Below are 72,089 nucleotides of genomic sequence, written 5' to 3'. Positions count from 1 at the left end.
ATTCATTCATGAATTTGAAATGGTCTGTGGCTGGTGCTTGGGGGGACCCCACAGTGGGTCCCTTGCCCACAACTGAAGTAGTCAGGGGGGCTGCTGAGCATACATCAGACATTCCAGGGAGCCAAGACATGAGTGGGATCACCCTGCATTACTGTGAAGAAGAAGGAGAAGATCCACAGATGACAAACTAGCCCAACTCTGAGAGTGAAGCCAAAATGGGGAGTCAGGGAGGAGGTGGGCAGATCTGGGGCAGGGAAAATGCAGGGAGGCAGAGAAACATCCTTGAGGCAACATGCTGCCCATTCAAACTATCCCCAGAATTTCCAAACTTCTTTGAAAGGAGAAGTAAAATGTCTTGAAAGGGACAAGTGCAGGCAATGAAATACACAGAGAGCCCAAGCATGGGGATGTCATTCTAGGCTGTGACATCACAGGCAGAGCACCTGTCAGGGTGGTGGAGAACCACAGCCTAGTCCTTACCACTGAGGACCAGAATCCTTGTCTAGGACTGCTCCTGTCTCCACCATGGGCTCCAGGCTCCTCTGCTGTATGGTCGTCTGCCTCCTGGGAGCAGGTGAGTCCTCGGTCCAAGTGGAGTGATGCCACTTTGAGTCTCTAAGCCTGTTCATCATGTGTCCAGCCACAGGCTGCCTCCCGGGACTTGTCTGAATACTGCTCTTTTCCTTCTCAGCCCCCCTGGACACAGAAGTTTCCCAGACTCCAAAACAAGTCATTGCACAGATGGAAAATAAGAAGTTCTTAAAATGTGAACAAAACCTGGGCCATAATGCCATGTACTGGTATAAGCAGGACTCCGAGAAATTGCTTGAGGTCATGTTTATCTACAACAATATGGAACTCATTCTAAATGAAACAGTTCCAAGATGTTTCTTACCTGAAACTCCTGACAAAGCTCGTTTAAACCTTCACATCGACTCCCTGGAGACAGGTGACTCTGCTGTGTATCTCTGTGCCAGGAGCCAAGACACAGCCCTGCAAAGTCATTACCTCCCTGTGCATAAAACCCTGACCCATCCAGGAGGCTGTGGGGGCCACAGGTTCACTCGACTCTGAGGCTCCATTCACCCCCCTGAGCCACATGACTAGAGTTTCCACTCTAGTACAGGCTGCCGATTACCCAGTGGTTTTGGTTGGACAGTTATGCTCACTCAAGCCTTAGAGAATTCTACCTATCAGGAGGAACAGTAAATTCACTGAAGTACTCAGGATTTCCAATAAATTCACTGTATTGCTCAGGATTTCAAAAATAAGGAAGGACCTGCTCCATGCACTGAAGATGTTCACCGATGGAAGGAGCCATTCCTTGAATTTCTCTGCTGCACATATTAGTGCTTAGTGTATGAACATTGTGAATGAAAATACACTATTCATTAAAAATGTTCCATGAGCAAAAGCCTAGAGGAAAATGAAGATAATGGTGTCTAAGACCCTAAGGAAATTCAGATTATCAGTGAGTTCACTGGTTAGAAAAATATTTGGAGAAGCATGAAAGTTCATGGCAACAGGTAAACTAGAAAGAAAGGGCTGGGGATAAGCCCCAGTAGGGGTAGGCTTGTGCACTGCAGACTCTGTCCCTTCGAGAAGGAGGACCAGGGCGACTCTTCCCCATTCTGATCCAGTGGCATCTTGAAGATTCTTCCAGCACAGGCAGTACCCAGATGATGGAGGGTATTAGAGACTTTGAAAGGACTTTGGACACAGATCTCTAGGCAGCAGCTAGTCGTTGGTCCTACCCGAAGCGAGATAACATGAGCAAATTTGTATTTGGTACAACACTGGTAGCAGCATGGATGAGAAGAGTGAGAGTTTGGGGACGGAATACACAATTAGGAGACTTCTATGATATTCTTCAGGGAAGATTATAAAGGGTTTATGTGGGGCATTGTGGACAATATAGAATAGAAGCTCTGGATTCTTTATGCTCTTCTGAAGAACATTAGGTTTCGATCAGGCGGTAGCAAACGCAGGATTTGCTAGAATCTATTTCGGTTTTGCCCTCTCTGTGAGGGAGCCCTGGCATGGTGTCATTATTATTAGTTCATGACCTTTTGTGGGCCTTGGTGGGGAATCACAGCACATTCACCAATGTCGCTCATCCTAACTTGGTCGGAATGCCAGTGTCTTCTGGCTGAGTGTCTTCTGAACTCTCTGCTCAGCTGTCCAACCTAGTAGAATCTGTCCTGGGCTCAGCCTTCTGGACTCCCATGCTGTGCATGCAGGTCAGGAAGTAGCCAGGAAGAAAGAGTATTTCCTTACACTCATCCTTAGGGTTCCCTTTCAGTACTCTGTGCCCCTCATCCAAGCTGTCTTGGGATCTTCAAGCAACATTTGCTATTACTGTTTTATAGAGACAATGTTTATCTGAATTTCCGTACATGTTTACCATTCTACCTCTTCACTGTTTCTTCTTGTGATTCAGATTGTCCTTACGTCATTTTCCTTCTTCAGGCTCATCCCTAATTCAGATAACTTAAACTCACCTTTCACACCCCTTGCTTTGGGAAAGGCTTATGTTAGCTGTTGTTCGCAGGGCAACCGAGCCTTTCGCTTCCACATGTTGTTCAAGATTTCAGTTGAAATTATATTGTGTTTTGTAATCCTTGGTTTTTACTTATTGGGAGCCAAATAACTCAGTCAGATTTTATTTATTCATGTTTTGCTCTTTCATTGGAGAAGTGCTAATCCCTGTCTTCTTGCCACAGTGTATGTGCAGCATAATAAATAATAAATATAATAGTAACAGTGCTAGCCTTTCCACCAGGGTTAAGTTTAGGTTCTTGTCTAAGAATGGGATATCTCCAACTGTAGTGAATCGGAGGTCCGTCATATACCTCACCTGTTTAGGAGGAGAATATCCCACTCCTTCGCTTAAATTCTAGCCCATTTACCCTTACATTTTTTTGTTTTATGGGCCACATTGAAAATCTGATCAACTTTATTACATTAGAAGAATGAGTAGAGATTTAACGTCCTAGGTGTGCGGATGAACGGCAATGTTGCTGACGCTTTTTGCTGTTTCAGATGCTTCTTTGCTCTTCACAGGTGCGTGGATCTTGTACCCATGAAACTGTGGAACCCCCTCTCCTCCACTCTGGTGAATGAAGGATAGGCATCCTCTGCATTGCTGCCACTGGGCTGGTTAGAAGCCGGCCATCCGGGAAATGTGCTGCCCTGGCCACAAGAGGGCGCTGTGGCTCTATTGAAAACTCAGAGGCTAGATGGGGGAGAATGGGAGTGAATACTGGGAAGGGGTGAGGGGGTAAGCAGGGCATTGGGGCTCCATCCTTATGTCAGTTGGGAGCATCAGGTGCAGATACCTCAAAGATACTAACTAAAACCATTCTCAAATTGATTTCCCTTTGTCCTGCACGGGATGCCTTGTGTGGTCCTTGAGCATCTTGTTTGCTCTCAGCCCAGCCAAGCACTGTACCCTCAGTACTGGGGCTGAGGATGCCTGGTCCCTTGTCCCATCAGCCACCCTTCCCAGAGCCTGGCTCCTGGCTGGCATCACAGACCTGCCTTTGTAAGGGTGGGCACTGGCACGAAATGGAAGCACGACCCTCCAATTTCCCACCTCCACAGAGCTGGGCAAAAGCCCTCCATGGGGCTTAGACACTGAGGGAAACAACCATTTGAGAGATGTCTGCAGGGCTGAGCAGGTATGGAAGGAGGTCCCTGGAAGCAGACATGCTCTGTTGCTGAGCGGGGTCTTGGACGGATGGGGATGGAGAGAGAGTCTACATAATGAGGACGACAGCTAACACATGAGAGCAACTGTCAGAGGATTAGCTCAGCACAGTCAGTGTGAAGCCACCTTCTATCAGAATCTATATAACGTGTGAAAGGGGGAGGAGGAAACATACCCTGGGGCTGGGGAAACCTGCAGAGAGAGTGACTTCACAGGCAAACCCCCAACCAGAGCCTGGGAGACCAGAGCCCAGTCCCCTCCCCAGGACACCCGAGTTAGGTGATGCCCACCTGGGTCCTGACTCTACCATGGGCTGCAGGCTGCTCGGCTGTGTGGCTCTCTGTCTCCTGGGAGCAGGTGAGTCTCGGGTTCCAGTGGGCTGCCCCTGGACCCTAAGCCCAGTCCCTGTGCCTCAGCAACATTCTTCTCTCTGGGCTTTGTCTGAATTTTGTCCTTTTCTTTCAACAGTCTCCATGGACACTGGAATTACCCAGATACCAAAACATCTGGTAACAGGGACAGGGAGGAACGTGACCCTGGAGTGCAAACAAAATCTGGGACATAATGCTATGTACTGGTATAAGCAGAGCGCTCAGAAGCCGCTGAAGCTCATGTTTGCTTATAACGTTAAGGATCTCCTTCAAAATGAGACTGCCTCCAGTCGGTTCTCACCTCAACGCCCAGACACCTCCCAGCTGGACCTTAGCGTGAGCCCCGTGGAGCCCGAGGACTCCGCCGTGTATCTCTGTGCTAGCAGCAAAGACACAGCCCCGCACCCTCAACTTCTCCCTGTGCACAAACCTCCTGGGTCGAGCCAGGAAGCTGTGGGGGGCAACCAAGGCTCAGCTCAACATTTCCTGGAGGACCCCAGACAGAGATCCCAGACCCTCCTGCTGCCTGTCAGGTCGCTGGATGCGGCAATGCTGAGTGCCCGGCACAGACACCCATGGCCTGGGGCCTGGCTCTGCCTCGGTCCACACTGTGCCTGAGCTGAATGCAGGCCAGAGACGGTCCAGCTTCATTCTTCCGAGCAGCGTCCAGTCTGCAGGTGGTCCAGGGGAATCTTTCATGAGCCACTCTACTCTCTGGTCACAGCAGGCCTGACACGTCCCCCACCAACAGGTACATTCCACCCACATGAGACTCCGGATCTCAGCCCCGGCCCCAGCTCCAAACAGGCCCAGCCCTTTTCCAGAACACCTCCCTCCCTCACCACCTGGCTCTGTCAGTTCCTACCACTGAGGAAGATATTCCCTCATCAGGCCTGGATCACTGCTCTCCAGGTGACTGTCTGCTGCATGTAGGGGGACTCAGCTCCACACAGCCTTCTCTTTCTCTCAGCCTTTGACACATTCAGGCCTGATCCTTTTTCCTTCTGTCACTTTAATCCTCATTCTTCAAGTCTTCACATCTGCATTATCAGTCACAGAGTCCTTTGCCCCTGCATTGTTGCTGACAACAGGCAAGGGGGAAGGCCCCTTGACATTTCAGAGCAGGACTGTATCCTCGGGGCTGTCCGTACTGAACCCCGTATTTCCTGGCATTGCCCCTTGCAAAGGCCCTCCATCCTGCGCAGGCCATCAGACCCCAAGGGCTGAGCAGAGCCCTGTGTCCTGGGGAGTCACATGCCTGCATTGACAGGAATGCTCCCTCCTCTCTCCTCTAGGGGGCGCTTCAGGTACTGTGGGCACGCCTGAGCCAAGTTTCAGACCATAATACCACCAGCCAATGCAATTCATGTGGCAACTCTCCAATCTAGGGCCATCTTTAGAGTGTGGGGTTTCTCTTACCTGAGTGTGTCTCTTCCCTGTCAACTGGTTGAAAGATAAACACATCTGGGTTCAGTACTGTTAATGCCTCTTCTATCATGAAATAAAACTAGCCTGCTGTAAAGTGGGTCTTTTGGCTTAAGGCTTCACAGGGATCCTCTAAACAAACACAAGTGTCCCCACAAGTCACAACCTACAGAGGACCAGAGGATAAGCGGGGGGCCCTCCGAGGAGGTGTGTCACTCCAGACTCCGCAGATCCGTGGTTTCTGAGCCTCTCTCCTCGGGAACGAAGAAGCCCCTGCTGTAGGGCTGTTGCCACACCAGGTCAGCTCTGAGATTTGGGGAATCAGAGAAGGGACTTCTAGGCAAGGCCCAAGGGCCCAAGCCAGCTAAAGGACAGTAGGAGATCCAGCCTTTGGGAAATGGGTTTGAGACAGAAGTGTGTGTGCGTCTTCACCTGTTCTTCTCTTCCATAATCCAGCTGTCTTTCTCCAATTTCTCTTTTTCCCATTCAAGGCTAGCCCTCGAGCCCTAGCCCTGATCCAAGCCCCAAATCAGCAGACACCTTCTCTAAGCCACACAGGCAGCAAACAGGCCTTCGCTTCTACCCGTTCAGAGCCAGGGGACACTGGGTTGGGTACTTACATTCTCGTCCACTCTCCTTCCCTTCACTGGAATGTCCTGTCAGATTTCAGGTCTCCAGTCCTCACGTGGTCTCCTCTCCACACTGACGTTTGTAGGCTTATTTCTTCCTTTGGCCTCTTTATTCCCAGCGTTAAATCATCAGGCTCAGAACTGTGAGTCACAGAGTCAATGTCTCTGGACTGTAGGTCTCATGTGGCTGTTGAGGGGAGCACGGGTCCTGCCGGTCTGCTCAGGTCTTCATCCCTGGCCTTGGGGCCTAAAGCCCTTCTCCAAGGGTCCTTCCACAGCCACGATATTTCGCTCAGAGCCTGTGGGCCTGCCGGCTTTAGTGCATGCAAGGGGCTGAACCTGGGGGCATCACGTGTCTACCGAAGTACCAAGGCTTCCGGCTCCCTCCTGTGGAGGTGCTCCTGAATCTGTGGGTGCCGCCCAAGACAGTGACATCAAAGGTCTCCTCCCTGGACTACTAATGACCAGATGCCCCACTGGGAGAGGCCTCCCCTCCCCCTGCCCCTGCCACGGTCAGCGGGCTCTTCTGCTGGGTGACCTTTGGTCTCCTGGGAGCAGATGAGCCCTGAGAGTGTGGGCACAGTCTTAGCCCACCCCCTTTATCTAAGGCCAGTTCTGAACTTCTGCCTTATTCTCTTTCTGGCCTCTGTCTCCTCCCACAGGATACATGGAACCTGGAGTCAGCCAAAGCCTTAGCCACTCTATCACAGTGGTGGGACAGAACATGGCTGAGGTGTGACCGCGTCTCTGGTCATGTGTACTTCTTCCAGTATCGATAGTCCCCAGAAAGGGGAGTGGAGTTACTGATTTCCATCCATGACAAGGTTCCTTCAGAGAAGGCAGAGTTTTTGGGGAATGCATTCTCAGCTGAGATGCCTGCCTCACAGACCATACTCGCTCTGAAGCCCCAGGTTGCGCAGCTGGGGGACGCAGCCACAGCCTTGGAGGGATGCTTCCTGCCCTTGCACAAATTTGAGGCTTCTCTGCTCCAATCAGTAGTCCTTCCTGCCCAAGGGGGTGGGGCTGCAGCAGCTTCCCATGAGCAGAGGTCAGAAGTTAACTGTTTTGGGTTTTTTTGTTTTTTTTTTTAGGTAGGCTCCTCTCCCAGTGTGGAGCCCAATACGGGGCTTGAACTCACAACCCTGAGACCAAGACCTGAGCTGAGGGAGCCTAGATGGCCCAGTTCAACTCTTGATTCGGCTCAGGTCATGATCTCGGGGTTGTAAGATCAAATCCCACATCAGGCTCCCTGCCCACTGGGGAGTCTGCCTGCTTGAGATTCTCTCTCTCCCCCTCTCAAATAAATAAATAAAATCTTAAAAAAAAAAACAAAAAACCCACAAAGACCTGAGCTGAGATCAAGAGCCCAATGCTCAACTGACTGAACCACCCAGGCACCCCAGAAGTTAACTTTAATTTGCAGAATAGGAAGTGTTGCATAGGGGTATCTGGACTGTGGTATTGAGGAAACATTGTCGGACACCACAGAATGTGGCTGTGGCCCCCAAGGATGGGACAAGTGAGTGACCAGACAAGCCTACAGAGGAACCTGTGAAGGACTGACTTTTCAGGAGATAAGACCCAAGGGTCCTTGAACAATCAGCTGAAGGGATGATGTAGGGAGCACTTTATGAGGGAGATACTATATTTCTTATTAATAAGGCAGGTAGACTTCAAGTGTTCAATTAGAAAGACAAATTAGAATCATTGGTCGAGGCTAGTTGAGTATATCATATTGGTTATACACCTACTTATTCATCCATTTACTAATTCATTCATTTTCTCTTTGAACAGACGATATCCTACCCCAAGATATGGAAAGTATGGTTAGTGCACCGCATGGACCCCGTCGGTGTCAGAGGAAGAATCAGTCCCAGGGTGAGCCTGCCCTAGTCAGGAGTCAGCCTGCCATGATCAGAGAACTCTCCTTCATGCCAGGAAGTGGCTGAGCCCTCTCGAAAGTGTGTGCTGGGGCTGCTAAGACAGAAACACCATGGAGAGAACATGCAAAATGCAGAGAAGATGTACATTCTCCTATTTTTAGGGTGCCCATGATTTATCACCCAAAGGGGAGCCCTTGGGGAGAGAAGGGGTGCTGTTATTACACTTGAGCAACAGACATAAAGTGGGACATATGTTTACCCAGCCTGTGTCTCGTCCCTGGGACTCATCTCAGAGGCCTGAGCAGGAAGAGGATTTAATTTTGGGGAAAGAGCTGTAGGAGGGGAACAAGAGGAATGGTGCTGGGAGCAGTGGCTGTGGTGGCCCTGTGGGGTCTTGCTGGGGGGTCTCCCTGCAAGGACGGCCCTGAGAACACCGTCCCTTAGTCCCCTGAGAACACCATCCCTTAGTCCCGAGGAACCTCTAAGGGCTGAGCACACTGGCGCCGGTGAGCACGCCCTGCACCGGTGGACACCAGGATGGTATATTGTGGCAAGTGGCCCTTCACTCCTCCAATCCTGACCCCTGGAAACAGCAGACAAAGCCCATTTTCCTGGTGGCTGGGAGGAAATACAGGTCCCTGGTGCAATCCAGCAGATGGGAATCTCCGGGAGTCCACCCTGATTGGGTTCAGCCTAAGGTGGAGGATGATTCCGGAACAATAGATGACCCTGGGGCTCCCTAGGGACATGCAGGGACTCGAGCCATGGTGCAAGGCTGCAATTTACTGTTCATATGTTAGGGCCCTGAATTAGTACCTTTCGGATATCCACAAATATTTGATCTTCTTTTGTAAGGTCAATTTAGGGAGCTCTGTGAATATCTGATAACATGTATATTTCATAAGTAATTTTAGAAAGAATTCTGTCTGGGTGGATACAAAAATATTAATGGTTGTTGACTCTGGATAGCGGGATACCTTTTTTTATTACATGAAGTGAAATGCATAATAATAAATGTAAATTACATACATTCTGTCAAATGGAAAAACTAACACCACCACCCCAGTCAAGATACAGATACGTCATCACCTCCTGGTGTTAAGTCCCCTTCTGATCAATACCCATCCCCCTGGGTAATCAATGCTCTGATGTCTATCATCAGAGATTAGATTTGCTTGTTCTTGAATTCCATGTAAATGGAATCATACACTTTTTTGTGACCAGCATCTTTCACCTAACATATGCTTTTGTTAATCATCCTTATTATTATGTGTATTAGTAATTTGCTTTTTTTTATTTGTTGTATTTTTTATTGGGTGACTCTACTACACTTTGCATATCTATTTACATGTTGATGGACACTTAGGTTGTTTCTAGATTTGGGTTATTACGAATAGAGCTTCAAGAAGCAGCATTCTGGTACAAGACTTTGGTGTGGACATATACTTTTTTTTTAAATTTTATTTTATTATGTTATGTTAGTCACCATACAAATTAGTTTTTGATGTAGTATTCCATGCTTCATTGTTTTCATATAACACCCAGTGCTCCATGCAGTACGTGCCCTCCTTAATACCCATCACCAGGCTAATCCCTCCCCACCCAACACCCTCCAGTTTGTTTCTCAGAGTCCATAGTCTCTCATGGTTCATCTCTCTCTCTGGATTTCTCCCCCTTCATTTTTCCCTTCTGTCTCCTAATGTCCTCCAAGCTATTCCTTATGTTCCACAAATAAGTGAAACCACATGATAATTGACTTTCTCTGCTTGACTTATTTCACGTAGCATAATCTCCTCCAGTCCCATCCATGTTGATGTAAAAGTTAGGTATTCATCCTTTCTGTTGGCTGAGTAATATTCCATTGTATATACGGACCACATCTTCTTTATCCATTCATCTGTTGAAGGGCATCTCGGCTCTTTCCACAGTTTGGCTATTGTGGACATTGCTGTTATGAACATTGGGGTGCATATGGCCCTTCTTTTCACTACATCAGTATACTTTTATTTCTCTTAGGTAAATAGTCATGGAATTGCTGGGTTGGATGGTAAACACTCATTTCACTTTATAAAGAGTGCCACACTCTTTTCCCACATGGTGACACCCTTTAACCTTCTCATAGGAAATGTGAGTTCCAGTTGTTTCACTCGTTTGTGCTGGGAAAAAAAGTAGAATGTGGGGCAGGGAAATCAATATGGTGGTTCAAAGGAGTTGGGGCCAGTATTGCCCTCAGCTGGGAAGTACCACACAGGAACTGTGGAGGGCTCCAGGGACAATGAGGTTAAGATATTCAGGGAATTCCTGGAAACTTTCTTGTAATAGCTGACAATGTAAACACTTCCGGTTTATTAAGAGGAGACATTGTGCTTCCAGTGAGACACAGAGGCTGCAGGAAGGGGCAGAAAGGGCTGGGGGTTACATGGAGAGGGGGTTAGAAAGGCTTTATAATTGCATCAGGCAGATTGATTACTGATCTTTAGGCCACTACAAGAATACTGGTGTTAAAAAAACAAAATCAGCCAAGTGAATTTGAAGATCTAATTGGCTTTATTAAGCAATTTATGAATGGTGTAGTATCCCATCTAGCAAGTAGAGAGATGCTCCAAGGAGTTGTACAAAATGTAAGGTTATTATAGAAGGAAGCATGGGGCGAGGAAGTTATCAGCAAAAGAAAGGAAAGCAGTATCTGCCCAGGATACTTTTTTTTTTTTTTAATTTTAATTCCAGTGTAGTTAGTATAGTGTTATATTCGTTTCAGGTGCACAATATAGTGATTCAAAAGTTCTATCCATTTCTCAGTGCTCATCAAGGTAAGTGGACTCCTAATCCCCTTCACCTATTTCACCCATCCCCTCACCTACCTCCCCTCTGGGAACCATCTATTTGTTCTCTATAGTTAAGAGTCTGTTTCTTGCTTTGTCTTTCTCTCTCTCTCTCTTTTTCCCCCTTTGCTCATTTGTTTTGTTTCTTAAATTCCACATATGAGTGAGATCATATGGCATTTGCCTTTCTCTGACTGGCTTATTTTGCTTAGCATCATACTCTCTAGATCCATCCATGTTGTTGCAAATGGCAAGATTTCATTCTGTTTTATGGCTGAGTGATATTCCATTGTATACATATCATATCTTCTTTACCCACTCATCTATCGATGGATAGACACTTGGGCTGCTTCCATAGTTTTGCTATTGTAAATAATGCTGCAATAATCATAGGGGTGCATGTATCCCTTTGAATTAGTGTTAGTGTTCTGCACAGCAAAGGAAACAACCAACAAAACTAAAAGGCTACTTACTGAATGAAAGAAGATATTTGCAAATGACATACCTGATAAAAGACTAGTATCCAAAATATATAAAGAACTTACACAACTCAACACCAAAACAAAACACAACAAAACAAATAATCCAATTAAAACATGGGCAGAAGACAGGACACCTTCTTTGGGGGGCAAGGGAAAGCAGGGTTTTTATCATGCAGATGACCTCCCTCATGGGGATCAGGACATTTCAGAGACTGTTAAAGGGCACATTCCTGGGAGATGTTGAAACTTTAGTTAAGTCTTGGTTTGCTGTTCGGGGATAAATGACTCCATTTGGGGCTTGTTTCTCTTTTTAAGATTAATATGGCTTTCTGTAGGAGGTGGGAAGTCCCTCAAAACTGGAAAGAAAAGTAGAGAGTGAGTGAGTTTGAAGGAGCCTACTGGATTCCCAGGGGAAGCATATACAGAGGAGTTACCCTCAAAGAAACATTAGAGAAACTAGGGTGTGAGTCTTTTCCCTGGACCCAGTTCCACCGAGCAATGCCCTACTGTAGAAAAAAGAAAGAAAGGAAGAATGACTGATTTTGAGCCAAATAAGAGGGGATTCTGGGCTTTAAAAAGCTGTAAGAAGATTGGCATCCCAGGAAGACCTGGCTATTAGCTGGTGAAGAGGCTCAGATTATCAGCTCTTCCCTAAGAACACCAGAGTATTCAGCTGGGGGATATGCCCTCACTCCCTGACCTGCCATGGCTACCAGGTTTCTCAGTTTTGTGGCCTTTTGTCTCTTGGGAGCAGGTACGTCCAGGAAATAGAAGAAACTCTTGACAGGGCTTTTCAATTCCAGATCCTGGACATTCCTTCATTAAGACAACTGTTGTTTCCCTGTATCTACCTTAGCTTACATATCCTTCTCTGATGGAACCCACGGATGCTCAGATACCAAGATCCCTATCATAGAAATGGAAAAGAAGCTGATCTTTGAATGTTCTTAGAAAACTAACCATTTTGCAAAGTACTGCTATCAACAAGACCATGGACTAAACTCCAAGTCTGATTCATTAGTCAGATAGTGATGAACTTATGGCCAAAAGAGGTGTGCTTGAAGTGTACACCTCTCAAAAACATACAGAGAATTTCCCCTTGACTCTGAGGTCGACTAGCACCAACCAGACCTCTCTGTACTTCTTGCCAGTCTGTGATTCCACAAGACTGCATGGCCATAGCCACTCAGCTCAGAAAGAACAGGTGGCCTCTCGCTCATGAGGCCCCTGCCCTAACCAGAAGGAAGCCCAGGAGCCCTTTCTGGGCCCCTCTCACCCACCAGCTGCAAATTTGAAACAAGCCTCTTGTTGAATTTCAGTTGGTGCTCTTTACTCCTTGTGAAACCATTCTCCAGGTGAGCCGTGAGATTATCAGGGGTTAGCGCATGCCCTCTGCTCACTTCATAAAGACTTGTCGCCAAGGCATAATCCGACTCACCTGATCCATACTCACAGCCTCTAGTGATGCCAAGGCTAGAATATTGTTCTTCTAATGTCCAGTCTGTGTGAGGAAAGAAGGTCTCGTCTTCAAGCACAGTGGTTCCTCAATGAGTAGATTTTATAGATGAAGACTACTTGCCAAAATTTTGGAGACCAATGTTGACTTGAGACTTGAGATTAGAAAAATAGTACTTTTTAAAATAACAACCACAGTAAAAATAAAAGAGGACCTCACTATGCATTCCCATTCATTTCAAAAATTCAAGAACATCATACCCAGTAGCATGGTTAACACTGAAGGGAGAACAGAACAGAGAAGAGCAAGTGTTGATGAGGTGGTAAAGATATGGGACTCCTTTTGCACTGCTGAGGGGAATATAAAATAACACAGCCAACGCAGAAAATAGTATGGCAGGTAGAGGGGTGGTTCCTGGGCTGGGGTGGGGGAGGGGATGGGAGTTAGTGTTTAATGGATACAGAGTTTCAGATGGGGAAGATGAAGAGTTCTAGAGAGGGATGGCAGTGATGGTGGCTCCAGAATGTGAATGTAGTTAATGCTACTGCACTGTAGACTTGAAAATGGTAAGTTTTATATTATACACATTTAATCACAACATTAAGGTTAAAGGACTGTGTAAATGAAAACTTAGAAAAGACTATCTATGAATAAAGATGAGTTCCACTCAAGAAAGGATTGGTTAACCATAATTTTGAATGTAGGAAAACTAAGATTTTAGTATCTTAATAGCATCCACCCCATTTCTTAGGGAGGAGAATATTGTTGTGGGAATATTTTAATGTAACTGCTGGAAATGGAAGGAAAATGGCAACGGCATTTTCTATATAATGCAGGCAGAAGAACCTGAGACCCTGGAAAGTCTTGGAAGGGGCCATCGTGATTAAGGATGGGAGAGAAAGGGAGAGAAAGGGCAAAGATCTGCCTTTTGCACCATACGACTCCTTTGTAGGATGTCCCAAATCTTCAGGAGATTCTACTACATTCTCCAGTTATTGATGTGCATGATTTTGTTGATGGAATAGAAAAAGGCTTCATGGCCAGGTGAGGTGGCAGGGTTAGAGAAGACCAGAAAAAAACAATTGTCCATGAGAGTGGTCAGAAATCTCGGGAAGGGCTTTGGATTTCCACAGTTTTGAAAGCTCTAGGAAATTCCACCTAGTTTTTGCAGAAGAGAGAATTTCCCAGGTCTTATCTGGATCATAAATTTATTAGTTGAAGTCCTGTTTTTATGAAAATAAGGCGGGGGTAAGCCCCTGAGAATAAGTCATTATTTTAAGAAAATAATAGTTATATGAGCTCCTAGTAGACAAAAAGTCTTAGTTTTTATAGGAGACATTGGCTTCTCTTATCTTATTTATCTTATCTTCAGATGACATGAACATTCTTCCCAGTAATAAAACACTTGGAAATGTCAATGTAAAATATGCCAGGTATGTTACTGTTAAGATCTTCAATAAATTGGTCCTATGCATTCTTATGTGCTAGACATCTTTTACCTTTTTGTTTATATTGCAGATCTTCATTATTTGTCATGCTTGTTTTAAATTCTCGGTTCATATGGTTCAATAACTTACATTCTGGAGATATATATTGTCCAGTTGGTTATCTTTCTTTTGGAATCCAGCTCAAAATGGCTTCAGTCCTTCCAGAATATTCTCTTGGTTTTTGGTTAGTCTCTAGTATTCATATTTGCTTCTTGCCTCATAAGGTTCCCCTGGGGAAAAAGACAGGAAATGATGCTAGTTTGCAATCTTAGTAGTATCCAGAAACCAATCTTTATAATATCAGCTGGGCTCCTCTTGTCTGAAATAGAATGGCTATTTATCATAGGGTCTCAGGCACCTCTAAAGCAATCTTACATATTTGTAAGATTTATATTTATATTTACAATTAAGAATTGATTGGCAATCCAGAAATTTTATCTAATTGAAATAAAAAAAAAACCCAGGCATTCCTTAAAGCAGAGAAATGTATTTTCTTAGTGTGACGTATGCTGATAGTTTATATTTCTATGTATTTGTGTAGAAGTTTCTCCTTATCTACCATCAGAAACTCCATGAAACACATCAGCTGCTGTTATAAAAGATTTTAATGAGTTATATATGCACAAAATTCATAAAAAAGTATTCAGTTAAAGAACACTGCCATCTGGGCTTGAGATAATTTTATCTGGTTCATACCCATGGAGATTCATTCCAGGTGGAATTTTCCTCCTCTGGGCGGCATCTTAAAGGGGGTCACTGATCATAGCTCATTGGCAGTGGTATTTGATGAGGTTGTTTGCCTTTGGATTTTGAAAGTCAAGAAATAGATTATATTAGAATACCTATATTCACTCTATAAATTGCACTATTTGAAATTTAATAGCACTTAAGTCAAATGTAAATATTTAAAGAAATTTACATTGGAAGTAAACAAAGTCAGAAGTAGCAATTAGGTGGGAAGTTAACTGGTTTAGGAATTAAAATCCTTCTCAGATTCTGTTTTCCCAAATTCCTCTGTTTATTTTATTTTATTTTTTACCTTACATTAATCCAGACTGACTTCTCCTTCTTAGCATTCTGTACAGAGGGTTAGAATATTTTATGTCCTATGTGAACATTGAAGAAAGCTTAAAGAAATTTAATCACATACACATACGCTCTCCTATATGGGGAATGGGCATTCTATTACCAGTGAACAGAGGCAAAAAGAAGGTTTTTAAAAGAGAGAGAAACAAATTCTCTAGGGGCACCTGGCTGGCTCAGTCGGTGGAGTGAGAGACTCCTTGATCTTGGGGTTGTGGGTTCCAGCCCTACGCTGGGTGTAGAGAGTACTTAAAAATAAAATCTTAAAAAAAAAGGAAAAATTCTCTAGCAGTAGGGTAACAGTGAGTATTATATTCCTTATTTGGGGTGAGCTGATTAGTAAGCACCTTGCAAATAGACCTGTCTGAGTGGTCTGCCCTGAGCAAGCTGTCTGGGGTTATCAGAGCAAAAACAACTTCAGTTAATTATTAGTCACCCAAAACTCCTTGGGAGTCCATCTGCAATAAGAAAGAAAGGCTGTCTCTCTCTGTAATCTCTGCCAGGGTTCTCCTTAAGCAACCTAGGCTAAGTTGACTCAGAATTTTTTCCAAAGCAAAACATTTCCTCCAGTCACCTTTATTTTTATTACCATGAAGCTAGGGCTATCTTTTGTCGTGTGTGTGTGTGTGTGTGTGTGTGTGTGTGTGTGTGTGTGTCTTCTGGGTGGTGGGGAGAAGAAAACAAAAATAGTGCAATAGGCAAACGGTGAAAGGGGGAAAGAGTCCCCCATTTAAACACACTCCTGGACTCTCGCATCACTGCAAAGGCAAAATCTTGATTCCTGCCCAATGGGCCACAAGGGGGCACTGTGGAACTGCGGAGCTCCCAAAGCTGCGGGGCAGAGCAAGGAGCCAGAGCCAGCCAGCTCTCTGGGACCGGCAGGGTTAAGGAACAGCCTTGTTTGGTGCTTTTATCCACTTTGAGGCTTAAGGCTATAAACGCTAATTTACAGTGGTGCTGTCCCATCAGAGTTCCTGAACTTGAACTCTGCAGTGATTAGGGAGTCTCTGAGCTTTGCAAGGGGAAACGAGGGGTGGTGCTGGGAGGGGGCAGACAACTTGCCCTGGGCAAGGACCGGTAGATGAACACCTGCCTCAAAGGAAAAGCAAAGGAGGGGGCGCCTGGGTGGCTCAGTTGGTTAAGGGACTGCCTTTGGCTCAGGTCATGATCCTGGAGTGCTGGGATCGAGTCCCACATCAGGCTCCCTGCTCAGCAGGGAGTCTGCTTCTCCCTCTGACCCTCCCCCCTCTCATGTGCTCTCTCTCTCTCTCTCTCTCTCTCTCTCTCTCTCAAATAAAATCTTAAAAAAAAAAAAAAGCAAAGGAGCTGTGGGAACGGGCATGTGGCCTAAACCCAGCTGGTCTAGACCGTCCCAGCCCCGCCCTACGTGTTACCTAAGAAGCTTTGCAGGATGAAGCAGGACTCCTGGATCAGGCTAGCCAGGGAGCCGGCAAGGGAGGCCAGGCTCATGGGACGGGAAAGACAGTGACATCAGAGCAGTGACATTATTGTTTAAACTCCAGAGCAGGGATGCCCAGATCCTCAGCTCTCAGAAGACCAGAACTCGGAGCAGGAAGAAACCTGTCCAGTTCTGCCCTACCTGCCGTGGGCTGCAGGCTCCTCTGCTGTGGGGACCTTGGTCTCCTGGGACCAAGTATGTCCTTGAAACAGGTGGGACATCTCTGTTCTAAGCCTGACAGGCACTTGAATCCGTGACACCATTGGGCTCCCTCTCGTGTTCTTTCCCCAGCCCCTGTGTTCTTCCCCTCCAAGCCCAATGGATTCTGGAGCCACCCAAACACCAAGACACCTGATCAAAGCAGGAGGACAGCAAGCGACACTGAGACATTCCCCTATCTCTGGGCAGCCCAGTGTATGTTGAGTCCAACAGGCCTTAGGGCAGGGCCCCAGCTCTTCTTTGCATATGAGGATGAGTTACAGAGAGCAACAGGACACTTCCTTTGGATTAATTCTCAGTGCAGCAGTTGAGTGACTCAGCTGCACCAGAACTTCCCGGAGCCTTGGGCTTGGCCATGTATCTCTGTGCCAACAGCCTGGCACAGCCCTGCGGGGTCACCAGCGTCCCGTGCATAAACCTCCCAGCCCCAGCGTGGAGCAACCTCGGGGCTGATGGATCTGCGAGAACTAGGGACTCAGCGGAAAGAGAAATGGTTCAGGGCCCTGCCAGTTGTGGCCTCTGGCTCTTCTGCCACTCAGGGCAGGGACAACAGGACAACAAGCTCTGTTCAGAGGATGGTGCCACATCCAGAGGTTCACTCCAAAGTTACCTTCCCTGCCTGGCACTCGATGCTGCAAGCATAAAGGAACAATTTACAGTTTCATAGCTGGCACCCTCTTTTCCGGGAGGGAGAGTTCCTTTGGGGATCAAAATTGTTTAATAAATATGTAGCTAGAAGGGAAAATCATAGAAATGTGTTTTATATGATACAGAGAGAAAAAAATTGAGATTTTAGGGAAGTCTAGAAGAGAAAATATGACTAAAGATGGTTGAGAATAGAGATAGAGCTACAAAATTATTAAAAACTATGGGATTTATCGTGTAATCTCTTTTCTCACTCCGCTCAAAATCTTCAATACCCAGAAAACACAAAGCAATGCAACCGCATCACCCCGTGCGGGTCCCAGGCATGGACAGGTTCATGGCTGAGAACCCTGGAGCTGATTCTGACCTCTCCCTTCTGGACTTCTCATCCCAGGCTGGCCTCCCCACACAGATACAGGCATGCCTCCCCTGATCACAAATAGGCAAAGGCTCTCCCGTTTCCCCCAAGAGCAGTTCTGCTTCCCCAGAATAGCTTCTCACATGTCATCGCCCAGATGCTATTAGCTTCAGAGCATGGCTTCCTGGCAGTCTTCTGGATGCATCGTACTCTGTGACCAGACCACTCTTCGAAACACAGCCCAAAACATCGAAGCCTTTCAAATCCTCTGCATCTGCTCTTGCTATTCTCATGGTCTAGAAGGCCCTTCCCTGTTGCCCGAACATGGCCAGATACTAGTCATCTTGCAGGGACTGGCTCAGCCATTGCTTCTCACCCATAAGTTCAAAAATAAATAGGTAAAATAGAGAAACCCTCTTTATGAAATGTACTATTTAAAATTTGGCAATTATTAATTTATCTACAAAATCCGGAAATACATGGATCTGATTAATCCAGAGGGGGTATGGCATATAGTGTTTCCAGGCTGGATCCACATGAGATCATCAGACTGTTTATTTTTATGGCTCATATTATTCTGACTTGTCTCTTTCATTATAGCTTACTAATTGCAATGGTATAGCAATTATTTCCTTTATAATCAAAATGTTGGTTCAGACAATCTTTTGCCTCCACAGGCTAAGGGTGGATCTGAAGATCACCCCTAAATCCGCTGGGCTGGGAAAGCAGAAGAAAGGGTGTGGTGGGGGTGTTACAGCAGGGGGAGGTGGGGGGATTTCTGTCCTTGATTTAGACAGAAGGTGTGCACCCATGAGACTGTGAGCCATCAGCCACACGGAGGAATTGTGCCCCAACAAGTCGGGCAACGTGCCCTGGGAGGGCTTGAGAGAGTGGCCCAGGAGAGGACGGTTTCAGGGAATTCTTGGCTACCTCCTTGCATCAGGGGATTTGAGTTCCCTGAGCAGGTCCTGGGACACATGGGGCTAACACAGACTCCTCGCTGCCCAAGAAGAGGAGCTGTGCCTTAAGCCTCGGAATGCACCTTGAGCCTCGGAATGCACGCCTGGAAGGGAAGTGGAGGGCGAAGAGGCTGGAGCCCAGGGGCCGGGTAATTGGTGTCAGGCAGGGGCAGGCGGAGGGAAATAAGGTGTGCTGTGGGCATATTAGGACATGCTCACTTCGCACCCACCCCTCGTGGAGGCACTGGGCAGGACAAGGAAAGCGCCTAGAGTAGCTGATCCCAAGTCCTACCTAAGAGCCCTTTGGTACTAGACCAGAAGGTGGCCTGCAGACAGAGTAATGCCAGAGCCGCGATGTCACAGAGGTGACATCATGGGCAAATGCTCCTATCAGGGAAATGGGAGGTTCAGAACTTTAGACTGCTCACCCCAGGAGACCCCATCCCTGAGCGGAAAGTCTATCTTGGCTTCCCGATGCTGTCATGGGCTTCAGGCTTTTCTGCTATGTAGCCCTTTGGCTCTTGGGAGCAGGTGAGTTCGAGGCACGGTGTGCCCACCTCCCATGTGCATTTGCCAGGCCCGTGATATAGGTTGCTGATGATGGCTTCAGCCCGAGGCCTCCCCCCATGCTCTGCCCTCAGCTTCTTTCTGTCTCCTCCCCAACAGGCCCAGTGGAGTCAGGGGTCACCCAAACTCCAGGACACCTGATCAAAACAAGAGGACAGGAAGCGACGCTGAGATGTGACCCTGTCTCTGGACACCTATCTGTGTACTGGTACCAACAGGTTCTGGGCCAGGGCCCCCAGTTCCTCACTCAGTATTACAATGGGCAAGAGAGAAACAAAGGAGACATCCCGGAGCGGTTCTCAGCTCAGCAGTTCACTAACCACAGCTCCGAGCTGAACCTGACCTCGCTGGAGCTGGGAGATTCAGCCCTATATCTCTGCGCCAGCAGCTAGGCACAGCCCTACACGATCAGCAGCCCACTGTACAAAAATCTTCCACCCCCCAGCTCAGGAAGTGATGGCGAGGCTGGCGGTGCCAGCCCCAGTGGCCCGGGCCCTGGGAAAGCAGACGGGCCTCTTCCGGACGCTCGCTCTGCTGCTTGTGTGTGTGGTGTGTCTTAAAGCTCACAGAAATCATGCAAGATAAGTATCATGTTACCTGTTTACATGTATAGGAGGGGAAGTAGCTTCCCCGGGTCTTCTATTTCAGAAGTGACAGAGTAAGGAAGAGTTCTGTTCCTTGAACCCGTGCTCCCCGCCCCCACATGGAACTGGCCCTCCTCTGGCTTCCCTTCCCAGGTCCAGATGAGCAGGGTGGGAAGATCATGCACCATATGTGATGATCATAACGTCTTCCCTGCCAACTTCAAGGAATGCGACTTCAAGGTGAAGAGTAGCCATTGATCCTTCCCTGTAACAACAACAAAAAAATAAAAATAAAAAAGAGAGAGAGAGAGAAAGGTGCAGTTTTCTGCACAGCGTGGCCCTAGGTTATGTCGTGTCTTCCGTGGAGGCTGCGTGAGTAGGGAGGTTCCCAGATGTGCTCTTCTAGCTGCACAGGGAATGGGATGTGTGCAAGGAAAAGCTCACGGATCCTCGTTATTTATCCCTTAGTTTCTTTTACTCCACAGTTTGGGGTCCCTTACTTTGTACAAAGTACTGTATCACATAAAATAGAAAATGCAATTTACTATGTTTCTTGTCTTTGAGAGTTTTAAGGTCTGCAGTATTAAATGTATATTATTTATCTTAAATATCTGACGATTTCTATTGGATCCACCTGTCCCACGAGAGCAGGTGACTCACAAAACTGCAAGTGCCGAATACATTAATGCCCAGACACAGTTCAACCCTGCTGCAGATAGAGACTCACGAAAGAAAACAGCGCTATCATGTATTGACAACTTACTATATGCCAAATAAAAGTCCTTTATTTGCAAAATTTCCATGAATTGTCAGAAAATAAAAGCCTAAGAGACAATTGCAATTTCTGCTTTCTTTAAAGATGAGAGGAATTGCCCTTAAGATAAAGAACTTGACCAAATTAAATAGCTGGTCGGATGACCAAGTGGGGCTCAAACCCCGGCATAACTGACTCTTAGTCTCTCATGCATATTCATAGAGATGCCTGCCCTCAAAGCCAGAATGTTGTTCCATGCCTTGTCAGCCTGGCTGGCTCTAATGAAATCATCGAGAGGGATCAGTTTCCTGGGGAGAAAGTGGTGTGGAGAAAGACGTCCGACTAGAAGCCCAGTACACCCAGCTCTGGTTTTACCTCCAGCACAACATGCTAGTAAAGACCTGAGGCCAGGCTCTTGACACGACGGGCTGAGAATTTCCACGTATAAAATGAGAGTAATAATATCTATCGGCATCACTCAGAGTACTCCAGAGAAAGAGAACAGATTACACACACACACACACACACACACACACACTCATGTCATTATATATGTATATAATTCACTTATTATAGAGAATCAGCTCACACAGTTGTGGAGGCCGGTAAGTCCAACATCTGTAAGCTGGGCCGGTGGTCCTGGAGACCCAGGGAGAGCCGATGTTCAAGTTCAGAGGTTAAGCAGGGAGAGCCTATGTTCAAGTTCAAAGGCCGTTAAGCAGGAAGAGCTGGTGCTCCAGTTTGATCCGCTGGACAATTCTCTCTTACCTGGGGCAGAATCCATCTTTTTGTTCTATTCAGGTCTTCAAATGATTGGATAAGGCCCACCTACATTATGGAAGGCAATCTGCTTTACTCTATTGATCAAAAGGTTATTCTCATCTATGTTAAAGTCCACCTATTTAAATGTTAATCATATCCAAAAACACCCTCTCAGGAATACCCAGAATGGTGTTTAACCATATATCTGGGGACCCTGTGACCCCGTCAAGTTAACACATAAAATTAGCCATCATACCAACTTCCAGGGTTGTGTAAAAATTTAGTAAGCTTAAAGTACCTACCACGCACATAGCAAGAATCTGGATATCTTGATTCCTTTTGCTAATTTCTGACAGCTCTTTCCACCATTTCCTATGTATAAAGGTAGATATGGACACATTTTACCTAAAACTCCTATAGTTGTCACAGAGATGGAAATATTTATGCCTGATGATTCATTATGAAATTAACGAGAGCACATAACATCCCTTCTCAGGCATTTTAACATCAACAGACATATGAATTATATGCAATAAGCATTACACACTTTAAATGATCAGATCAATGGTTTTTTGGCGATTTATATTGTACACCCATGTAACACCCCCCCCAACTAAGCTATAGAACATTTCTATCACCCAGACAGTTCCCTCATGCCCCTTTGCAACACCTGTCTCCATCCCTGACAAACTAATGATATGATTTCTATTGCTATAGATTAGTTTTGCTCAGGCATCTTTTTAATGGACATTTAAAGTCTCTACCCAGGGGTGCCTGGGTGGTTCCGTCAGTTAGGTGTCTACCTTCAGCTCAGGTCATGATCCTGGGGTCTTGAGATCGAGCCCCAGGTGGGCTCCCTGCTCAGCGGGGAGTCTGCTTCTCCCTCTCCCTAACCTCCCCCCTACCCAGGGCCACCGCTGGTGCTCTCTCTCTCTCTCTCAAATAAATAAATAAAATCTGAAAAAAAATATAAAGTCTCTACCCATTAAAATAATTCCTCTTTAGTACACAGCTAAATATATTTAAGAGAGGGAGGTGCTTCTGGAAAGTTCTGTGGTTAAGGAGTGCTTGAAATCATGCGAGATACCTGATCCATGTTAGGGACAATTCTATCTGCAGATAGATGGTTTGATAAAATGATCATTGAAAGCTCTTTCTAGCTGCTTGAAGCTGTTTCTATAAAATTTACTTACTCATTTTAATTAGTTTCTTTTCTCCTGAACCCATTCATTCAAATTATTTTATAATGAACTTTGACAAAAAGTCATCATCTCCAAGGAAATTATGTTGTGTTCCTATCAGATGCATATGTAGCTGGGCTTCATGTTCACACATGGCGTGCTGGGGCTGAGCAGACCACAGGCAATGGTGACGTCATTAATAGATCATTCCATGTTGGGAGAAGGATTCCCTTTGCCTGGATCCTGTGTCAAACCCTCAGAAATGAGCCTTGACCTGGAAAATCCCCCTTTCTCTTCTGGCCTCCCCTGTCACCATTCTCCTGCATTGTGTGTTCTTCTGTCTCCTGGACCAGTGAAGTCCCAGGCACAGATGTGAAACCCACTCCTGGGCCTGCCAGGCCCCAATTCAAGGCTTGACCTTGTGGTTATAACATCAGGCTCCCCTTTGGTTCCAGCTTTAGTTTCTACGTCCTCTCCTGGGCCCCAGAGATACTGATTCACCGAACCCCCAGATGTGTGGTCATGTTAAAGGGAAACCAGCACAGCAGGAGGTGACAGCAGATATGAGACACAAAGTCATGTACCCATGATTTGCAAATATTTGCAAATATTATTAAGAATTTGAAGATCACAACAGCAGAACACTGAAGCTGGTATGGGGTCCTTCTAAGCGGGATCTGTGGGCAACAAGATACAGTTTCTGAGCTTCGTTGTCTTTATTACTTAATTAATGACAGCCGTTCTTCACAAGAAGATATTCCCCCATGGAATGGATGTCACAAAACAAAACAAAACAAAACACAAACCAGAGCATTTTGCACTTACCCTGGAGCCTCCACCTCTCCACAGTCCCTCACAAATCTGAATGCCTTTGTGCCGATGGTCTGCGCGGAGCTGACATCATCTTCCACAGAGAAAGGTCAATTCCAGGCATGAGGTGTTTCTGCTTGTCGCTGTCTCACCCCAAACGTGGGAAACAAGAGCTCTGGTGAGCACAAAGTTGCTCTGGCTACATTTGGCAGGTGTCCGTTAGTGAATTGATAAGAAACAGAAGAAAACAGCTCCTCAAGAGTTGATGAGCCTGCCCTTGAGGTTTAGAAACCAGATACCAGGAGAATCGTAGCTGGAAGGATGTTAACAGGATGATGGTCAATGAAGCAAAGTGGAAATGGATACTTGAAGGAGTATTTGGGACACACGAGTCATAAAAGGCATCAGGAAGCCCTAAGGATTTTTCCCCAATTCAAAACTACAGAGATATGCAGAGACACAAAACCAGTGCATTGATGAAGAATTAGGTCACAGGAATAAAATGTACATAAGGTTGCATATTGTTTTACAAAAAGGTGAAGATTGACCCGTAAGACTTGTGTCAATTCAGACAAGTCCTTTCTTCCCATCCTAAGCTGTTTGCTTGTACATTGATGTTTCTATTTGACCCTCTGGGGAAGGGGTGTGGCCCCTTGTGAGGGTTGGCTCTGGGGCCCAGGCAGGAAGAGTGACATCTCAGAATGACTCCCTGGAGAGCCCCCTTCCAGGCTCATCAGCCCACAGACCCAGAAGACCCCTCTGTCAGCCCTTCCCCTGCCATGAGCGTCAGCCGCCTGTACTCTGTGGCCTTTTGTCTTCTGCAGGCAGGCAAGTCCTGGGCGGGGTCCCTTTCCTGGGTGAAAATCTCAAGGTCCCAGCGCTAAGCCTTTCCGTTGTCTCCTTCTCCACAGGGCCGCTGAATGCTGGCATCACTCAGACCCCCAAATTCCAGGTCCTGGGGACAGGACAGAGCATGACACTGGACTGTGACCCGGATACGAACCACAACTCTATGTACTGGTATCGACAAGACCGTGGACATGGGCTGAGGCTGATCCATCACTCAGTCAGTGCTGGTACCTCTGAGAAAGGAGAAGTCCCGGATGGATACAGTGCCTCTAGGTCAAATATAAAGAACTTCCTTCTCAAGCTGCTGTCCACAACCCCCTCCCAGACATCTGTGTACTTCTGTGCCAGCAGTGTTTCCACAGTGTTACACAGCTGCCTCCTCTCTGCACAGAAAAGGTAGGGGGAGGCCCGGCGCCCCGGGAATCAGCGGCGCCCTCTGCGCATGCCCAGCCCCAGGAGCCGGGAAGCCCCGGAGCCCGGAGTGGCCGCTGCACGCAGTGTGAACCTCAGTGGGTGCTGAGACCCGACTGCAGGGCACTCTCAGCCTGGCCTGGACCTGCCCGGGTGTCAGGTGACTCTGTCTCCACCTTTGCTCTGTCTGTGCTCTGCAGCTGCCTCTGTAGCTGGGAGGTGCTTGTCTAAACAACACCATGTAGCGCTAACAATGTATTGTTAAATCAGATACAGCTACACCCTCTTGTCTCTCCCAGGCGTCGGCAGCCGCATCTCTCTCTAATGCCCTGGTACGGACTCTGCTCCTGTCAGCCTTTCCCATCGGGGCAGTCCCCCCACAAAGCCCTGCCGGGTCTGTCCTCTCCCCACCTCTGGGCCTATATTGCACAGCTTGCTGGCCCTCTCTGTTCTGGCCACGCTGCTAGGCTCTCATCTCTGCCATGTCCCTTTCCATCTCAGGGAAGTCCAAGACTATTTCCTTGCACTGGACATGGACTCTTCCTTTTTGTGATGGCTGACTCCCACTCATGCTCAAGTTCAAGGTCCCCCTGGGTGGCCGGCCACTTCTGGGTACACCTGTTTCCCAAGTGAATGGTGGACACATTTGACATGTCTCTGTTCTAGATTTTCCAGATCCTGACTGCAGACTTTTCTCGCAATCAGTTTTTAAGTGCTGGTATCATAAAGACCACCTTCTCTGACAATACATTGAAGACAAAAATAAAAAACAAAAAGTAACCTTTATTAAAAAAAAAACAAACCACAAAACTCGTATTTAGAAATGTAAAACCATAATTCTAAATAAATCCTGAGATTTCACCAGAAATCTAAATAGGAATTTTAAAATGTTTAGAAACAAGAGATACTGAGAATACGAAGGTTGTATTTAGAAGGAAATTTATAAATGCAAAAGACTTAAGAGTTCAAAAAGTAATAATCTAAGTATCAAGCTGAGGACATAGGACGAGTATAGAACAATCTCCCCCCAAAAGTAAAAGAAGTAAAATCATAAAGATAATGAACAAAAATAGGCAAAACGAAAAGCAAAATATATTAATGAGACTCAACAATGACAGACACTATTTTAGAAACTAATAAAATGAACACTGTAAGCAGGACTGATGAGGAAAGAAGGGCGGTAAAAATAACATTAAAGATCAAAAAGAAAGGGTAGATGAAAATAGAACAGAGCTCAAACTGTAAAAGAACACTATGAAAATTGTCATTAAATTAGAAAGAAATGAGGATGTATGAAATAGTAATGTAACCTAATCAATAGCTAATGTCTACCCACCTCCCAAAACACCAGGCATGGATAGTTTTACAACTGAATTTTACCAAATGGTCAAATAATTAATAATTTCAATTTTATACAAAATATTCTAGAGAATAGGAAAAGGAAGCTCTCCAACACATTGAATGAGCTATGATAAACTCGAGCAGAGCCCCGTGTCCTAGGACCAGAGCCCTAGTCAGGGAAGTAGAGATGCCTGGTGCTGGCCTGTCCCTACCGTGAGTTCCATAATTTTATACACACTTATTCTTTGTATCTTGGAAGCAATTCCAGGCACATGGAAAGATGTTTTATCCCTGATCCCACTTTGCTTAGACTGCAGTCATTTCCCAAGTAGATCTGTAGGACTGTCCCCTTCACCCACAGGCTCCATGGACAGAATTACCCAGACCCCCCGACACCCAGTCACAAGAATGAGATGAGCAATAACAGTTGGGGTGAGAACAGTGAAACTGTGAAGCAGAGCCTTCTGACAACGTTCCAACAAGTCAGCCAAACATTCTACTGCATACATTTGAGTGGCCTCCCTAGTTAGGGGGGACTCAGCCGTGTTTGCTGGGCAAGCAGCGGAGACCCAGAGCCACAAACATCCTCCCTGGCCCCAGCACCTTGCTCCCACCCACCCAGTCCTCTCTGCTCTCGTTCTCTCTCTGAAGCAAAGGATGCTTGTAACTCCAGTCAACCCACTGATAAAAGTGGCCAGACATTAATGGCTAGAGAAGAATGAGAAGCTCTGCTCACAGTCAAAGGGAGAATTAAACTAACTATAACACAGCATCTTAGGTTTCCAGGAGAGTTAAGTTTATTATTCCGCGTTACACACCAGTGTTTTGAAAGTCAATGAGGTTGAGTCTTCTTCCATAAATAAGCTAGAAGGAACCTAATGTGTAATGCCTGGTGATGTATTCTGGTGTGAGGCTCTGCTATGGGCTGTGGAGACATAATATTGCACAGAGACCAGTGAACACAGAGAGAACACAGGTCTTTGACCCGCAGAAGGAAGAGGAGCTCCCAGCTCAGATAGTTTCCCAGGGCATCATTTCATCCCTGTATCTCCCAATACATCAGTGCATTCAAGAGACTTCTAGAGTAAAATTGAGCCACACACCCCACCCCCCTGCCACCCCAGTGCCTGCCCTTGCCTAAGAAATGGATAATGTTGAGCGTGTGTCACTGGGACAAGGGAGGGGATGGTGACAGAATAGCTGAGATCCTGACTTGCAGATGAGACAACGAATTCTCCCTTTGGTCCCTTGTATTAAAGGTGCTATTGACACATCTCAGTGATGATGCCCAGCAGACAGAGGGGAGATGCGTGAAGAAGAAGGTAACACAGTGTGGGGCCACCGCCTCCGATGGCACTGGACCTGAAAGGGACAACCCATGAATCAAGTCTGTTAAGAAAGGAACTTATAAATATTTAAAGTAGTCATCCAAGTATGTTGTAACATAAATCATGTCCCCTGGGGTCGGGGGAATTGATAGAGGTGGTGACATCACTATGAGAACTGCCTTGTAGGGATGAGGGACCGCCCTCCTCCTCTGCTCATGCTCACGAGAACCTCCATCTGGTGAACAGCCCAGCCCAGCCCTGACTCCACCATGGACCCCAGGCTCCTCTGCTGTGTGACCCTCTGTCTCCCGGGGGAAGGTGAGTCTTTGGAACACCGAGCAGTTTCAGTGAATGCGTGTGTGTGAGTGTGAGCGATGATTATGTGCCATGAGTACGATCCATTTCCTCCATACTGTGCCCGACTTCTGTCTCCACAGGTCACCAGGAGCCGGAGTCTCCCAGTTCCCCAGGCACCAGGTCACAAAGAGGGGCCAGGATGTAGCTCTCAGCTGTGATCCAATTTCTGGTCATGTTGTCCTTTATTGGTACTGACAGACCGTGGGGCAAGGCCTGGAGTTCTTGGTTTACTTCCAAAACAATGAGGCCCTGGACGAATCAGGGATGACCAATGGTCAGTTCTCTGCCAAGAGGCCTTCGGGGACCCGCTCCACTCTGCAGATCCAGCGTGCAGAGCAGGAGGACTCGGCTGTGTATCTCTGTGACAGCAGTCCCACCCCGGTGGGGCACGGTCACCTCCTTGCTCTTCACAAACCTCAGAGCCCTGTCTCCTTGGGGCAGCTGGAGCCCCTAAACTGGCTGCTCTTTGCTCTTCATTCCCCGATGGAAAGAAGTAGATTTGCACATCAGCTGTCCTTTAGGTAGAAAGAGACACTAGATGAACTCCCGAAATGAATATACATGTTGGTGGATGAAACCTTTCTGGCTCATTGGGTTCTAGGAGTCCCAGGGCCAGCCCATGGCTCCAAGGCCAGGACTAACGGTGCAGGATAAAAGGGGTCTGTTACAGGACCTGAGGCTTTCTGTGTAGCGGGCAGCACAGATTTGTGGCCCGCATCTGGAAAGTTCCTGATCACCTGCTTGGGCATATTCTTTCCTCTAAAGCCTCTTCTGTCCCTGAAACATTGGAAACTTTCAGCAACAGAATAGCAGCCTGTCTTCCTGTTTGAAGTACAGGTCTTCACTACTTTTGTGGTGGTGAAGGGACCAGCCCCATAACAAGGATAAGATCTCACTTCCTCTGCCCAGTTTGGGTGGCTCACTGTCTCTGTTTGTCATCATTTTCCCAGCACTGTGGGTCCTGGTAGTGAGCCTGCAGCACTTGAATGGGCTTCCCCAGTCTTGCCCTGATGCCCTGAGTGAATCTGAGATTTCTAGAGACGGTGTGTTTTCTTCGATGCCCTAGCCTTCTGAGTTGAAATCATTTCCTTGAATTCTTTGATTAGAGAAGATAGGATGGTTTCTTTATAATAATGCCCCTATTCCTTTTCACTTGTTTTATTTGCTACATTATATATTGTTACATGTTATTTGTTATAAATATAAATAATTATGCAGTAATAACATCTTCCACTTGCCTGTGGGTGAAGCTGTGGATTGGGTCTATGAAATCTAAAGCCATGCTCAGCGTTCATAAGATCATGGATCATGGATTTCTGGGTGTCCTGAGAGATAGCCTAGGACTCCGAGACTGGGACAGAATGTCACAGACTCAGCGATGATGGAGGTGTCCTGAGCCTTGCATAATTGGTAAGGGGGTTACAGTCACCCCAAATCTACCCAGAAATTGTGATAGCTCAGGACACCAAATTTCTTTCCCCAGAGAATGAGTGTCCTTGGAAGGGAGTTTTCCTGGTCTTATTTTTTTCCTATTTATTTATTTATTCATTTATTTTTGAGAGGGAGAGGGAGAGAGAGAATCTTAAGCAAGCTCCACTCCTAGCATGGAGCCCAACACAGGGCTCCATCCCACAACCCTGAGATCATGACCTGAGCCAAAATCAAGAGTCAGATGCTTAACCGACTGAGCCACCCAGGAGCCCCTGGTCTTATTTTAATTGTGACATCAGCAAAGCTCTGCTTACTCTGCTGCCCTGTGTCCATGGGAATGAGAAAGGCTAAGGTATAGTTAGGAGTTCTTTATCTTTGGAATGCCATTCTGGGAACTTCCTCCCTAGACCCTGTCTCCAATTTTGCCACCTTTCTCCACATGACCCTGGCAGATTCAGCTTCCTTATAATACTATCTTCTCTCCCTGCTGCCTAAATGAGCAGATGTACATTGTACAAGCTATCCATTTAGTGTAGACAGTCCTTTGCTCATTTTAATTCCATCCATCCTTATTTTTCCCATTAGATATTGCATCCTCCATGATTGCTTATTATCTTATAAGGTGTCCTGTATTTTTCTTATATTCCAATTTTACTTTTTATTGACACACACTGGACCCCATCCTGAAGGTAATCTCATTGTATTCCTAGTCTTCTGCAGATCTGTATTTTGGAGGTATCACTGATACCCTTGCCCTTTGGTGGTGGAAGGGGACATTTTTGTTTACCTCAGTAACAGAGATAAAAGACCTTCCTTACACTTCAATCTTCTGTATTTTTCTTCCTGTTTTAGACTAAATACTATTTTCTTCCTTTCCTCCCATTCTGTCCCTCTCCCTTTCAGGAGGTAGCTTTAAGGGAGAAGATTTCAGTTAGACTTAACTGTCAGATATGTGATAGCAGTTTAGTAGAAGGAGGGTGGGAGATTAAGCATGGTAACGCAAAGGAATAGAGTCAGGGTTTGGTGTTGGTGTTGGGATTAGGGTTTCAGGAAGTTGAGCATAAAATTTGCAGGATGCTACTTCTGGAATGTTCTCCCTGCTGACTCTGCAGGCACTTCCCCAGCATCCCTTGGGCCACTGCAGAAGAAACAATGGTGACACTGCAGTCACTGGCCCCAAGGTGGCACTGTGAGGCCACTGAAGTCAAAGGGGCTCCGGGGGGAGTCTGGGAGAGCAGCCAAGGAAGGGAAAGGGTTAAGAAAAACTTAGGCGTGGATCCAACATCAAGCAGATGTGGAAGAAGTTTTCAGTTATTGCTAGGCTACCTACAGCTATGGAAGAGGTGGGAGGTCCCTCTAAACTGTAATGTGCTCCACAGTTGAAGGATTTGGGCAAGGCAGCCTTGATGCCAGGGGCAGGTGCAGACAGAGGAGAAACTGCCTCAGAGGAATATGGGGAACCAAGGGGGTGGGGTGCACCGTAAACGCAGTGCACCACAGCCACACCCCATCTCCCCTGCAGACCTTACTAAGTAAGCAATGTCTAGGAGAGGAGTAGCTGACCCCGCCTGAGCTGAGTCAGTAGGGACCCTGGGCCAGGCAGTCTGCAGGGGTGGGACACAGTGACATCCCAGGGAGACTCCTTTGTCTGTTGGAGAAGGGCTTCCAAGCTCCCTCTCTCGGTCTTGTGGATGAGAGCATTTAGCTGGGACAGCCCCCTTCTCGCCCTGCCTCTGCCATGAGCCTCAACCTCTTTTGTGTGACTCTTTGTCTCCTGGGAGCAGGTGAGTTCTGGACTCGGCTGAAAATCTGTGCCAAGGTTTTGCAAAGTCCCAGCTCCAAGCCTTTCCCTTTTTTTTTGCAGATTCATGTTACTCCTTAAGCTTTGCCTTTACCCTCTGTCTGACTCTACAACAGGCCCCATGGATGCTGTGATCACCCAGACGCCAAGATACCGTATTATACAAACAGGAACCAACACGACCCTGGAATGTTCTCGGGATATGAACCATTTTGCAATGTTCTGGTATCGACAAGACCCAGGACACGGGCTGAGGCTGATCCATTTTTCAAGTGATACCACAAGCACTGCCGAAGGGGATGTCGCGGAAGGGTACAAGTGTCTCCCGAAACAAGCAGGATTTCCCTCTGACCCTGGAGTCTGCCAACACCAACCAGACCTCTCTGTACCTCTGTGCCAGCAGTGAATCCACAGCGCTGCTCAGCCATCTGCTCTCTGCACAAAAAGCTCAACCACAAGCCTGGAAGATACTCCTTCCTGAGACCCTGCCTCGTGATGGGGAAAAAACTGCCCTTAGTGAGGCTTTCACCTGACTTCCTAGCAATGGGATCTCAGGCTGGTGGAGGGGGGGACGGTGGCTCAGGCTGGTGGAAGGGGGGGGCGGTGGGGAGTCTTGAGCAGGATGACCCTCAGTGTGAACTGTGCTCCATCATTGTGCGAGGGGGTGTGAAAGTAGATGCAAAGAGCACCTAATGTGATTCCATGCCATCTGGAATATTCTGGTAATTGAGTAAAGCAGAGTATCAAGTAGCATCTAACATGAAATTTATATTTCACTTTCTTTTCAATGGAGAGGAACAAAGCAGCTTTAAACTCCCTGAATGGTCTGGGATTCTCCAGATCTAAAACAATTACAGAAAGTTGCCTTGGGATCAAAACCATTGCACACCCTGCAAAAACTCTCTGGAGGAAAAAAAAAAAAAAAAAAAAACCTCTTCATAACAAGTTATAAAACACACAAGTAAACAAGCCACTTAGGGGAAATGTTAGTATATGCATTAAACAGCCGCATTATAGTCAAAGAGACTACCAACAAAGTCTCTACCTGTGGCTGTAGGGCAGTGGTTTGAGTCTTCTGATGCTTGGGAGGGTGGATGAAGGAAGGGACCGATTTCTTACCATCCCTTTGGCTTGGTGTGAAATCCATGAACTCCTCAGTTTTTTCTTTGTAAAACATTACAAAATGATATTGGGTAATAATTTTATTCTCCCCACAGCCCATTTCCCTCCTTGGCTCCTTATAGGTAGAAGTCCAAACCCAAAAGCAACGTTGCCTAGCTTGGGATCCGTTAACTCCAAGCCTGGGCATCCATAGTTGGGTTTTACAGGAAGTGCAAACCCCATGAGCCGCACGCCCCATGCAGTCACGTGCTGCCCTTGTATACCCCTGAGCCTGGGAGGGTGCTGCTGGTTCACCCAGGACCTGCTCGCAGAGAGGGGTGAAGGCTGCTTGCCTGGCAAAAAAATCAGTTCATGGATTGGCCAATCTGCTGAAAGCTTAATGAGATGCTGAATGGTGAGACTGATAAATGACCAATTTGCCAAACCGTGGAGTTTACAGCAGTTCAGGATTCATAGAATAATCTCTAAATCATTGGAGGCTTTTTTTTTTTTGAAGTTATCGACCCTCAAAAACTCAGCCATTGATCCTCAGCTATTTCTTAGCAAACTTGTTAGTCTAGCTTATTTTGACGCTAAGTTTGGATGCTATATGTTTCAGTCTCCAGGAATGCCTCCCATTTCTCAGTATTTCATGTATGTGAGTGTCCTTGTCTTCTCTTATTTGCGTGTGGTTCATTTCCCAATTGGACTCTGTGGAATGCAAGCATAAAACTGTGTATGTCTCCCATCTTTTAGGAAATTCACTTATTTATGGTTAAGTAATAGCTTATTAAAGTATAATTAATAGAGAGTAAAAAAAACTGAAATTAATACATGATACATGTACAGCTTGGTGAATTTTGACGGATGTCTACACCGGTGCAACCATGACCAAAATCAAGATAAAAGAAGGTTTCCATCACCCAAGAAAGTTTCCTTTTGTGCATTTCCAATCAATTTCTTTCCCAGAGCTAACCACCTTCCTGATTTTTATCACCATAGTTTTGTTTATACTTGAACTTCTTGGGAAAGAATTTCAATCTAAAATGGAACCAGGAGGATATAAAATGGAAAATCTCGTGCACGTGCCCTCAGAAAAACAAAACATAAGGACTGAGAGACTGATTTCCCATACATGCCTGAGTTATAGAAAACTGACCATGTTGGGATTTTCTTAAATAATAGGGAGTGGTCAGGGGTTACCTCATATTGCCCTCGGGAAATTTTTGCTTATGATTTCCAGAGGCATAAATGAGAAATGACCTAGGTCACGTGGGTCTTGCAAAATAAGCTGAATTAAGCTTTGTTTGTCTGACTGGATGGAATTTGTCTGTATTTTCAAAGCTGGTCTCCTTTTGTATTCGATTTTAACAGACCTAACTGATCTCTCTCCTGTCTCCATCCCCTGCCCATGGGAACAACCCACCCCAAACCCTCAATGGGCTCTCCTGGAGTGTGCTATGGTCTGCGTGTCCTGAAGTGGGCTTCCTCTACTATTTCCAAAAACTCATCTTTTTGATAGTTCTGAGCTTGACATTCATTTAAATGGAACCATTTGGTCAATGCTCTTGTTCAATTGACTTCTTTTTCTCAAAAATTAACATTTTTGAAATGTACTCATGTTGTTGGCTTTATCGGTAGTTTATTCTTTCTCATTACCGTGTGGCATTCCACTGCGTAAATATACCAGGATTTGTTTATCCATTCACCCATGCATGGATATCGGGGGTTGTAGCAGGCTTCAGCCATTAGGGATAAAGCTTCTGTGAACATTCTCGTACAAGTAATTGTGGCTTAAATGCATTTATTTCCCTCAGGTGTAGGCAGAAAAGGGAAATTGCTGATTCGTAGAGTAGATGCACATTTGACTTCATTAGAAACAGTTGAACAGTTTTTCAGAGTGGCCAATTTACAATACTGAGGGGGGGGGTCCCCCTGGCTCCCCATTCTCACCAACATTTGATGATCTCTGTCTTTTTGTTGTCAGCTGCTCTGTGGGCAGTGCGGTGGGATCTCGTTTGCATTTCGCCATTGAGTGATGCTGTTTGCTTTTTGGCCATTTCTATCTTCTTGTCTTCTCTTATAAAGTGCCTGCTTTTATACTTGTTCATTTTTAAGAAAATGGGTTGTCTTTATACCATTGATTTGTAGGACATATTTTTATGCTCTAGAGAGGAGTCTTTGGACCATTAAATATGCTGAGTCTGTCTTCCCATGGTGGTTTGCCCATGAGCTTTCCTTATGTTGCCTTTGGATGAGCTGAAATTTTGTTTGTGAAGTCTCATTTATCATTTTTCTCTTTTACTTCTCGAGCCTTTTGCCTCCTGTCTAAAGCACATGTGCCCACCCCCAAGATGAGTCTTTCCTTTCTAGTTCTTGCTCTGCTCTCCTGTGGCTGCCCCATTCCTTGCTCGTGGCCATCAGCTGAAAATGCTCCACCTCCAAAATCACAAATTAATCATCCCACTATCTGCCCAAAGTTTCCTACCCCACCACCGGTTCCTTGACCCTACTGGGATCTCCTATCCACTGGTAACTGTTCTTTCTTCTTATTCCCTAGGGTTCTTCTAAATTTTCATTACCTCTCACTAGGGTAGATTCAATGATTTTACATTCTTTTGACACAACCTTACAAACCATCTTCATTCTTTCACCATGATCTTAGGTCGCCCTTACACTGCAGAAATCAAGCCAGAGGGATTGCATTGATGTCTCTTGTTCACGGCGACAGCTGAGCACTATCCGAATGAGCTACACCCCTGCACCAACTAGTATCATGATAAATTGGTGGTTACTAACCTTACCTGCCTTTACATCCCGGCTTTGAGATTCCAGTGCCCTTGATACCTTTCAAATATTACATTATTTCTAATATTTAAAACTTTTCTCACTCACCTTAAAATTCACCAGCTTCCCTTCTTGCCACTGAAATCAAAGGAGATTGTTGCAGCTGAGGGTAGTACCCAGTGAGGGGCATGACCACTGGGGGCGGGGGAGGTCAGAGTGAAGGTCCCGAAGAGGGATCTGCACCGAACATCATGTTGCCCACCACGGAGGTAAGGAAACTGCCCTGCCTTGAACTTCACTAGGTGACAGGAGGTAAGGAGTATAGTCATTCTTCTCTGCATCTTCTTTGGATTCCTTGTCCCCAAGTCACACTGTTTATTTTCACATTCGTATTTCTCTACACTTCTGCTGACTATCTCAGCAATGCTAATTGCAGACTGTTAGGGCTTTTGTTACTGCTAATTGCAGAATGTTAGAACTTCTGTTACTGCTAATTGCAGAATGTTTGGGCTTTTGTTCCTTTTTTTAAGCCAAAATACAGTCTCCATGCCTCATTTTCCCTTGCTATGTCTAGGAGTACACAGGTGTGGCAGGGGAAGGGAAGCCCGGAGGCGGGGAAGGGAAGAAGCATCCTACGGCTGGCATAAGCGGGTGGCTCTTATTCCCTGAGCCAACTGGCCTGAGAGGATGATAAGTGTGGGTCCCTGGGCACTCGGGCGCTGTGGCTAAGGGACAATGCTGCCTGTTGGTGCTGTGGCCTTGGGCAGGGAAAAGTAGGGATTATGAAACGTAGCCCAGAGAAGGGAGCCAAGGAAATAGATCTTGCAAACCAGGACAGTTGGTGACCCTGCCTCCTCTCTCCTGCCATTTCTCCCACGAGCTACACTCAACTGCAAGGTAGAGGAGAAAAGACCCCAGTTAATATCATCCATAGAGGTTAGCCTCTCAGGACAGGGTGGATCTGGAGGGCTAGACATAAACTATCCAGAACATTATGCCTGGGCTGGGCTTGAGGGCAGGAAATCCCGAGTCAGCTAAGCCTGTGCTGTAAGCCGGTAAAGTCCTGGAATGGTTTCTGGGGAATCTGCACTCCTAGTAATTTACACACAACCCAGGCCCCTTTGGATCTGATCAGATGGACTGAAGCTTGGTGACTGTGCAGCATCAGCCACTCAGGACAGGGGCTGGGTAGCTGCTAGGGAAAGGAAAATGTCGTGACAAAGCTTGGTGTGAACCTAGCATCCAGGTGATTGGAGGACACGCAGGCAGAGCAGGAACAGGGTTCACTCACAGCCCCTCACCCAGCCTATGCACTGGTGGGCGAGCTCCAGCACAATTAGAGGTGGGATGGGGAGGGTGGGAGGTAAACGGGCATCCTGGTGGCGGGGGGCCGGGGAGGGGGGCAGGAATCTGCAGCAGAGGAAGCCGGCCTCAGAGACACATCAGTGCAGCTGCATGGGCCTGAACCTGGCCCAAAGCCCGCCCTCCTGCCTGCAGACAGGAAGGGAGTCTGGGGTGCAGGGCAGGGCTGTCTGTGGGGTGATGCCAATAGGGCAGTGCCATCATAGATTAATCTTCCAGCCAGGAAAAGGGGAACCTGAGAGCTCAGCTCTTACCCAAGAGGACCAGAAGCCTGAATGCAAGAGGCACCGTGCTGCCCACCCCAGCCGGGCCATGGGCACCAGGCTCCTCCGCTGGCTGATGCTCTGTCTCCTGGGAGCAGGTGAGTCCTGCGGGCAAGGACAGCATGGATCTTCTGAGTTGGCTGACTCCTGAATCCTCCACTTTACCATCTAGACAAGCCATTGGGCTCTCTCGCGTGCTCATTTTATGTCTGCATTCCACAAGCCCAGTGAAGGCTGGAGTCACCCAAACTCCAAAACACCTGATCAAAGCAAAAGGACAGCAAGTGACACTGAGATGTTCCCCTATCTCTGGGCAGCCCAGTGTATCTTGATATCAACAGGCCCCAGGTCAGGGCCCCCAGGTCCTCTTGGAGTTTTATGAAGGTATGCAAAGAACAAAAGGAAACTTCTCAGATCGATTCTCAGGGCAAGAGTTGGGTGACTGAGCTGAGCAGCCCGTGAGCTCCTTGGAGCCGTGGGACTCCGTGTATCTCTGTGCCAGCAGCTGACCCTGCGGGGTCACCAGCGTTCTGGCACAAACCTCCCTGCCTTGCTCTAACAGTGAGACAGTAGGCAGGCTCCCACCTGGGTTTCTCTCCTGCCAGGGAGGTTTTCAGTCCTTTCAAAGACATTTCCTGTCCTGCTGAGCTCAGAGCTCCGCCCACTAGCCGAAGCCAGGCTCCCAGGCACGCACGCACTGGGTGTTTCCACGTCTGTCCCCACACTGGGTGTTTCCACATCTGTGCCCGCACCACCCGGTGCCTGTCAAGCCCTGGGTGACACCAACATAGGAGAGGTAACTGAGCCCTCCGGGTATGCTAGATTCTTTGTAGTGTTGTGTGGTTTAACGCTTTGCAGCAGTCAGCCAAATCAAATAGCCTTACACCCTCTTTGTAGGTGAAAAAGCGTAGGGACACTAAGTCCTTTCCCCAGGGTCTCGTGGTCTAGTAGAAGCAGAACCGGGAAGCAAATTTGTGTTTCTCAAGTCCAAGCTTCCCCCACGTGCCCTTCCCCCATCAGTGGCCCCGGCAGCCCAGTCGGTGGGGGGAGGCCGGGGCCCCCCAGGCCATCCTGTGGTCCAGCTGCCCAGCAGTGGGAAGTTCGTGCCTTGTCGTGACCTCTTCTGTGGCATCTGTGGGGAACATGTAATTCCACACCTATTCGTCATCCTCTGCACACATTCCTCACGTCTTTTCCTAGTCTGTAACTCACGTTTTCACTTTTATGGCGTGCTTTGCTCTGCAAGAGTTTCGTATAATGCAACTGAAATTATAGTGTTCTTTGTGTCTCAACTGAACAAATTCTCCCTTCAGTGAATGCCTAAAAATATTTTCCTTCATTTATTCCAGTAAAATTAAAATTTTACTTTTCACAAGAAAGAGTAAATGTACCTGGAATATCTTTTCATGTGAGGAATGGAGTAGAGATCTAGCAATAAGAAGGGACATATGTTTGGGGTGGAAGAAACAGCCTGTAAAAAAAGATTCCAAGAGAGGAAAGGAACATGACGCATACAAGGAAATAACAAGGTGCGTGAGTGCGGCTGGGGCAGAGAGAGCCGGGGGTACCGTGCAGGGTGTTGACGGAGAGACAGGGGGTGAAACATTACAGGACCTTGCAGCACTATTGGAAGCCAGGAGCAGAGACCATATCAGTGAAGGTCTACGGCCGGATCTGGAGGGTAGTGGAGGGTAGGCAGAGAGGTAGGGTGAAGCGGTCACTGGCTGGCTCCACTGACCTTTTTCCCCAACTGGCTCCAGGTCTTATTTCCTCAACACCCGAAATGGAGAAACGCCCCCTCCATCCCCCATTCTGCCCTGACTCTGCATGGCCGCTAGGCTCCTCTGCTGTGTGGCCCTTTGTCACCTGGGGGGCAGTGAAGCCCCCCAAAGCCCTTTCCTGGGCACAGTAAGCCCTATCCTAAGCCTTTACTGTGTGTCTACCTTAGCGGGGTCCCTCTTTGGCTCTGTCTCCAGCTCCGGCTTCTCTCAGTCACAGATGCCATGGATACCAGAACTATCCAGACCCCAAGATAACAAGAACAGGACAGAGGGGGACATTGAGATGCTCATGCCTGCTGTCCCTGGCCATATATGTAGAGGCGTCAACAGGACCCCAAACCGGGCTAAGCTGATACAATACCGCAGGCCCAAAGGAGAAATCCCCCATGGGCTTGTGACTTTCTGTCACAGCCAAAGATGTTGTCCTCTTATCTGACAGTGTGTCCCTGACCTCTGTGTCCTCTCGTTCCAGCCGCCACCCCATACTCACCTGCCCCGCACAGACAGGTCAACAGAAGGCGTGCGTGGGCTTGTCCCGGGTCAGGGAGGACGCTGGGACAGCGCAGCCTCTCCCGGACTCCCCAGCACGGAGGCCAGCCTCCTCTTCATGCCGCTGCCCCAGCCCTGCTATCCGAACTGCCACAGCTCTGGACTTCAGAGCCATTCCGCTCACCCAGGAGCTTACAGAAAGGGAAAACCATTTGAAATCGGACACTTTTTTTTTCCTCTAAAGATTTTATTTATTTATTTGAGAGAGAGCACAAGCCAAGGGGAAAGGCAGAAGGCAAAGCATACTCCCCACCGAGCAGGGAGCCCCACTCCGGGCTCGATCCCAGGACCCCAGGATCTTGACTTCAGCCAAAGGCAGCCACCTAACCGACTGAGCCACCCAGGCGCCCCTGAAATCCGACACTCTTGACACCACAGCCTTGGATGAGTCCGTCTGCCCCAGGCCATTTTCATCTCAGCCAAAGAGATGTCCTTTGTCCTGGCCTGTCCGCTGCAGGCTGTCTTTCCGCGCCCCTTTGCTCTCATTCCTGCCTGCGCCACACCGGCCTCACCTCCCGTCATTCCGCACAGGCGTCCCCCTCCTCCCCAGCAGAAGGCTGTGCTCTCTGTGTCAACGCGGGTCTCTCCTCTGCGTCCCCCTTGCTGCAACTCTCCCCTTCGCCCGCACCCGGTCAGGGGAGCACTGCTCACGGGATGACTGAGTCAGTCCCCGCCCCCAGGTGCGCAAAGCTTCCAGTATGCAGCGGTCATTTTACACGACCCTGTGGGACTATTAACTGCAAAGCCTCTCACTCTCTAGACTGTAAACCTCAGGCGTGCCGGGGGCGTGGATGTCTCTAATCCCCGTGTTCTCCCCAGTGCCCGCAGCACAAGGAACACCACCCAGGTACCTGCTGAGGCCGCACCAAAGGTTCCATTTTTAGAGAGAGGCCATGGATTAGTCCTTGAAGAATTGTGAGAGTCCTTCAGGGTGAAAATAATCAAACGAACGGATGCCTAGAATGGCCCAAGGACAGACTGGAACCCCAGTGTTGCCTGAATGATTCACATCAATGCTTTAAAGGCTAATGCAGTTTCATCTCCCGAGGCAGTAAAGACCAGAAATAGACTACTTATTTCAAAGAGTCCAACCTTACAGAGACTGGAGTCAGAACATCTTCCCTGGGGACAGCAGCTCTTCCTACTCGTTTGCAGAAACCTTATTTAAGGAGACTGTGACCTGTTGACGAACCCTGGGTTCACATCCCAATCAGCGTTGCAATGATCCTGTTGCTTGAGTTAGAAATTAGAAGACAGGCGTCTCCAGCCGGTGAAAACGGAACTTAATTTTTGCTAAGTTTAGAAATACAGGCACTAGAGGGCGCTCGTGTCCCTTCCTTTTCAAATAAGGGGCTGACGCAAAGCTTGTTCTGAAAGGAGGAGTCAGGCAGGACCTCCACGCCCCCCCCCCCCCCCCCCCCCCGCGGTGGTCAGTCCTTCAAAGATAGAAGCCGTGTTAATTCATAGCACCAGCTAAAGGCAACATCAAACCTGGCAACTTCACTGCTCCCCCGCCTCACCAGTGAGAGGCCAGTCGTGTGCACTGGGAGCTTGTGCTCTTTTACCTAACCCCGTTTCCCCTTGGTGTATTCAAAAAAATAAATAAATAAAAAAGGGGGGGCATTTATAAGTGTTTCATGACCTGTGCCTTTCTGGACCTTGCCCATTTAGACACCACACATCCTGCAACCCAATCAAGGGTCTGAATATAAAGCTGTCATGTGGGTAAGTTATGTCTTGTAATTAAAAAAAAATCAACAATATATAAAGATGTTAAACGTTAATAATCCTCTCCCCTCTCCAAACACACCTCTATCTCTCCCTGTCTTCGGTGGGTAACCAATATTAACATTCTGGTGAGTTTCTTTCTCTTCTCTGGGTTCGTGCAAACCTGTCCAACCAAATACACCTGCAAAAAATGGGACGCCCTGTGCCCATTTACTGCCACCTGCATACTTCTCCCCCTTAATCTACTTTGCATTTTATTTGTCTGGCTTGGTAAACACAGACTTAACTTGCTCCTATTCGATGCTTCGTATTGCACAAGGGGATGACAGGTACACGGACACTCGGTCATCACTGTCCACCTTTCCTGACTTGTCTTTCCCGAAGTGACTAGACAGCCACTTCTTCAAGCTCCCACGTTCTCCAGACTCAGGCTCCTGGAGGATGAGTGGGGTGCTCCCATCACTCATAGGCCTGGAGGTCTGAGAGCTCCAGCCATGACCCTTTATATGACAAGACGGGGAGGGAGAAAGGGATGGGCCCTTACTACACCCACCAGGGACTATACAATCTCTTAGTTACTCCTCATAAGACATTGTGAAGTGGTGTTAACCCCGAGTTACAGAGGAGGAGGCTCAGGTTCGGAAGGGTTGATGGCTTCGTGCATGGACTCAGAGCTGATAAATAGTTGGAGCCAGATTACAAATGCCAGTCTGTTCGTGTCTTTGTGGGAGGTGCAGGAACCACAGGGTCACTGGGAGGAAGGGGTTGTCGGTCTTCAGACCAGGCTAGGAGGGTCTGTGTGTGTCCTGAAACCACTGGAGGTAAAGGCATCACGATCCTGGCCGCGGAGAGGTCCACGAGGCAGCTGGTCTGGTCGGTGGCCCAGCCCCAGAGAGCTGAGCTTCGAGAAAATCATTCCTTCATGACACGCAGCAGAGACACAGAGGTGGATAAAAGAGGGAAGGGAAATCTGTGAGAAGCGATTGTTAAAATGAAGGAAGAGGGAGAAGTAAGTCAGTGGTCCCTTCAAGCACGTAAGATGTACAGGAGAAAAATACTAATTAAAATCCAAGCTGATGCTGATCAGTTTGCCTTTAAGTGGTTGGAAAATGGGGAAATGTATATCGAAGGTGAAATTGACATCTCCACTATCCTTTTGCTTGTGAAGGCTGGTGACCAAGAGAGAAAGCTGGAGGTACGGCAGAAGGCCACAGTGGAAGTTTGGTGGGCACCCTAATAAATCATTCAGCACTGGAGGACACTCGCAGGGGCCAAAAGCAGGCCAGTTTCCCCACATCACATCTCGGAGTCATCTTATCTTGGTCTGGGAGGATTTTGGTTTTGTTCCTTAGAGGACGGGGGCCACCAATAAGGTTTTGAAAGTTATGCCAGGAAAGCAAATGAACAATCTATTCATAATGCAGCCTGTTAGGGGCCCCAAGGATCAGTTTACCAGCCTCCCCATCTTTATTGCATACCTTTCATCAGGATGATAAGGGTGAAACAGTCTGACTCCTTCTCAGGGGGAGGTTTGGAGCATTTATTTATTTTATTATTTTTTATTTTTAAAGATTTATTTATTTATTTGAGAGAGAGAGTAAGAGGGACCGTGCATGACTGGGGGAAGGGGCAGAGGGAGAGAGTCTTCAAGCTGAGCCCCCTACCCCCCACGCTGAGTGAGGAGCCCAAGCAGGCTCAATCCCATGACCCTGAGATCATGACCTGAGCCGAAATCCAGAGTCAGACACTCAACTGACTGAACCACTCAGGCACCCCTTATTTATTTTAGAAGTGACTTAGAAACCAGAGGCACCATGATAAGGAGCTGAGGACAAAAAGCAGTATGGCGATGAATGAATTGATAGGAGGAATTCTGTTTTTAAGCTCCAGAATTAATGGAAGATCCCAACTTAGATCAATAGCTGCCAGAGGCATTGTCCCATCCCTTGTAGCTCTGAACGGTGAATTCAAACTGCTTTCAGGACACAGATATGACTGCCCCTCCCCACACCCGCACGTGTCCTGTGCCCAAACTACCGATGTGACCAGGCAAACAACGCAGGGCTGAGGTTGAAATAGGAGCACGCAGGGGGAGGTGAAAGGTCAGCATTCTATCCCTCAGGTTGGAAGTGCTGTTGACACACAAGCTGAGAAAGTCACAAAGAGATGGGGAAGACCGGCCAGATGCAGAGTGGGGGACGGCCGAGCATCATGGCTCAGAGCGCTGACAGCCAGCGAACCTGAAAGAACCCGTGTATACGTCAAGTTACTTTCCCATGACCAGTTTCCATTCATTCTATGCCTCACGATGTTTTACCTTTGAACACTTCTGAGTATGAGTGGCAATCCCTTTTTTCTTCCTTAATGGTTCAAACAGAATGGTGCATCTCAGAGGGTCTGGCAGCTTAGATTTAATTAATTAATAGCAGATAATCCTGAGGCTCAGTGATGTCACTGTGAGAACAGCCTTGTGCAGACAGGGAGCAACCGCCCTCCTCCTCTGCTCATGCTCATGAGAACCTCCATCTGGTGAACAGCCCAGCCCAGCCCTGACTCCACCATGGACCCCAGGCTCCTCTGCTGTGTGACCCTCTGTCTCCTGGGGGAAGGTGAGTCCTCGGAACACCGAGCAGTTTCAGTGAATGCGTGTGTGTGAGTGTGAGCGATGATTATGTGCCATGAGTACGATCCATTTCCTCCATACTGTGCCCGACTTCTGTCTCCACAGGTCACCAGGAGACGGAGTCTCCCAGTTCCCCAGGCACCGGGTCACAAAGAGGGGCCAAGATGTAGCTCTCAGCTGTGATCCAATTTCTGGTCATGTTGTCCTTTATTGGTACCGACAGACCGTGGGGCAAGGCCTGGAGTTTTTGGTTTACTTCCAAAACAATGAGGCCCTGGACGAATCAGGGATGACAAATGGTTGGTTCTCTGCCTTCGGGGACCGGCTCCACTCTGCAGATCCAGCGTGCAGAGCAGGAGGACTCGGCTGTGTATCTCTGTGACAGCAGTCCCACCCCGGTGGGGCACAGTCACCTCCTTGCTCTTCACAAACCTCATGTGCTCACTTCTAGCTCACAGGATCCCTGAACAAAGGAGTTGCCCTGTTCTTCCTCATCAGGGGTAATAAGTGCATTTGGGACTTCAGCTGTTCTTCTGATAGTAAAAGGTCAGGAAATAACCTTCAAAATACCAGAACATCTATTGGGTTATAATAATTTTGGCTTATGTGCTTCTTGGATTCGTTCATACAGCTCAAGATTCTACAATTGGGATGGAATATCAGAGCTTAGTCCCAGGTATCGTGACATATTCTCTTGTAAAACTATGAAGTTTCAGCACATTTATAATAAACTCCTGTTACTCAGTGTCACTAATTCAGACCACGCTATATGCCCAGGGGTGGGCCAGCCAATAGAGAACACTGCTAAGGCCATACGTAGCTACCAGCCGTAAAGATAAATAAATTAGGATCCTCAGCAGCAATTGCCACTGAAATCAATTATCCAGAGCAACTGCCAGCTACGACCATGCACATTAACCCAGGTCCATATAAAATACACCTCCCCTTGAGAAGGGGTTAAAAGGAAGTGATTCAAAGGAGACCTGAATGACAGTTGCATCAGCCATTTGGGACTCTGACATTTCCAAAGTAGTTATGCCCATTGACACTCCCACCAGAGGTATAGGAGGGTTCCAGCTGGCACACGCGCACACGCACGTGCACACACACATGCACACAGGCTCATGCTCACACACGCACGCACACATGCCTACTCTGCGGGTCACTCTCTTCCACTCTCTTTACGGTAGCTTTTGATACACAGAAATTCTTAATCCAAAAGCATTCCTTTTTTCCCCCTTTTTGGTTTGCATTTTGTATTCTGGTGTCTAGGAAATCTTTGCTTACTTCAAAATGATCGTGTTTCCTTATATTTCCTTCTAACTTATTTATATTTTACCCCTTTTACATTTAGATCTGCAGTCCAAGTGGAATTAATTCTTTGTATATGAAAGGGGGAAGGAGTCAGGTTATGTTTTTGCGTATGGTTTTCCAACTGACCCAATGCTATTTGTTGAAGAATACTCTCCTCACCACTGTGTAATATCACTTTTGTCTGAAATCAGCCATTGCTTATGTGTGGGTCTGTTTTCTTATGTCTCTCATCTGTTATGTTGGTCTATCTTGTGAGTTCTTGCACAAATACCACATTGTCTTGTTTACTATAGCTATGATAGTTCTTGATATCTGGCAGTCTAATTTCCGGCAGCTTTGCTCATTTTATTAAGAGTTCTTCACCACTCTTGACTCTTTGTATTTTTCATATATGTTTAGAAACAGCTCATCCAGTTCTCCAAGAGAATACGCCTGCTAGGAATGTTTGCTTTTTGTTTCCAAGTAAAGTAACGGAATCACGGAACAAAGAGAAGAATATAGTGGAAGTAACAGAAACATCTAGCACCTAAAAATGTAAAATACACAATGTTTGGCATCTAATCAAAGATTACAGGCATGCAAAGAGACAGGGAAATACGACCCATCATGGAGAGAAAAATCAACGAACAGAAACAAATCCCAATATGACAAACTGGCAGACAAAAGTATGAAAACAGTTGCTATAACTGTATCCTACCTGTTCAAAGTCAACTAGAGATCCAAATAAAACTTCTGGAGATAAAAATATATTTCTGTGATGAAAAATACAATGGGTGGAATTAATAGCAAATTAGACATTAAGGAATAGAAGATGAATGATCTCGAAAGTGTAATAGTAAATGATTCATAATGAAACTGAGGGAGAAAGGGGCATCAGTGAGATGGGGGAACTTCAAGTAACCCAAAGCATAGTGACCCAATGGCAAGTTTTTAAAAATTTAAATGTCTTTAAAGGACAATCGGCTGTTCATGCCAAAGTAATTCCAACATAGTGTGGGGTTTATAATATATGTAAAAGTAAAATGTATGACAACAGTCACATAAAGACAGGGAGGGCATAATGGATGAGTGTCATACCACTGTAAGGTTTTCGTAATCTATTTAAACTGGTAAACAGCCCTTGAAGGTAGACTATACGAAAGCAGAGCTCTACAGCACAAACCCAAGAGCCACCACTAAAATAATAAAACACAGAGTTATAGCTAATAAGCCAACAAAAAAGATAATAGGGAATTATTATTAAAATGCCCAATTAATCTATAAGAAGATGTTTAAAAAAGAATAAAAGAATGAAGAAGAGACAGGACTAATAAAAAACCAATAGCAGCATGGTAGACATGAACGTAACCAGATCAATAACCACATCAAAGATAGTCTAAACGCCCTAATTAAAAAACAGAGGTTGTGCCATTGAGTAAAAAAATAATATGCTACCTTCCTGAAATGCACTGTACTCAGAATGTAAAAGGTAAAAGGATGGAGAAGGTGTACCATACTAGCTACTAATCAAAAGAAAGCCAGAGAGAAATAGTAATATCAGACAAAGTAAATTTCAGTGCAGAGAATATTTTCTCTGCACTGAAAGTCATATCCTAATGACAAAGGAGCCTCTCCTAAGAAGACATAACAGTCATAAATATTTATGCTTCTAAAAACAGAGCTTCAAAATACTAAAGCAAAATGGGTAGGACTGCAAGGAGGACTAGACAAATCCACAATTAAAACCATTATTTTGATACTTCTCGGTAATTGATTGAACAAGTTAACACACACGCACGAGTCAGTGAGGCCACAGAAGACATGAACAACACTGTCGATTAACTTGACCTAACTGACGTTAATAGAATACTTCACACAAGAGCAGCAGGCTACGTGTTCTTTTCAGCTGCACGTGATCATGTACCCAGATGGACTACAAACTCTGGGCCTGAAATAAGAATTAAGACATTTAAAAGCATCTAAGTCATACAAAGTATGTTCTTGACCATGGGGCAAAGAATAAATCCAAAGGGAAATTATAAAGTGTTTTTAACAGCATAAAAATGAAAATATATCAAAACTGATAGGGGGCGCCTGGGTGGCTCAGTCGTTAAGCGTCTGCCTTCAGCTCAGGTCATGATCCCGGGGTCCTGGGATCGAGCCCCACATCGGGCTCCCTGCTCGGCGGGAAGCCTGCTTCTCCCTCTCCCACTCCCCCTGCTTGTGTTCTTGCTCTCACTGCCTCTCTCTGTCAAATAAATAAAATCTTAAAAAAAAAAAACAAAACAACTGATAAGATGCTACCGAAGTCATACATGGGGGGAAAACTGAAGGCTAGGGAGTCATCCCCCACTCCTCCTGAGCCCAGCTCTGCTAGGATACCAAAATCAGACAAAAATACTGCAAGAGAACTACAGACCAATAGCCCTCGTGAACACAGATTAATAATCCTTTTAAATTTTAATATATGGAATGCAACAACATCTAAAAAGGATCACACATTGTCACCAAGTGGAGTTTATCTCAGTAATGTGCAGTCGGTTTAACATTTAAAAAACTATCCATATAATTTACTATATCAAATACTAAAAAAAGAAAAAAAATACGATCATCTCTATAGATGCTCAAAAAACAGTTGAGAAATCCAACATCCGTTGCTGAGAAACACGCTTAGCAAATAAGGAGCAATTGGAAGTAACTTCCTTCCCCTAATAAAGGGCATGTATAAAAAACCTACAGTTAATAGAACATTTTTTTGCAGGTAGACGATGATAAACTAACGATGCATATGGTAGTCCCTAGATCAAACTCTAAAAGTAGCACAAAGAGAGGAAAATAGTCTTTTCAACAAGAGGTGCTGGAAGCACCGTATATCCACATGGAAAAAGAATGAATCTCCGTCCTCACCTCACTCCATCAGTCAGGAGTGGGCAAACTAAGACCCATGACCCAAACATGACCTCTGCCTGCTTTTATATGGCCCCAAAGCTAATCATGGTCTTTACATTTTTTTTATCATTTATTATTTTTTTAATTTTTTTATTGTGTTCCGTTAGCCACTGCATAGTACGTCATTAGTTTTTGATGTAGTGTTCAATGATTCATTAGTTAAGTATAACACCCAGGGGTCATCACAGCACGCGCCCTCCTCAATACCCATCTCCCTGTTACCCCTTCCCTCACCCTCCTCCCCTCTTTACATTTTTAATGGTTAAAAAAAATAAAAAGAATGATATTTTGTGACATATGATAATTATATGAAATTCAGATTTCTGTATCTGTAAAGGAGATTTTGTAGGAACGCAGCCATGCTCTCTTCTATCCGTACTACGTCTGACTGCTTTTGCATTACGGCGGCAGAGCTGAGTGGGGGGGACAGAGACTGCCTCGTGCTCAACACTGAAACCATGTACTATCTGCCCCTTACAGAGAAAGTTTGCAAACCCTTGACATAAAAAAGTATTATGAGGTGGATCAACATTCTCGAAGATCTGCACAGCTTCTGAGCGATAAAGCTTCTGAAAGAAAGCATAGCAAATTCCCTTCCTCACCTTGAAGTGGGCAAAGATTTCTTAAGGAGGACAAGGAATGTTCTCATCTTGAAAAAGTACATTGTTCTTTATCAGAAATTAAAAGTTCTGTTCATCAAAAGATATTAAGATAGATGGCTATCTGAGAGAGGGCAGGTATCCATCATATAAAGAATTCCTACAAATCAATAATAAAAATGACAATTCAATAAGAAAAAGCAAAAGATGTGAACAGGGTATTACTATACATATTATACACACACATATATGAACAGGGTATTAATATATATTATATATGCACATATATGTATTACATGTGTAGTTCCCTCTTCATGAGATTGATGGGTTTATTTCCCCAGCTGCTTACATTTTTTGGCTGCTAGAACTCCACGGTCAGCCTCTTCCAGGAATTACCTTTGGTTAAAGAGAGCACTTTGCCCAGAGTCCTATCCCTTCCCTGGGGCAGCGAGCATCTAATGACTGGCTGGTATCCCCTTTCCTAGAACACTAATTGATGAGATTTAGAATATGTATTCTTTTCTTGGAACAATGTTTGCTTCGTGCTTCCCTCGTGAACATGTGCAAAGGGTGAGCTAGACACAGGTGGACATCCAATCACCCAGAGCTGGGCCCTGCTGGATCCTGGCGCCCAAGTCTGTACCTGGCCTGCTTGGGCCACTTGAGGGCGCTGTGGACCCACGGAGCGGGCCGCGGACCACAGCGTCTGGGAGAGGGAGGGTTAAGGAGAAGCAGTCTTGCCTTGGTCCTGGGATCAGGGAGATCGTTGATTAGAGTCCGTGCTGGTGCCTGAAGGGCCGATCACAGTCTTCTCACATTAACTGATGCTCAGGTGTGTTTGCCACAACAGGGAGCTATGAACTCCACCTTTCTTGGTGTGAGGGCCTCTCTTGGAGCCTACATTGGTGCAGAGTGTGATGAGGCTTCTGTGGGGCAGCCTGAGTAACCTGAGCCAGGTGCAGAGAAACGAGCACAGAGGAAAACAGAGAAGCGGTGGGGGGTGGCCACCCAGCTCAGCACGGCCAGCCCCGGCTGCCCAGCAGGCGCCTGGACAGACTGGAGGAGGGCCTGCAGCAGCTGAGCCTGCCCAGGGGGTGCAGGGGGCCTGCGGGAGCTGACAAGGACAGTGACATCAGAACGGTGATGTCACAGGCAAGCCCTCCGAACAGAGATAAGGGAGGAAGACCAGAGCCCTGAGTCGGAAGATGCGTGGTCCTGTCCTGCCTGAGTCTTCCAGGGGCACCCAGCTGCTCTGCTGTGTGGCCCTCTGTCTCCTGGGGGCAGGTGAGTCCTGAGCTCAGGTGGGACATCCCTTGAACTGCTGCTGGAATCTCAAATTCCTTCCTAGACCAGGTCATCAGCGGCTATGTCCTCCCTCTACAGGTCCAGTGGGTGCTGAAGTCATCCAGACCCCCAGACACCTAATCCAAGGCCACGGGGGGAAGGCCATTCTGGAATGCCATCCTATCACTGGGCACAGCAGTGTGAGCTGGTACCAGCAGGCCCCGGGCCAGGGCCCCCGGTTCCTCATTGAGTATTACAATAAGGAAGAGAGAGACAAAGGAGACATCCCGGAGCGGTTCACAGCTAAGCAGTTCAGTGACTACAGCTTCCGGCTGAACCTGACCTCGCTGGAGCTGGGAGACTCAGCCCTATATCTCTGCGCCAGCAGCTAGGCACAGCCCTGCAGCGTGACTGGCTTTCTGTACTCAAACTTCCCTGTCCCAGCTGAGGCTGTAAGAGGGCGAGGGAAGGGGGCCTCAGCCAAGTTCCAGAGATGCTTCCAGGTTTTTTTCTAATACTCTGCCTTGCTGAGCTCAGCCAGGGCACTCCTGAACATTTGGGGCCCAGATTCACTGAATATTCTCGCAATTCCTAGCAAATGGCAGGAGGCCCTGCGCTGTGCTAGAGTGTAGGTGTGCACGATGTGTTTTAATGAAAGATAGACAATAGCATGTCCATTTTACAGATGAGGAAGCTCTCAGTATGCCATATTATAGATACGGAACAGTAGCTCATGGACTTTCCAAAGATTTCCTAAAGTCTCAGAGGCAGGAGTCAAATCCGGGTCTCCATGCCTCTGAAATCAACATTTCCCTAAAATTGCATGGGTTTCCTGGGCCTTGACCAACAAGATGTCGCAGACCACTGTGTCTTCCATCTCGGGACTGGCTGATCTGTGGTGGGGAGGTCATACATCATGTCGTCGGGCTACCATACCTATTGCCTGCCCACTTCTAGAACTAGCTGCAAGCCAGAGAATGTGTGTCTGTCCGGTCACAGTTCCACTAGGGTGGGGCCAGGGTATCCGCCAGTGCAAGAGCTGAGGGACTAGGGGGTTTCCAGTCTACCGGAGATTCAGCCAAGGAAACAGGAGCCCCCTGGGGATCTCAAGCAGAATGGGAGTTAATATGGGAACTAGTGCTTCTAAACCATTGGGCGTTCTGGAGGAGGGAGGGTCTGCAGAGGCTGTAGTTCGCTCTCACGTCTAGCACTTTCCATCAGAAAAGCTGAAATTGCTACTTCTGCCCGGGCCGATAACTGCAGAAAACAGCAGAGAGCCACAGCTAAGTGCATGTGCGACATAGCCGTTTCCTGGTGGCAGGTGCAAGCTTATGAGTGAACGCACACGGTTTTAATTCTATTCCTTTTCTGGGAACTTATAGAAAATTCCCTTATTAATGGCTCATTTTCTCTGTGCCATATACTTAAGTACATTATTTCGATTAATTCTCTCGGGCCCCCACGCGAAATCGAACAATTTATCCACGCTGCAGGTGAAAACACCCTTTGTTACAGTGTAGATGATTTGCTGAAGGAGGCGCAGCTCACAGATATGGGACGCACACCGACCTAACTGCTACCCCCTTCCACATTTTGGTAGAGGAAGGCATCTTCACAATTGGAACACTGACCCAAAAGTGCCTTCCAGAAACACGGACCCTGACCCAGTCATTTGTGCAGGGAGGCTACCTGCTGAAAGAGGACTTCTGAGATTTCCATCTGTTCATATTCGGACCTGCCTTGGATTGGTGACCTGGAAAATATTTGACTGGGTTTTCCCACTCATAAACTAAGGCCAATAATATGTGTCTTGCAGAGATTTTATGCAAGAAAATAAAACAAATTGCCTAACACAAAGATTAGGCCCAAGAAATCTTGGTTCCCTTGTTAACTCTGATAAAGCTCTGGCCTAGCACAATTATTTACTGGGTGCAATTCTGGGATCAAAGGCAGGCATGGATTACTTTTGCCTGACTCACCTATGTTCCAGACACGAAGTCATCTGAAATGTAAATACAGTCATCTGATAATGTATTATGTGAAATTAACTGCAAACGGTTGCCTCTTATGGGAATGAGAAAATGAGGCCTATGACAGCACTCTTTGTTTGATATTAAGTCTGATATGCAAGAAGGTGCTGTGCTTCCAGAACATTGCAGCTGATCACACAGAAGATCTGATAAAGGAAGATACAGTTTTATTCAAAAGAGTTCATCATGGTAGAGCCTCTAGGGCCTTCTGTCCCACCTCTGATTTCACCGTCCACTGCTGTGGACAGTATTTTCATGCAAGTCTGCCTCCGTTCACCTCGTGCTGACGGCGCGCCCCTCACACACATGCCCTGATCCCTGGGCTTTCTGCCCCAGGGCTGTCTGTGATATCATAGGTCTAGCTGCAGGCATGCTAATGCTCCTGGCGGGACAGGAGCCAAGACATGAAACCTCCAGGATCTGCATTCAGGGGGACAATTCAAGGAGGCATTTCATAGGCTTCTCAGAAGGTCCCAATGGACTCCATCTCCTGATGCCCCTGCATATCCTCAATATTGCTCCTTTATCCTGGTTCTTTCCTTCCCTCTTCCCTTCTGCTCTCTGACAGCGATGGAATAAGGTGACCATTGGAAGACCCTTCCCTTTGGAAGAGACCGTGATTTTTCCTTCATTCATATTGCCATCGATCCTCTCCAAGTCTTATAATAACATATATGAATGAATCTTTTCCCAGTTTGTTTTGGTTTATTTTGAATCCCCAACAGACTCCTATGGGTCTCTGCTCCCTTAATGCTCCAAACCTATTTGTAACTGAACAGACTAGGGTTATGTTTACAAAAGTAGAGTCTGCTTGAATTTTCTTCATTAATTCAACAAACATTTATTGAATACATGTGCAGAGCATATCCAGGTTTTATGGAGCCTAAACCTTATAAATTTTAGGGTGCTATTTGAAAAAGACAATAGAAAAAAAATTTTTAAGTCTTGGAAAGGTCCTGTGCAAATGAGAAAGGCCTGAAGTTATTCGTCATTGACTTTATGGCCAGCCCACCCTTCACTCTTCGCCATGTGTAGGAAGTATTCCAGGTGTTTGGGAAACACCAGTGCAAAAAAAAAAAAAAGCAAAACAAAACAAAACCAAAAATAGACAAAGCTTCGAGATGAGGTCTATGTTTTTAGCAAATTTTGTGACAAATTTGTGAATCAATAATTAATTTAAAAATAAATTTACAAAGAAATATTCCTGGTAAATGCTTATCTCCCTAAAGAAATTAGGTATCATTAAGGATATTGATACTCTGGGTAGATCATACTTTATTATGAGAACAATCCTCAGATCTCTGAGATCCCATGTACCCTCCCCCAAAGAATGTGAGTCTTAGCTGAATAAATCCCCCTTTTTTTTGTACCGACCCAGCCATGGGAAGTAGACTTATTTGCTGTGTGGTTCTCAGTCTCCTGGGACCAAGTGAGTCTTGTGCATAAGGGGAGAGTACTTCCTGGGTTTGCCAGGCCCCAGCCACAAGCCTTTCTGTGAGGCACTCCTTGTGTCCGATTTCTGATTCCATGTCCTTTCTCACTGCTGTGTGATTGTAGGAATTACCAAGGAAGAGTATGTCAAGAATGCAGCCACAGAAATAGAGAAGCTTCACACTGAGATATGACCTACCTAGGAAACAACAGTGTGGACTGATATTGACTAGCTGTAAGTTTGACACTAGAGCAAATGTATGGTTCAATCTATATTCACCCATTGGGTGGGTGCAAGACCTTCTGAATGGAGACAAAACAATTCCATGTAAACCCGTGGATGAATATCTCATCCACCTTGCTAATGAGCTTCCTCTTTTTTCACGGAAAGCAGAATCATGGAACTAATGCGGCCTGGTGCTCCGTAGCCTCGTCTGAAACAGAGGGGAGGAATCTGACTCATGAGAGCTTAAAGACCTGAGTACAGACGGCAGGGCTCCCATCAGTCAGGGCATTGTGAGACAACATAAAATAATTCTTCAAATTCCAATGACCCTGACCTTGAGACTTTGAAAACTTTCTGGACATGGTTATTTTAAACAAGAAAATCACTGTAGGCTGAACATCCAATTATCCAGAGTTAAGGCAAAGAGAAAAACTAAAAGGTATTTGGAGGCAAATTTTGAGCAGAAAAGTCACCAAAGAACCAGGACCATCATAATAGTATTTCGTAGTCTACAGAAATATTATGAAAAAATTGTAACAGGATGCAAATAAGGAATTGTATCATTATTCATGGAGGAACAAGTTTCCTTACTAAAAGGTAGAGGAGAAGTATATATACCTATAAGATTTCTTCAAAAAGCGAACTAACAAATTCTCCCCCTTCTGAGACATTCAACTTTGTATATATTAAAATGATTCGTTCTTGCGGGGAAAGGGGTATGGCAGGTTAGCTCTGCAGCTCAAGCATTTGTCAAGGACAGTGATGTCACTGAGTGACTGGAAGCCCAAGTTCTATTTCCCAAAAACAAAACTAGAAGACATGAGATTCTGCCTTTCACCTGAAATGGCCACCAGGCTCTTCTGTGTGGCTCTTTGTCTCCTGCGGGCAGGTGAGTACAGGCGGGCTTCCTTCCCTGGAATTCCCAAGACCTCAACACAAGCCTTCCTCCCAAGATGACAGCATTAGTCTGTGTCACTCTCTATTACAGGACACATGGATGCTGGAATCACCCAGAGTCCAAGATACGAGATAGCGAGGACAGGAAAGGAGGTGACTCTGAGATGTCACCAGACAGAGAACTATGACTATATGTACTGGTATCGACAAGACCTGGGACATGGGCTGAGGCTGATCTATTATTCAATCAATATTGGCCGCACTGAAAAAGGAGAAGTCTCCGATGGGTACACTGTCCTTAGATCAAATATGGAGGATTTCCAACTCACACTGCTATCGGTTGCCTCCTCCCAGACATCTGTGTACTTCTGTGCCAACAGTTAACCCACAGCACCACACAGCTGCCTCCTCTTTGCACATAAAGCGTAGTTAGACTGAGCTGCCCTGGACTCACGAGGCCTGGTCCGAGCCCCAAAAAGGCCCTGCCTCTGGTGGAGCCACGGAACTCTTGCCAGCATGGGAGCCTTACGACAGTGGGCAATATGACCCTCAGGGTTGAAGTCCATCCCTACACCAGTCTCAGCCTGACTGGACATCACCGCAACATCCTTAGCTTGCTGGTTCTCTCTTCTGCTGGCCTCTCTTTCCACTCGCAGAAGGAAAATGCATCTTTAGCTGAGATACATGAAGATTCCCTTGATAATCTCAAAGCCCCCACATTCTTCTCTGCCTTCTGGGTTTCAGTGACTTCTTTACTCCTTACTCCTTTCCCCAGGCTCTTCTACCCTTCAACTTACAAGTCATAGACCATCACTCATACGGTCTCTGCTCCTGGCTGCCTTTCTTCTGTGAGGTAATAGCGCTGCAAGGTCCTGTACTGTTTGCCCCTCCCCCCGTCTCTCCACCATCACCCTGCCCAGTCTCCCCGGCTCTCTCTGCCCCAGCCACACTCACACACATTCAGTTATTTCCTTGTATGCGCCATGTTCTTTTCTTCCCTTGGAATCTTTTTTTACAGGCTATTTCTTCACTAAACATATGCCCCTCCCTCTTAGTTCTGGAACTCTACTTCATCCCTCATATGAAAATCTATTTCAGGTCTACTTTTAATTATGAAAAGTAAAACTTAAACTTTACCAGAATAAATTAAGAAAACTATTTTTAAGCATTTATTTGAGGAAGGATTTTTTTTTTTTAAGTGGAGACACAGAAGAACACAGACCACAAAGAAAACTGTAATTCCGGTTGCATGAAACTCTTCTACGTCAAAACACACCATAAAAATGAAAAGGAAAAGACACGAGGAGTGCAAACCAATGATAAAGAATCGGTGTGACAGACGCCATTCCTGCCCACCAAATCCCCATGGCTGCTTCGCAATTCCCAGCGTCATTTTCAGTTATGGAGTTGGGAACCTACAACCAAGTTCTGAACAATGGGAAGTGTGTAAAAATTATTTAAGTCAATTCCAAGCCTTGCCTTTTAAATTATCCTGTGGCACTGTGTTGGGGGTCCCCAAGTATACGCCCACGTTTGGAGATTCACTGAAAGGATTCACGGGAGATGCATCTAGTTGTAGTCAGGGCTAAGAGTTATTAGTGATACAGTAACTATTCAGTGGCAGATCACAAGGGGAAAAGACGCAAGTGGAGTCTGAAGGAATCCACAGGCAGGCGTCTTTATATAAGCTCTCCTCCTCCGTGGAGGGGTCACACAGAGCTCACACTTCCCCCAGCAGCCAAAAGGCAGCAACATGGGTATGGTGTTTCTGCCACGGGAGCCCCTTAGGGACTTAATGGCCAAGTTTTTATTGGGGGCTGTTCATATGGGCACTCACTGCCCACTACATACTAAAAATGTAGTTTCCCAGAAGGAAATCTGGTGTTCAGCATAAACTATGTGTTTGCATGAACAGTCTAGGCAAAGTGAACCATCCTTCTTAGTTGGGAAAAGTTGGTATCGGCACAGATAACTTTACCAGCCAAGTCCCCAGATGGCAGCCAATGGCCCATCTTGCAAGCAGCCTTTCTGAGCACAACAGTCTCACGCTGTGTTAACTGCTTTCTGTGCAGACACCCTTCAACTCTCTTTCCCATGCTGTGATGAACTCGGAATGTACAAGTTATAGATTGCTGAATTATAATATGGAAGCAGCCTGGCTCACTGGATCGTAATTTGGTGGACAACCTCTGAAGAAAGCTGTTCACACCACATTGTGCTCTGTGGTCACAAGAAATCTGTGGTCACTGGTTAAACCACTGAGATTTTAGAATCTGTTTTATTTTCTGCAGCATAGCTGACCTTGTCTAATGGGATCCAGAAGGAATAAAGAATTCTCATTGCTTAATAAGAAAGAAAACCCAATAAAAATGGCAATATTTAATCTAGGTGATTCACATCAGAGTAAACATGAATTACCACTAAACATGTGGATAGATCCTCAAGCTTACTTAGAATCAAAGTATTGTATACAGAAATAAGTTATGACTTCAAACTTACAAGACTGGAAAATTTTCACCTCTCTCTCCTATCAGGCCCTAGTAACCTCTAATCTAGTTTCTGTCTGCATGAATTTGCTCCGTAGAAACCCCATATTCTTCCTTTCGTGTCTGGCTTTTTTTCACTGAGCATAATGCTTTCCAGGTTCATCCATGTTGTAGCCTGGATCAGAACTTCATTCCTTTTTATGGCCAAATAATATCCCATTGTATGGATAGACCGCATTTGTATGTCCATTCATCAGTCGATGGACATTTGAGATGTTTTCATATTTTGGCTCTTGTGAATAATTCTGCAATGAGCATTGGCCTACAAGTATCTGAGTTCCTGTTTTCGATTCTTTGGGGCATATACCTAGAGGTGGAATTGCTGGGTCATATGGTAATTCTATGTTTAATTTTTTTTTTAAGATTTTATTTATTTATTTGACAGAGAGAGACACAGCGAGAGAGGGAACACAAGCAGGGGGAGTGGGAGAGGGAGAAGCAGGCCTCCTGCAGAGCAGGGAGCCTGATGCGGGGCTCGATCCCAGGACCCCGGGACCATGACCTGAGCCGAAGGCAGACGCTTAACGACTGAGCCACCCAGGCGCCCCTCTATGTTTAATTTTTTGAGGCACTGTGAAGCTGTTTTTCTCAGCAGCTGTACTATTTTACATTACATCTGCAATGTAGAAGGGTTCCAATTTCTCTACATCCTCACCAACACTTTTTTTCCTCCTCCTCCTCCTCCCTGTATAGCGTCCTAGTTAAATGTGAAGTAGAACCTCACTGTGGTTTTGATTTGCATTTCCTTAATGACTGGTGGTGGTAAGCATCTTTTCATGCACTTATTGGCCATTTGTAAATCTTCTTTGGAAGTAATGTCTTTTTTGTCTGGTCGTCTTTCAGAGTTTCTCTTTGTCTTTATATTTTAGTAGTGTTACTGTGATGAGGCTCAATGAGATTGAGGATGAAGTTCATTTGGGAGATTGGTTGCTTGTAATGTTTTCAGTGCATGTCGTACTCCTGAAACCTTTGTAATATACTATAGAAGAGACAAATGAGTGAATTCACCAATATTGTGGGGAACCAGGATTCCTACTAAGAGAAGGGAAGTATAATAATAAAAAACAAAACAGGGAAAGATGAGGAAGAAATTTGTTTTGATTTGAATTGGATGTATCAGTATGAACTTATAATTTAAAGATGGTGTAGTTCCTAATTCTATCCATGGAAAGGTCTAGGAAACAATTAAAAAACCAACTAATTGTTTTATTTTCCTTGTAGGTGGTGCTTCCAGTACCAATGAGCAATCCCATTGCAGAGTATTTGATTTCTAAAGGTTAGTCCTCAATAGAAGGGACAGGGCAAAAATTACTTCTTCCAGATCCAGGGCAGAGACAGTACTAGGAGCATTATCTACACATCATCTACAGTGTATACTTACCAAGATATTTAACTTGTAATAATGCAGAAATTCTGACTGTGGGCCATTTAACTGGTCAGCAGGCCTGGGCTCTTCAAAAAATCAAAGTCATGAAAATCATTATAGAAAAGTTGATGACAGGGATGCCTATTTTATTTATTTTTTATTTTATTTTATTATGTTATGTTAGTCACCATATATTACATCATTAGTTTTTGATGTAGTTAGTGTTCCATGATTCATTGTTTGCATATAACACCCAGTGCTCCATTCAATACGTGCCCTCCTTAATACCCATCACCGGGCTAACCTGTCCCCCCACCACCCTCCCCTCTAGAACCCTCGGTTTATTTCTCGGAGTCCAAAGTCTCTCATGGGGAGATGCCTTTTTAAAAGTGACTAAAGAGACCTGACAACCAAGTTGATCAACAACATGATCTTTGATTTTGTCCCAGAGGAGAAAAAGTCAAAATCTAGAAGGGACACTTTTAGGACAGCTGGAGGAAGTTGAATGTGAATTATATATTAGATAATAATATTGTTTTGATTATAATGCTGGCATTTGTGATTATGTACGAGAATGTCCTCTTTTTATAGGAGAGACCAACTGAATTATTAAGGATAAAATGTTCCAGAAGTTAAAGGTAAAATGTATACGAAGAGATAAAGCAAATGTTACAAAATGTCAGCAATTGGTTTACAGATGTACAATTTATTATTCTGTTCATTTTACCATTCTTTCAGCTTTCCCATAGGTGAAAAGTTGAAGGAAAAAATCTTAAGAACCCACAATATTGGCATTATTTCAGTGTGATGGTGGTATTTATTATATTCATTTTTAATCTCTTAGATATTCTATAGTTACCATGAAATAAGTGTATAGGAGAAGACCTCTTGCAGCTCTATAGTGTATTTTCCGCACAGGAGACAGGGTAAGATTGAAAAGACATCCCAAAAGACAAGACAATTCATAGCTTGAAGACAAAACAGCTCTATATCTCTGAGACGAGCACAAAGTTTAACCAGCAGTGAATGCCAAGAAGCCTTTCAGCAAATGTATAGGACCATCTTCTCTGCGTCAAGAGAGTTGGAACATCCTAAAGGTTAGTAAAAAACTCACAAGGTAGGAAGTTGACTTGACTGTAAACAGAAGAAAACAAGTGTGTCCCCAAGTTGTGGTTGAACAGCGTACATCTGCCTAATGAGGAGGAGACAAGAGGATCAGATGGAGCTGAGAGGATTTATCCTCACAAGCTCTGTCCCTCACAAGCACGGTCCCTCATGAGTGCTGTCGCTCATGAAAACTATCCCCTCACTAGCAGTGTCCTTCATGAACACTGTCCCTCACAAGCACTGTCCTTCATGAGCACTGCCCCTCATGAGCTCTAATACTAGCCTGATTCTAATGAGGCGGTGTAGATGGTCATGGATTTCATCAGCTGGGCTGCCCAGGAGGCAAGCGAGGCCTGGGAATACATGGGGAGTACCTTTCCTGGGACTGGCAGGCCTCAATTTCAAGTATGTAGCCTGATAGGCCCCTTTGGCAGCTGCCCAGTCTCCATCCACCTGAATGCTGTTGTCACTCGGCACCTTTAACCCCTGGTCACAGGTCAGAATAAGTAGTGACATCTTGATATGAAGAAACCTCTCCATATTGGAGTTATTAACTGGTGCCAACTAAGTTGGGTGCAGATCAACTGCTTTTTTACTCGATGAGAGAGAAATTTATGAGGGAAACAGGTGGTTCTGGTAATTCTCCATCTCTGGGTCTTCACTTGATAACCTTGACATGTAAGCCCTAAGTTTTTGAGACTCAGAATATATCTGAGCACATGGCTATACTGTTCCCACCTCTCTGGACACACATTTTCTCATTTTGTTCCTTCATACCAACTAGCAGGACTTTCTCCAATCCTCTCGCCCTTCCCAGCTCACCACCAGACAAGGGAAGGAAGTGTGTTTATAGATAATGTTGCCTTGTTTAAAAAGAAAAAGAAGAAGAAGGAGAAGAAGAAGAAGAAGAAGAAAGCCAGATACTAACCACTGAATTCAGTTATAAGTTACTCTAGAAGTTTTTTAAGATTCCGGAAGGTCTGTTCTATTTTGTATTTATTGTTATTGTATCCACTCTGGTATTTTCAGGGATTAGAGAGTTTTCCAGCCTTCCCAGATAAGATTGAAGATGCTACATTGATGAACTAGATGTACAGGAAGCCCCATGATGAAAACCTTGGTACATAAGGCAGCGTGGAGATTGGGGCAAGCAAGGAGGAAACTAGTCTTTGAACTTCAGATGGAATAAAAGCTTCCACCTTAATCTGCACTCAGGGATCATTTTATCCCTTTACCTTTGAGTGTGTCACTTTGTTCCATGTGCTTCTAGGATAATGCTGTAGCAATTTCCCCAGCCTCCATCCTGTCTAAGCTCGTGTGACTGGGAGAACGGAGAGCCTGGTGAAAGAAAAGTGTCCAGAGAGAAGGATGATTCCAGAAAATACAAAGAGGTTATGATGTTATAGTTCACATGTGAGTTGTCTTTGATACATCTAAGTGGAAACATCCAGCAGAATTAGAAGGTGGTGGGAAATGTAGAGACGTGGTGGTCAATCCCATCACTCACACCCTGGAACAATGCGTGAAGACACTTGGATGAACGTACACACAGTCTACAGATATGTTAAATAACCTTCTAGATATGGTTTAGTTTATAACACTTGGTTTCTAAGTCTGTGGCCATTTGCAGAGACACTCATGTCACGACAGGAACTGCTTCCTGGGGACAACAGGGATGCCCATTCTCCTCTGCTCATGTTCACAAGGACTCTGACCTGGTGAACCTCCCATTCCTGTCCTGACCCTGCCCTGGGCACCAGGCTCCTCCGCTGAGTTGCCTTCTGTCGTCTGGAGGGTGGGTGAGTCCTTAGAACACTAAGATCTCTCTGCATTTTATCTTTCCAGTGATTACTCCATTCTTTTTTTTTTCCACTTTCAAATTCTTTTCTCCCCACAGAACTCATAGAAGGTGGAGCCACCCAGGCTCCCAGACATAAGATCACAGAAAAAAACAGGCCGTGGCTTTTTGTGGTGTGATCCTATTTCTGGACACAGAACCCTTTCCTGGTATCAACAGACCTGGGACAGGGCCTGGAGCTTCTGATTCCATTTGAGGATGAGGCCATATTAGATGATTCACAGCTGCCTCAGAATTGATTTTCTGCAGAGAGGCCCAAAGGAGTAGACTCTACTCTCAAGATCTAGCCTGCTGAGCTGGGGACTCGGTTTTGTATTTCTGTGCCAGCAACTAACTTAGCCACAGCATCACAGAAGCACTTCCTTTCTGTGCACAAAACATTATGATTCTCCTTTCTAGTCAGCTCACAGAAGCTCTAAATGGAGGCCTTACCTTATCCTTCATTATGCGAGGGATAGAAGTGGGCTTGCAGAGATAAGCTATGATCCCTATAAAGGGAAGACAGGAGGGCCGAAAATGTTGTTTGAAAATAATTATGACTCAGGTTTAGAAGCACTTCTTGGTGATAACTCAAGGATCCCAAAATGGAAGTGACTAGTCATACACTCAGGCCCCAGGGGCCAGTGATGGCTGTTCCCCTATGAAAGTACGCGATCACAAAACATGTGCAATAAACTCTAATAATACAGATGGCAGATCTTTGAGAGTAGCTAACAGCAGGCTCTCCCTCTGTGGTTCTTACCACTGTCTAAATTATTCGAATTGCTCTCCAGCTTGCTGTGGGAAGTTTTCTGCATCAAAGTCTCAACACAGTATGTGCTTGGAGAACATTTTTTTCCTGTTCTCCTGGTGTTGTTAATGATGATGGTGATGATAATTGCAGCTGTATTCTTCAGCCCTTTTCCGACTTCAAAGGAATACACACCAATGGATATCCTGGCAACCGGTCCCAAATCTTAGCTCAAAATGAATTCTTTCTCCAGAGTGATCTAACTCTTCAAAGTAACCAACACAGTTCAGCACTGTGCCCCGGGCTTGAGCCAGCTAGTTCAGAGACTTTGAGGGCGTCTCCAGCTGGCTGCCTTAGCACATCAAAATAACTCCCTCCTGCATTAAATATTCCTTAGTAAGAACTTCTGAAACAACCAGTTGCCCCCGATCCACTTATGCCCTCCAATTAACTCTTCAATTAACACTCTTTGTGTTGAGATCCATATCCTCCACTATAAATTCTGTCGGATTCTCTAAGATAGTAGTGGCCGTCGATCTGAACCATTGGTTAGAACTGTTTAGTAAGCAGCTTCCTGAGATTTCCCTCAAAACACTGTTACTGCCCCTCAGCCCCTGTGGTTTTATTTCCTTCCTTATCCAACCAAGAGGCAAGTCATAATTTATGTCCATTTATCTGGTGCACAGCTCTGCCCGTATCTTCATCCAGTTTACTCGTCTGACAACTTCAGTCATTGATGAATACAACTATCCACCATCTCTGTGCCAGAATTTTTATTTGGTTCTTTTTCCAGTCTGCTGATATATATATCTCCAGTAAATTAACATACCATGTTATATTAGTTTCACGTGTACAATACAGTGATTCAACAATTCTACACATTACTCAGTGCTCATCATGATAAGTGCGCTCTTCATCCCCGTCACCTATTTCCCCCATCGCCCCACCCACCTCCCTTCTGGTGACCATCAGTTTGTTCTCCATATTTGAGACTCTGTTTTTTTGTTTGTCTCTTTTTTTTCTTTGTTCATTTGCTATATTTTATAGTTACGCAGCCTAATAACATTTTCCAGGATTGTCTTTTATCTCTTCATAGATAGGAAACATAGTTGTTTCAGAGTCTGTCTGAATATTTTCACATCTGACATCTTTGTGGGGCTATTTTTGTCGATTTTCTTTTTCTGCACCTTCTCAGTCATGATGTTTGTATTTTCATGGTGTTTGTATTTTTCCTTATGAATCCAATTATCTTTGGCTTTGTGCCAGACACTAGATTTGTAGAAATAAATTTTTGCTGGGATGGATAGATCTGCCTCCAGAGAGAATTTCATTTTCCTTTGCCAAGTGCATGAGGGTATAAACAACCTGGGGCTACCTGAATCAGAATTCAAGGCTTGAGGTGGCCCGGATCACCTAGAGAACAGATTTATCTCTATCTCATCTTTACTTTGTTAATTCATGTACATTTGGTACATTCTGGACTTTGATTTTTGTCCCCCTGGCCAGTGAGTCAGTCTCGTGAGCACCAAGTCAGGGTAGGCAAATGCCCCCAAAGGCAAAAAAAGACTGTTATGCTGTCGTCTCCAGCCACTCACCTTCTCCAAGATTCCAGCCTTGTGTCTCCCACTATATTTTTGAGACATTAATTAACTGAGGTTTTTGATGTTGTTATTTTACCCAACTATTTGGGGAACAACAGAAGGACTGATTTGAGAGCTCTTATTTGTAATTCTAGGGACTGAGGTCAAGGAATTTTATTTAGAATTTTATTTTATTTTTTTTTAAAGATTTTATTTATTTATTTGACAGACAGAGACATAGCGAGAGAGGGAACACAAGCAGGGGGAGTGGGAGAGGGAGAAGCAGGCTTCCCGCAGAGCAGGGAGCCCGATGCGGGGCTCGATCTCAGGACCCTGGGATCATGACCTGAGCCGAAGGCAGACGCTTAACGACTGAGCCACCCAGGCGCCCCTTATTTAGAATTTTAAATCAAAATGCATTAATAGTAGATTCTTAGTCTATAATTTCTTTGTATTTAACTTAAATGGCATAGAGATGTTATACTTAAACTTTAATTTCAACTAGAGAATTTTTTAAAAATGTAAAGGGTATTTATAATCAAATTGAGACATTTGTTTTTTGTCATTTTATTATTAGAGTATTTATCATTGGAGTATTATTGGAGTACTTTTATGTTCTTTTTTACTTTTATCCCATAACCTCTGACATGTCATTGGACCGTGTGGCAGGAAAGGAAATAGAAAGAGGAGTGAATATTTAGACTTGAGCAGAGAACACAGAATGGACTTGGATTTAATTGCTGTACTGTCATGATGCATTTGAGCTGGTTTTTCATGAGTACACCCAAGGAGCAGTGGTTGGAATTGGGAAAATATCTAACAAGTGGCTCCATCTTCCCCACTTAAACCCAGTCTCCTGAGAAATCACTTTATTCCACATTCCCCATTTTGGGAGACTTCCCTAAAGTAATACTCCTGTTCTTTTTTTAAGATTTTATTTTCTTATTTGAGAGAGAGAGAGAGAACAAGCAGAGGGGACGGGCAGAGGGAGAGGGAGACGGGCAGAGGGAGAGGGAGCTTGATCCCAGGACCCAGGGATCAGGACCTGAGCTGAAGGCAGACCCTTAATTAACAAACTGAGCCACCCAGGTGGCCCACTAATACTTCTGTTCTAATCTTCCCATTCCTTACCGACTTTTCTATATGGGAAGGGAAATAAGTGATCTCATTTAATTTCTTCATCTTTCTTTAGTCTCTCTTCATCTTTGTGCCTTCCTCCTGGTACCTAGAGAAGAGATCGATTCCTTGGTGTTTTCTCAACATCAACTAAGATTAGTGGAGAACTTTCTTTTTCATACAAGGTAGACTGCAGTTTGGAGGAGAGAGAAAATGAGTTAAATTCTGACTCAGTATAGTGTTAGCCAGACCAGGGGGTTTCACATCTGAGCCCCATTATTTACCATTATTTTGGTATTTACCGGTATCATCAAAAAGGACATTATCATGTCCACCTGTATGGCTCCAATGTCTAACTATCGGTTCCATCTTAGGCCACAATAAGACAATATTAGCTGTTGACCCTCTAATACTAACAAATCATACACCCACACCCCTTGTACTCAATGAAACAAAGCTCAACTCCCCTTCTGTTCCGACAAGAGAACACATCGGTGCTGTTTCTTCCCATTGGCCACTAGGAAGCACTGTAGCTTCGCTGTCATCTAGAGTCCAGAGGGGCTGAACAAGTCCCCTGGAAGGAGAGGGCTTAAGGGTTAAACCATGGGGCATGGATCTAACTGGGGTTAAAATCAAGGTGTCAGCAGGGTCCTAGGGGCTCTAAGGACACTGTTTTCTTGCCTTTTTCAACCTCTAGGCCACCACCATTCCTTGGCTCATAGACCCCTTCCATCTTCCAAGCCGGCAATGACCGGTCGAGTCTGTTCTTGTGCTGTATCACTCTGTCTCTGACTCTTCTTCCTCCTTCTTCCACATGTTAGGACCCTTGGGATTATATTGGTCCCACCTTTAAATTTCAGTATACACTCCCTATATTAAGGTCTGCTGATCAGCAGCCTTAATTCCATTTGGAACTTTCATTCCCCCTTGTTATGTAATATAACACACCCACAATTCCAGGGATGGGACATGGACATCTTTGGGGAGCCGTCATTCTGTCTACCACACCTAGGTACATGGTAACAAGGAAAGAGCGAACAATGATCTTTTTGGAAACAGAAAAATGGCCAGAGATTTACATTCTGGATCCAATAGAAACCAATAGATAAACAGGTACCTCAGGTAACATAATCCAGTCCGAAAAATATCTGCTTTTTGAAATTAGCATGTGTCGGGGCGCCTGGGTGGCTCAGTGGGTTAAGCATCTGCTTCAGCTCAGGTCATGATCCCAGGGTCCTGGGATTGAGCCCCGTGTCTGGCTCCTTGCTCAGCGGGGAGTCTGCTTCTCCCTCTGGCCCTCCTTGCTCGTGCTTTCTCTCTCTCTCATGTGCTCTCTCTCTCAAATAAATAAAATCTTAAAAATATTATAATAAAATTAGCATGTGGTCCTTAGATTCAGAGGACTCAACAGTACGTCTCTATGCTAACCACAAAATACAGACTTGAACTGGTCCTTCTTCTTGATTAACAACTTAACTGACCAACCCAAAAAACAGGCTTCTCTCTGCTCTCCATAACCTTTACCATGAGCCGAAGAGGGTTTGTGGCATCAGACCCCTTTTAGAGGGAAAGGCTCAGTGTTATTGATTTAAAAACAATGAGCTTTTCTAGGAGTAAGAATATATTTAAATCAACTCTATTTGCAAGTCTTCAAGAATGAGAAAATCCTCCACTTATTTCATGGTGGGGGTAGAGAAGTGTGGAAGATCCTATCCTATGGGCTTTGAGAATTTAATAGAGCTCAAGGATAAATAAACTCAGAAAGGTTTTTCTCTGCAAGTAAGAGCTTTCAGATTGAATCAGTTCTCATCAAGCCCCTGGAGCCCTAACAATGCAGTTGGTGTTCTTGTTTTTCCTGGAGTGCTCAGAGCCTAACTCCTAACTAACTGATGGATGGTTTTGAGCATGTGTATATGACCAGGAGCCTTAAGCCACTAGTGAGGGGAGTATGAGAGCTTGCAGAGAAGCTGGCTTGCAGGGAGACAATGAAGTTATCTGCAAATACTTGGAGTTTAGGCTCTGGTTGCGTAAGCTGTATCCCAGGGCAGCTGTAGCTGGGTTCAGTTGTGCCTGATTCATCTCTCAGAGATGCAGCCTCCTCTGCAGGGAGCTCCTGAGTTGGGGGTGGCGGCTTATTTAGTGATGTCACTGACAGACACATCTCGTGGAGATAGATTGTCCCCAAACTCGAAATTCTGCTCATGCTCACAAGGGCCCTGGTCTGGGCTGTTCCACATCTGCCTTCACCTTGCGATGGGCACCCCGGCCCTCTGTCTCTTAGGGGTCCTTTGTCTCCTAGGGGTAAGTGAGTCCCCAGAATATGTAACATTCTCATTCTGGGTTTCCCTGTTGTGACTCCAATATTTTTCTTATTCTGTCCCCAGATTCTGTCCCCTTCCACAGAGTTTACAGATGCTGGAGTCATCCAGACACCCAGGCACAAGGTGACAAAGATGGGACAAGAAGTAAACCTGACCTGCAAGGCTATTTCTGGTCACACAGCCCTTTTCTGGTACAGTCAGACCTCAGGGCAGGGACCGGAGCTGCTGATCTACTTCAGCAATCAAGCCCGTGTAGATGACTCGGGGATGCCCAAGAAACGGTTCTCAGCAGAGATGTCTGACGAATCATCCTCCACGCTGACGATCAAGCACACAGAACCCAAGGACTCAGCCACGTACCTGTGTGCCAGCAGTGTAGACACAGTGCTGCCGAGTCACCCGCTCCTGGTGCAGAAACCCTCAAGCTTCCCCTTCTGCCTCCAGCCCCCAGCTGTCCTCTGCAGTCTTTCGAAGCTTCTCCGCTGTCAGCACAGGGATGTGGGTCTGGTGTTCTTCATGTCTCTGGGGAAGGCAAGAACAGATACTTCTCAGTATCACAGTAGAAAACTTTTGGTAGGAAGACAATAGGAGGTTGGTTTTGGCATTCCTCACAGAGGGTGACTGAGTCCAAGACTGAGGGTGAATGTCACCCACTGGGCTTTCAAGTGATTAAGTAAACTCAAAACCATGCCTCACGTAGCCTGGGTTTTCTCAAGTTAGTTGTCTTTGCTCCCTTCTGCCTACGCCTTCATCAAAATGGTTAAGCGGGCGTGGTTGTCTCCACAGACCCACCCAGCCCTTCCCATTTCTTCCAACCCTTCTCGTTCTCTGTTTTCCAAACAGTCTTCCTTAATTGTAGCAAAATTATTTTCCACCCTCTCATTTTTTTAACTTTTCATTTAAAAATCACTATAGATTCACCGGAAGTTGCCCAGTAGAACAAATGGGTCTAGTCACCCGTCATCTGGTTTCCACCCACGGCCATATCTTACATAATCATACTCAAGTTATCAAGACCATGAAATTGACATTGGCCACGAGTGTGGAAGCAGGTCTACGTTATTTCTGTCACACGTATAGGTTCACACAGCCTCTACCACAGTCAAGATGCAGAGCTGTTGCAACACCCAAAATCTCCCTTTATAATGTCACACACACACACACACCACCCCAACCCCTGGGAACCACTGATCTACTCTCTATATCTATAATGTTGTCATTTTGAGACTGTTATGAATGGAATCATATACTAGGTGAGCTCTTGAGATGGGCTTGTTCTCCTCAGCATATTGCCCTTGAGATTCAGCCAAGTTGCTGCATTTATCCATAGTTCATTTCTTTTATCGCTGAGTTGTGTTCCACGGCATGGATGTACCAGAGTCCGTTTAGCCATTCACCTCCGGTGGGACATTTTGGTTGTTTCTAGTTTTTGACTATGACAAATAAAGCTTCTATATATAAACATTTATGCTCAGGGTTCTGGATGAACATAAGTTCTCATTTCACTGGGATACATTTATGCGCAGGAGTGAGATTGCTGGGTTACCTGGTGAGTGTGTTCTTACCTTTGAAATACAGAGTGGCTGTATCATTGGACGCTCCTAGAGATTGTTTGTTTATGAGAGAGATCATGTGCGCATGTGCATGAGTTGGGGAGGGGCAGAGGGAGAAGGAGAAACAGATTCCCGGCTGAGCAGGGAGCCCAACATGGTGCTTGATCCCAGGACCTTGAGATCATGACCAGAGCTTAAGGCAGACGCCCCGAATTCATTTTTTAATGTAAATTCGATTTACGTGTAACACTCCACTTTATTATTTCCACGACACACATGCAGAGAACTAAAAGAATAGAAAGCGAACATGATAGACCCAGATACTCTTTTCTTTGGATGTTTCTGTACTCTTCTCTTGAGAAATATTTGAATTCTTTCTATCCTTACCCACCTGGGGGTCTGCCCCTTCAATCTGCTCCTCACTGGTTGCTGCTGTCTAATGCTGTTTCAGCTGTTCAGAAAGCTATGAATCCACAGCCAGGTGCCTAATTCATAAAAACACAGAGTTCCCAAATGATGTCTCCCCTGGTGTACTTCATTCGACCAGTTCTGAATGCACACCCTGACTTCTCTGGGCATGTCCTTGTTGGATCCAGGACCACAAACTCTTCTCTGGATTTTGCCTGAAACTCATAGACATTACCTTGCATTTCATCCTGGTTGTGGTAATTCTCAAATTCCACAGTCTTATTTTTCACAGCTATTCCAATGGCAGCCCATATACACGTAAGATTGTTAATATAGTCAGCAATGCTTTGGTGGCATTTGGCTCTAAGAGGTCTGTGTTTTAAGTTTCACTGGAAATTCAAGATCATGTGAATACTGTCCTATGAACCCAAATCCACTGTCATAATCCTAGATTTGCAGTTCCCAGATCCTGACTTCCCAGTAGAAATGGAGTGGTAGGGAATTTAGTTCCTCTTACCGGCATTAAGTGGTGGTATTTTGGGTTTCTGTGAGTCACCCTCATGGGCACCGGCATCCTTTTTGCTTTTCGTTATTGCTTCTCAAGCATTTCTCATCTCTCTTACCTTAAAACCCCCAACATCTTAGATGGCTTGCAACACCTAGATGATACTGGGCTTCTCAGTTTTTTCATTTGCTCACTTCAATGATCATTTCCTCCGTGTATCTCAGATACTCACATCCACTCTTTATATTCTAGACCTGTAATCACAAATAATTTGAACCACCTCCAAAATCACTCTCTCAAGCACCCTTTTCTCTACCATTACCTCCTCTCCTTCCATCCCTGGGACTGCCCTGCAGCAACTCTTCAACCCCATTAGGAACTGTAATATTTTACACTTTACTTTTCTTCTTCTCCTTCTACTGTATTAACACTCTTCCTACCTGGGGTGGGGTGTGAGGTCTACTCTCTGCCTCTTTGAGTGGCACAAAGAATCCAAAAAGCTCCTGACTCTCACCAAGCAGCCTTACAATCATAGACCGTGTCTTGAGGTCCATAAGGCCATCTGAGCATAGGAGGCCTGTAAACTTTTCTTTTATTAAAAGAATTGGTGTTTTTTATTGCTTGTTAGTTTCATCCATCAATCATAGCTGAAGGTTTTTTGTTTTTTGTTTTTTTAAGTAGGCTCCATGCTGGTTGAGTTCAATGCAGGGCTTGAGCTCACAACCCTGAGATCAAGACCTGAGCTGGGATCAAAAGTCAGATGCTTAACCCACTGAGCCACCCAGGTGCCCCCAATCATAGTTAAGCTTTTGATGACTACAAAAGCACCAAGAAAAAAAAAAAATGTTCCTAGAATGTATGATCTGATCTCATTTATGGGTATTGTGCTTCATTTCATAGGCATGAAAAAGTTAGAAGAAAACCAAATATGTATATTTATTTATTTATTTTGTAGGGATGATCAAGATAAACTGTCAAGGGGAACATAATTTGTATAGTATATAAAGTTATTTAAGAAAAATTAAATCAGTAGGGGCTCCTGGGTGGCTCAGCCGGTTTAGCATCCAACTCTTGATTTCAGCTCAGGTCATGATCTCAGGATCGTGAGACTGAGCCCCTGCGTGGGGCTCTCCATTCAATTGGGAGTCTACTTGGGATTCTCTATCTCTCCCTCTCTCTCTCTTTCCCTCTCCCAACTCATGTGCGCACTCTCTCTCTCAAATAAAGAAACAAATAAAAAAAAGAAAAGAAAAATTAAATCAGTAAAGTCCTTATTTAAGTTTATATACACTTGCATATGTTTGTTCTAGGAAGGAAGAAGTTGTAAAATGTTCCTCTGATTATTTAGGACGAAGCTACAGAGGAAGAACGGGAAGAAGATAATTACCCTTGTCTTAGTTCATTTTTCTTTCTAAATTTGAAACACTCCTCACCTCCTACACAATATATAGGTAATCCAAAAAGTAAAAGAAATTCACCAGTTAGGAGAGAAAAGAGAATTTATAGGCAGAACAAGGAAGAGCCAATGCTATGGGGACCTACCAGGTTTCAGACCAAATCTAGGCCTCACAGTTGATGCTGGCTTTTCAGTGCCCATATGATAGACATGACACAGGACCTATGATGACATTTCCTGCATTCATCCTGGAGCATCCAAATGGTCACAGACTTTATAGACTAAACGTTATTACAACACAAAGACCCTGAAATGCAGTTAGAAAACTGAGTATTTGGTCAGGCCTTTAAGTGCTAGATAAAAGGGAAAAGTTAACAGAGAGAATCTGAAATTCCAGACTGAGTCTTATATGTTTGTGGAATAAAATATTACCCTGCCTGTGTGAAATGGAAACCATACGCTCAGAAACTGACCAAAAGGTCTATAACCATTGAAACTCTTGGGGACCCAGCAGGAAGAAATTCATTATGGCCCTGAGAGTAGACTTCTGCTTTTACCCAAGATGGATTAACATGGGTCGGATTTAACCTCCCGCTTGAAACAGCTAAAACAAATAAACATAATATATGCAACAACAGTTTTCAAAACATTATGAATCAGGCAACAAGAGATGGCGACCCCTAAGAGATGGGAAACAACCAGGCTGAGCACCATCTACCTCGAGACCTAGAGGGGGGCCACGATGTGGCCTAGGAGGGGAAACCCAGGAGGAGCCTGGTAGGCTCCCTGAGTTCAGAGTCTGAGTTGAAAATACAGGGACCATAGGAGAGATGCTTCTAGACACTTTTCTATTGGCCACAAGGAGGCATTATGGTGTCACTGATAACGGAGAGTTGTAGAGAATGTCCTTGATACTCTCTGAAGTGTGGATATAAATAGAGGAATTGCAGGGCTTGACTTCTGTATTAAGGTGGGGATAGTCTGCAGCCATCAGTCATCCATCCGTGATGCAGACAGCAACACACAAAGACATCTCAACAGGTTTATAAATGATAGTTTAGCAAAAGCTCTTCCTGTGTTGAGGAACCTCTGACCTGCCTTGTAGGGTGTAAGAAATGAGGAGTGAGACAGAGAGGCCCAAATGAGCCTGGGGCAGATATAGGAAGAGGGGCAATATGGGGCAGCACCACCTCCACTCCACACGTGATCTGGCCCAGCCCGGGTTCTGCTGCCAAGCCGGAAGCTGTGTGTAATATCACAACAAGGAGTGACCCTTGCCTTGGTGAAGCCAACAGCAGACGGTCATCACAGGCAGATCTACCCGTCAGGGACCGGGGACTCTGCACGCCCATCTCTCCACCCACAGATCAGAGTCTGGGGCAGGCCGACGCCCCGTTCCTGTTGTGGTTCTGCCATGGCTCCCGGGCTGCTCCACTGTGTGGCCTTTTGTCTCCTTGGAGCAGGTGAGTCCTGGTCAGAAAGGAAGTCTTTTGACTAAAGCTATCTTGTCCTCAGTTTTGTATCTTTCTTTTATGGC

The 72,089-nt window shown here is 45.7% G+C and overlaps 1 pseudogene and 4 gene segments (V, D, J or C); all 5 read left to right on the top strand.

Moving 5' to 3' along the window:
- The first annotated feature begins 525 nt into the window (after positions 1-525).
- Positions 526-1,074, top strand: LOC116630582. The segment is given in 2 exon segments: positions 526-574; positions 692-1,074. Coding segments are annotated over 2 exon segments (432 nt in total).
- A 432-nt stretch (positions 1,075-1,506) lies between these two features.
- On the top strand, positions 1,507-6,873 carry LOC116630581 (annotated as a pseudogene).
- A 12,552-nt stretch (positions 6,874-19,425) lies between these two features.
- On the top strand, positions 19,426-19,946 carry LOC116630415. The segment is given in 2 exon segments: positions 19,426-19,518; positions 19,654-19,946. Coding segments are annotated over 2 exon segments (342 nt in total).
- A 29,457-nt stretch (positions 19,947-49,403) lies between these two features.
- Positions 49,404-49,874, top strand: LOC116630414. The segment is given in 2 exon segments: positions 49,404-49,482; positions 49,582-49,874. Coding segments are annotated over 2 exon segments (372 nt in total).
- A 4,138-nt stretch (positions 49,875-54,012) lies between these two features.
- Positions 54,013-54,450, top strand: LOC116630413. The segment is given in 2 exon segments: positions 54,013-54,058; positions 54,158-54,450. Coding segments are annotated over 2 exon segments (339 nt in total).
- The last annotated feature ends 17,639 nt before the right edge of the window (positions 54,451-72,089 follow it).

This window comes from Phoca vitulina, unplaced genomic scaffold (assembly GCF_004348235.1).
Source record: "Phoca vitulina isolate PV1807 unplaced genomic scaffold, GSC_HSeal_1.0 scaffold4, whole genome shotgun sequence".
NCBI lineage: Eukaryota > Metazoa > Chordata > Mammalia > Carnivora > Phocidae > Phoca > Phoca vitulina.
The sequence above is the reverse complement of the archived record's forward strand: the minus strand, read 5'-3'. Positions and strand labels throughout refer to the sequence as shown.